At 30.7% G+C, this 72,089-nt stretch overlaps 4 protein-coding genes and 2 long non-coding RNA genes across 10 annotated transcripts in view; 3 read left to right on the top strand and 3 right to left on the bottom strand.

Moving 5' to 3' along the window:
* LOC130895287 (uncharacterized) overlaps positions 1 to 929 on the top strand; it is an 8,097-nt gene extending 7,168 nt beyond the window's left edge. Inside the window, exons 4-5 of the mRNA XM_057802510.1 lie at positions 1 to 397; positions 462 to 929. The exon at positions 1 to 397 is cut by the window's left edge and continues 1,114 nt beyond it. Of these exons, the coding sequence (XP_057658493.1) occupies positions 1 to 397; positions 462 to 929 (865 nt within the window). The remainder of the gene's footprint in view (positions 398 to 461) is intronic.
* An 8,147-nt stretch (positions 930 to 9,076) lies between these two features.
* Positions 9,077 to 11,546, bottom strand: LOC130895865 (protein windbeutel). Its single transcript, XM_057803441.1, has 2 exons — positions 10,827 to 11,546; positions 9,077 to 10,606 (listed from the first exon to the last, which is right to left on the bottom strand). The coding sequence occupies exons 1-2, from the start codon at positions 11,376 to 11,378 to the stop codon at positions 10,403 to 10,405; spliced, it is 756 nt and encodes a 251-aa protein (XP_057659424.1). The 5' UTR covers positions 11,379 to 11,546; the 3' UTR covers positions 9,077 to 10,402.
* A 3,752-nt stretch (positions 11,547 to 15,298) lies between these two features.
* LOC130895117 (uncharacterized) lies at positions 15,299 to 19,693 on the top strand. Of its 2 annotated transcripts, XR_009059432.1 has the most exons (5): positions 15,319 to 15,438; positions 15,824 to 15,959; positions 18,478 to 18,592; positions 18,652 to 18,828; positions 19,287 to 19,693. It is a non-coding gene; the product is annotated as an uncharacterized LOC130895117 (long non-coding RNA). The 2 variants fall into 2 exon arrangements; XR_009059433.1 differs by having other exon boundaries at positions 15,299 to 15,438; positions 15,824 to 18,592.
* Positions 19,694 to 31,310: 11,617 nt separating this feature from the next.
* Positions 31,311 to 32,833, bottom strand: LOC130895286 (uncharacterized). The gene is made up of 4 exons (XM_057802509.1): positions 32,766 to 32,833; positions 31,985 to 32,480; positions 31,835 to 31,882; positions 31,311 to 31,672 (listed from the first exon to the last, which is right to left on the bottom strand). The coding sequence occupies exons 1-4, from the start codon at positions 32,820 to 32,822 to the stop codon at positions 31,311 to 31,313; spliced, it is 963 nt and encodes a 320-aa protein (XP_057658492.1). The 5' UTR covers positions 32,823 to 32,833.
* A 2,736-nt stretch (positions 32,834 to 35,569) lies between these two features.
* LOC130895118 (uncharacterized) lies at positions 35,570 to 49,716 on the top strand. Its single transcript, XR_009059434.1, has 2 exons — positions 35,570 to 35,715; positions 49,500 to 49,716. It is a non-coding gene; the product is annotated as an uncharacterized LOC130895118 (long non-coding RNA).
* Positions 44,048 to 71,776, bottom strand: LOC130895115 (alpha-tocopherol transfer protein-like). 4 transcript variants are annotated; one of them, XM_057802268.1, is made up of 6 exons: positions 71,623 to 71,747; positions 66,458 to 66,783; positions 64,984 to 65,268; positions 62,465 to 62,648; positions 61,869 to 62,045; positions 44,048 to 44,316 (listed from the first exon to the last, which is right to left on the bottom strand). In XM_057802268.1, the coding sequence occupies exons 2-6, from the start codon at positions 66,493 to 66,495 to the stop codon at positions 44,119 to 44,121; spliced, it is 882 nt and encodes a 293-aa protein (XP_057658251.1). In that variant the 5' UTR covers positions 66,496 to 66,783; positions 71,623 to 71,747; the 3' UTR covers positions 44,048 to 44,118. The 4 variants fall into 4 exon arrangements, with proteins under 4 accessions (XP_057658251.1, XP_057658254.1, XP_057658253.1 ...); XM_057802271.1 differs by having other exon boundaries at positions 66,525 to 66,783; positions 71,623 to 71,746; XM_057802270.1 differs by having other exon boundaries at positions 66,532 to 66,783; positions 71,623 to 71,746.
* Between the last annotated feature and the right edge of the window lie 313 nt (positions 71,777 to 72,089).

Genomic DNA, 72,089 nt, shown 5'->3' with positions numbered 1-72,089 from the left:
TTCCACAAAGTCTGGCGGTCTTTTTGCTGAATATATTTCTAAATTTTTAAAAATAAAACAACAAGCTAGCGGGTGGCCTCCAGAGTGTAAGACTGATGAAGACAAAAAGATGTATATAAAAGAATATTTTGACAGAGAGGGAGTAGAGCTAAACCCCGATGAAATTGAGTACAATTCTGGGCGTAGACAAGTCGGCAAATCTATAATTACTAGCTTCTGGGGAAAACTTGGACAATTAGAGAACCAGAGCAAATGTTCTATTGTTAATGACCCAGCAGAACTATTAGATATTCTGTCACAGCCTTACAAAGAAGTTAACCATATATTCCCAGTTAACGAGAACACTCTCATCGTTAACTGGTCCTTTAAAGATGAGGCATACACTTCTCTACCGACCGTAAATTGTTTTGGCAGCCTTCACGACCGCACATGCTAGACTAAAACTATATTCATATTTCGAGAAACTAGGTGATAGAGTAATGTACCACGATACTGATTCTGCTATCTACGTCTCGCGCCCTGGAGATACGTATGAAGTACCCATTGGAAGCTATCTCGGCGAGATGACGGACGAGCTAGCTGAATACGGTGAGGGTAGTTATATTACAGACTTTGTCTCAGGCGGCCCTAAGCTCTATGTTTATAGGGTTTATTCAACAGATAAAGATAAAACCATTGATATTATAAAAGTTAAAGGGATAACACTTAATTATAGCACACATAAACAAGTAAATTTCGATAAATTAAAAGATATGGTCCTTAACGATGCCACCGAAGAGTACGTAACTACTCGAAATATATTAAGAAATACCAACCATTCTGTCGTCACCAAAGAGGTAACTAAAGTATTCCGCACCACTTTTACTAAACGGAAACGAATTGAAAACTATGACTCTGTTCCTTATGGATACAAACGGCAATGCATCTAGTATTGGTAATCTTTTTTAAGTAGTATTTTTGTAAAGTTATCCACCTAAGAAAAACAGAGTGAGGTTGAGAGGTCAGTTCATAGCTATTCTGCGGAAACATTCGATTTAACATGCTAGCTGTATTAAACATCAGCTGTTTTCATAGCTATTTCCTTCCTATCCCTTCCTTATACCCTTTCATCAAAGTACATAAGTATTTTTAAAATTATTAAACAGAATTTGAAAAATTATTTAAAGTCTTTATTTAAATCAAGGTGCAATATTATAAGTTTACATTTATAATGATTAAAAGATATGTTGCTGAATCATCTCGGAGACTCAGCCACAAAAAGATGCCAATAAATAGTAGCCAAGAAAAGATGCCACCAATTAGTGATAGCTTAGTTTATCTAAGAGTCATTAATTTATAAGAGCCATTAAAAGATGCTACTCTACATTTATACTCATTAAAACAGTCACAAAAAGACGCCAACAAATAGTAGTCAAGAAAAGATGCCACCAATTAGTGATAGCTTAGTTTATCTAAGAGTCATTAATTTATAAGAGCCATTAAAAGATGCTACTCATGAAGAGCCATGAAAAGATGCTGCAAAGTCTAGACATGATTCAGCAATAACTAGTGGTTCGTAGGCCTACTGGGGATGTATTTGCCACGTTAAAGATTAAATACAGCGCATCGTTAGTCCTACCGCCTAGGTGATGTGGAAACGGACTATTCATTGTACGTTTTTATTTACGCCTTTTTAGTGTATGATCAAGAAAATCAAATTATAGCCAAGGAAGGTCTCGGAATATTTTTTTCGAAAAAATATTGTATCAACTATTACTACATAATTTCTAAAAACTTTTTACCACCTTGTATGCAAAATTATATAATAGGTGATTATTCGTAACATTTTTTGCTAAAATTATCAAAATCCTTCAAACACAAAAGTCTAAAACTTTCAGTTCCACCGCAATTAAATTGTTTAATTAAATAAATTGATTAATTAATGTATCTTAATTAGAAGGTTTACACGTAGTATAGTAAACGCTGTTGTCACTGCTTTCGACTTGCGGTTAGATATGTTTCGAGAGAGGTTTTTAGACACTCATTCCTCAATAGATATGTTAAAAACACACTTTCACGGAATTCAGAAAAAATATCGCGAAGACCAAGAAAAATAGTAAATTTTGATAAAACGTTAGTTTTACCAGTAATTGGATGATGTTGCTTCTCGATTTTATATCGAATCGTCAAGGCTGTCTTGTTAGGATTGTTAGTAGGAGAAACTATATTTTTCATAAATAACAAAAATTTTATTACCTATTGTTTAGGAGGTGTAAAAATCTCTATTACTCCGACTCTATTGCCGTTGCCCCACCATGTACCTTTAAAATAAACTACACCACTAATCTCACTACAACTGTGTGTGTAATGGTTCTGTAGCCGTTGACAGTAAAAATATTATTTTATTAGACATATTCGATACATAAATAGTAAAAGCGTTAAATACTTGTGAATGCCTAACAAAGTGACTTACCTTTTTAAACATGCTTCAGAATGGCTCCTGTTCACACGCACCTGTTTGTTTTTCCAAAAAGACACGGTCTACTTTCACTTCGTCGACCCGAATAAAGTGTTTTTCAGCACGGACCGTTGGTCTTATCGTCCTTTGTGGCTTTGTGATAAAATAATTTTTATACACTTCAACAACAAATGCACAATTCTTAATATTATTTATACAGAGTGTTTAGTAACTTTTTCGACGACCTGGATAATCTAGTAACTACACCCTTTTCGCCGTTATCATACAGGCCAGACAAGGCGGAATATAATTCATTATACCCACAGTTTGCATGATAATCTCGTTGGAAGTAATCACCATAGCAACAACGAATTTCCTTTTTGAAGTAAACTGTTCATAAAACCTAGAATATGATAACGTTTCTTTTAGCGTTCCTGTTTTGAAAAACAAAATGCTTTATATAAATCGCAACCGTTATCTTTGTAAAAGATTAATTTTAAAATTTAAAATATCATTTCTAGGCTGCCCTTGAAACAAAAACTGCATTTCTGTGTGCTGCAAAGTCATACGGAAGTGAAAACCACAAAAATGGATTATTAGCAAGCTGAAGATTCAAGGCATCAACTTTTGACCATAGTTTTATTTCGAATGAAAAAATCACAAAAGGTATATTTTTTCAAACATGATAAATACGTATATATTGTTATCACTTTCGCTATATTTTTACATTTTTTCGAATGATACAAGAGTTATAATTTATATACAGAGTGTTAAAATATTCTTTTTTTATATTTTACGATCGATCGAACAATAAGATCTCATAATTCTCTATCAACCCTTGCTCGCGGCTCTCCTCGGATCTTACAATATTACGATACATAAATAGTAAAAGCGTTAAATACTTGTGAATGCCTAACAAAGTGACTTACCTTTTTAAACATGCTTCAGAATGGCTCCTCTTCACACACACCTGTTTGTTTTTATCGTCCTTTGTGGCTTTGTGATAAAATAATTTTTATACACTTCAACAACAAATGCACAATTCTTAATATTATTTATACAGAGTGTTTAGTAACTTTTTCGACGACCTGGATAATCTAGTAACTACACCCTTTTCGCCGTTATCATACAGGCCAGACAAGGCGGAATATAATTCATTATACCCACAGTTTGCATGATAAATGTATATTTATTTTATATACAGAGCGGACAATTAAGTATATTCATTATCGAATGCGGATCTTACTGTCACGAAAGACCTTCATTATCTACGATGCTTGACGCGCGATGTGCTAAAATTATCAAAATCCTTCAAACACAAAAGTCTAAACTTTCAGTTCCACCGCAATTAAATTGTTTAATTAAATAAATTGATTAATTAATGTATCTTAATTAGAAGGTTTACACGTAGTATAGTAAACGCTGTTATCGCTGCTTTCGACTTGCGGTTAGCGCTGCGGTCAGAGCGGCTGGACCGGATGTCTGTGTCTGCCTGAACCGCCTCTATGACTACTACTTCCGTATGATTCTGATCCACATTTATTTTGACTTTGTAGTGTAAGTCAGGATAAATAAGTAAATAATAAGATAATTTGATAAAATATAACATTTATTATAAACAAAAGAAAAAAAATATTTGTTTTTAGAGAATGGTAATAATCAGAATCGAATACTAAATCTGACATAATGTAGCTCTAAATTGGTACATATTATTTTCTAGCGTTTTTAAAGAGTATGTTAAAAATTTTCTGTTTCTACATTCATTGTTTTTATCTTTCATTATTGGATGTACATGTATGTAAGTCCAGTAAAAGTTTATGATAAGCATAGATCTAAAACAAGGAATTATGGTTATGTAAAACAATAAACCTACTATCGCAATCTTATAAATAATTCAATTATACAAGGTTCACTGTTCAATTCCCGCTACAATCAATCTTTTCATCAATGCCTTTCAAACATCAAATTTTGATTAATTGAAATTTCTATCAAAGTCAATTTGAATATTGAATTTTGAGTTCTATGAGTTTAAAATTCTTACAAGCATTAACAATATCAAAAATCTTAATTATTTCCAGACGATGAATACATAAGTATTCGAAAGCTCGGAAAATATATTTAAGTTAGTCCACTTTGGTGTTTTCTTGCCACTTTCCCAATAAAAAACCGCTTATATATATATATATATATATATATATATATATATATATATATATATATATATATATATATATATATATATATATATTTTTGGTTGTACACGAGTTAAAAATAAAATAAGGTCATACAAGAAAAAACAAAAAAATAATGTTTCCAGAAGAAAGTTTACTGCAGATTATTTAATTAATATGGGAGACGAGGAAATAAAAGTATGCAAAACCGAATTTTTGTATGTTCACAGTCTTCAGAAATCTCGGGTAAGAGTTGAAAGAATTCTTAAAATGACGGTAGAATGGGCTATGGTTCCTGAACCTGATAGACGTAGTAAACACAATAATAGACTCAATAGATATTCGGATGAACAAATTCAGTCTGTAAAAACTCACTATTGACAATCAAATATCAAAGCCAGCAGTCAAAAATATAGATAAATTTACTATACAGGTTTTCAGGTTTTTATGTGCCCTGGTATAAAGAACAAATTATCTTGCGATGAGACGGACATTAAAATAAAGGCGGCAAAAGAAAGTCATAATACAAAGCTAGAAAATGAGCTAACTACATATTTGAGCCTGCGCCAGGTTCGAGCAAACGCAATGCAAAAATTCTTTAAAAGTGAAGTAAACAAACGCACTAAAAAAATAGTAATGTCTTCTGATTTGCAACAAAGTGGCCTTACCAAAATTAACAACTGGTACTGCATTTTACTGCCGAAAAATATGGCTTTATAACCTAGGAATTCACGACTGTACAAATGAGAACGATACATGTATTCAAGGACCAAAGACAAGGCTAAGCGCGAGGCGGATGAAGTTACTTCTGTAGCGATGAACCAAATCAAATTGTAATGAACTTGTTATTTTTACTGATAACTGTCTAGGTTAGAACTAGAACTGGCAGATGATTGCATTTTGGTTGCAGTTAGTAAAAGAAAAAAAGTTTAAAAAAATCACATATCACTTTCTTGTTATCGGTCATTCCGTTATGCCATCAGACAGAGAATTTGCTTTTATTGAAAAACGCCGACTCCGAGCACCCGTTATTTATTCACCAGAAGGTTGGCTAGATATTATTGAAAAAGCAAACAAACAAACCCTATGGTTACAAAAATGACTCAAAAAGATTTTTATTCTTTTCAACCTCTACTAATATCAACAAAAAATATCGTTTTCCTGACAAGAATTTGAAGGAACTTACAGTTTTCTTTTTAAATCAGAAAATTCGAGTTCATTTTTCCTAGACCTGCAATGATGAGTTTGTCAGATATTAAACTTAAATACGAGCCATTAAAAATTGCAGAAAAAATGTAAAAACATTATTGCCTTATATACAGTCAGCCTACCACGCATTTTATACTCAATTAAATGTAGCGTGACGCTTTAGATGAATATTTCTTGATCAAAAGCATAAGCAGATTAAATTCAGCGGATTGTTTCAGGGAAGATCTCGCACTTGCAACATTGTAAGTTTGATTTCATTTATTGCGTGCAAGTTACACTTTTATAGAGAAATCTAGTTACTTTTGGCTAAACAGATCAGCTGACTTTCGTAAAGCTTTATTTTCATTGATAAGCTAGGCACAAAATATTAAATGAAATTTGAGATTAGGATTTTGATTAATACTCTTTTATGTCCATCACACTCCAGAAGCAAGGTAGAGACGATATAATTATTGCTAGTAACAAACTGACCACTTTTTTCTCTTTTATTTTATCTAGTTTTGTTATTTTCATATTTAAATCGCATACAAATATTAAATAAAATGCAATACTTATATTTAGTTTAAGCTAAAACATGTTAGGACACATTTTTTCTAAAATAAATTCTATTTTATTGTGAAAAAACATTTTTTATAATAGTTGCTAATCTGTTTCCCTTGTTGACATTATATATTAACAAAATTTGAAATATGTACATTAAACCTAATTTTTTACAGGTTTTTTTCAAAACTTTAATATCTCCACTTTTGGATTTTGAGGCTTACCATTGTACTGCTCTAGGTCTTTAATTATTTATTATTACTCATTAGTGTTTGATATTGAATTCTCTTGGATTCTGATGGATTTCTTCACCAAAAAAATTCCATTTACTTATTACAACGTTACGTATTCGTATTCGAATATAGGAATATATGTAATAGGAGTTTCTCCACTGTGACATCGTTTTTTTTATTGAGGAAATTTATTAATGATCAATTTTTTAGCAAAATATTCTATATTGCGTTGGTAAATAGTTTTTTCTACTGTACCGTAAGTATTGAGATTAAAATGCTATCTAGAAACTGAATAATCATTTCTTTATCTACACATTTTCTTTTCGTAACTCAAATCTTAACATAGAAAACACATTTCTGAACTTTTAATCTAACTAGAATACACTAACGTTCATTTTCATTGAGGGCAACAAACGTGTCTTATAAAAGACATTAAAATAGTTCTTAGTTAAACAATGCCTCCAAGAAAAACTAATCGAGGAACTTTTACAGGGGATGTAATGAAGGGAGTGGTACAGGCGGTAGTGAATGGTCGCAGTGAAAGATCCGTGGCAAAAGAATTTTTGAAGTATTGAGTCTTCAAACTTTAGCGAGGTAGGATGTAATTAATATTTTCATGTAAAAATTGTTATAACAGGACGTCTTTTTTATTACAAACAAAGTATTTGATTAAATGTTCTCGAATGTTTTATAGTTTGTCTCTTACTGAGTGTCGAAAACTAAGATACGATAAATAAATTGAAAATTCCAGCGTCTTGTGAGGTGAATCAGACTGCGGGCAAAGAATGGATAATATTTCATTAAGATCTGTAATTTGGCACGAGTTCCATCCTTGAATCAATACAATGTCAATAATTTTTTTGATAATTTACATAAAGTAATAAGTCGGCAGGAAAAATTTGCCGATGGAACACGAATATACAATTTGGAAGAGACTGCGACAGTGACGGTTCAGAAATCAGCAAAAGTTTTGACACTAAAAGGAACAAAACAAAGTAGTAAGGTCACCAGTGGTAAAAAAAGGTGTTGGTACCAAATAAGTGCTTCAAGGAATTATCTACCGCCTGCTATAAAGTTACTAGCAATTATACATCTGTTAATTGCTAGCAACTCTATCTGAAAAATGATTAATGATGTAACTGTTACCCGGGATTGTTTGGATATAAACCTCTCTAAAAAGTACGTTCAGAGTCTCTCAGATAGACAAGCAGCCTTGAGGGCGCTGAAAGTTATTGAGTGCACGTCCAAACTAGGTGGGAGTGTGAACAAGCTCTAAAATCCCTAGCTAACAAAACAAAGTAGCACTAAAGTGGTTACCAGGCCATCTTGGTATACCAGGCAATGTCTAACTGGAGAAACACTCCAGGCTTAAGATAATCTAAAAGATTCATAACCATATTAGATAAGAAGTTTGAACAACTATTCGTGATGATCAGAAACGACACCAAACTGGTGGTCGATCTTCTGACAGGTCACTGTTTCGTCAAACATAACCTTAAGACGATAGACATGTCAGAAGACAGCTGCAAATTCTGCGAGCAAGCTATGCTAACAGCAGAGCATCTACTCTGAGAATGTCCGCTTATTTCGCTAAAAGGCTTGTACCTTGAAGAAGTAGTACTAATACCTTGGGAAGTGGGACACAAAAACCGCCTCCTTTTTTTTTAAGTGTGTTTTAACGTAGATATGTTCATCCTGTTATTTATATGACATCCAAGATATTGATAGAGTATTACTATAACCGTTAAAGTGTGGAGGAACAAAGAAACAGACAATACCTGTATTAGGACTACAATACTGATTTTTAGTTAATTATTCCCCTGTACCCACTGTAGTGGGTATAGGGTACAGTGATTCCATATTATAGATATATTATAGAATAGAGTTTTTTTTATTCTGAAAATTGTTTTTCAATAGATTTCATATATTAAGTTATAAAATGTAAGTTCAGTAGCACAATTTTGCATAAATAAAGTTTTTATGTCTTGAATTTTAGTTAGAATATGCCCCACTGTAAATATTAAAAAAAATCGGTTTTGTCTCTCAAAATTCCAAGGCACTAAGACTGGTCAGAGGACCAGTGCAATATGAATTGTGTACAAATTCAACAGCCAGTTAAATGGTAATAGAAATACAATGTTACCTCATCAATACTGTTTATATTATCAACAAACAATTATTGTACTCCAATTTATCTAAAAAATTGTAGTTTGATTGCAAAATGCAATTTCAATAATTATATTTGCTGATAACAGTTCTAATCAAGTTCCAATTTTTCTTATAAAAAATAACGTCAATAACGAATAGAAAGATAACTGGTGACATAGTAAAAGTGTAAAAGTAAAGGGCTACAATAGACAATTTTGATTCATAATGAATACAATATATATGTAAACTTTTTAGTGATTGAAGTAGCATCATAATCAATGTTTCAGTTCAGTTCTATATGCTCAATTATTCGTTGATAATGTACTAAACAAAAAAAATTTCTAAAACTCTCTTTATATTACTTCTCCAATGGTTTTTTTATTTCATAAATTGATGTATTAAAATTTTACGCTGAACTTATATGAACAAATAATTAGTTGAATGAAAAACTCAAAACATTATAATCAAGAAACTATTTACTATTTAAACATGTTCACAGCCCCGAATCCCATAAATCCCGAGAACCATATGTGGGTATTAAATGATACGCAGTACGTCCGACTACATGGACTTTTTTTGAGTCTTTTTTTGATGTCAAAGTATGGTCAACATCCATTTACATGCTTATGATTTTGTTCCTCTTTTAGTTTTTTCCAATTTTGATTTTTTGTTCAATTTTAAAAGGCTATAAATTAGATATTGTACAATTTGATACACAGACAACTTATTTTTGATGGAGTGGATTTGACGATAAGAGTTTTTTCACCACAGACTCTCATCCAATCCTTTTGATATGTCGAAAGGTTGTGAGCCACGTCATTTTATGAATGTTACTAAGTCATTTTTTCACTCTACAGTTAACTATATCCTATTGCATTCCTCTTCTGTTTTCTTACAGCTATAACTTGTTATTCCCTTCAAAGAGATAAAATTGACAAGTTTGATGCAGGTGTGATAGTTGTGGATTATGTTTATACATGCAATATTCAATAGGGATCCAATTAGATCAATCACTGTACTCGCCCAAAGTATTGTCCATCACCATATTAGAAAACCAGGTAATTATGAACCATATATGGGCTATAAGACATAGACTGTCTAACTCAACTATCACATCTTCTTACCAGCAATTCAAGGGCTTTAGATTTTAAATGAGAAATGTACTAATGTGTATCGAGAAGTACTATCAGGATTCAGGACTGGGAACATGTCGATTTGTTGTAATATTTCAATTTTTTTAGTATAAATATTTGATTAAGGTTTTAATGCATGCTGTTTACACATATGCCAACAAAGTTCAACTATATTTTGGAACTATTACATAAACTTTATAGTCGTCCATATTTCTCAACCAAAACTAGTGAATTCTTGTTGTTTTCAAACAACTAAATTCAGATTGTTAGACAACTAGTTTCATCTCAAAAAATTATTGTTAAACTGAACATCAAAATATTCACAAACACCAAGAATGAGGATGTTTTGGTACACAATTCGAAAATTCAAAACTGTAATGGAAAACTTGGGTCAAAAGTTATGAAGGTGTTTTGAAAATTCACTCACTTCAATTACATTTCTCTTATTTACTTCTTATGTAATAAAGAGAATAATTGAAGAAAAACATACATAACAGGCAAAGACAACAAGTAAATCAACAACCACTTAAATCAAAGTTCAACTTTCTTCGTTTCAAGATTGAATGATTTTAGAACATTTAGACGATTGAAAAGTTCTCTTTTCTTCTTTTCAGCCACTTTTCCTTCTGATAATATTTTCTCCAGCCTCTTTTTTTCTTGGCCTGTGAAAGAATTTCCTACCTCGATCACTTTATTCATGAATTTAATATAGATATTAGCAGCTTCTTGTTCTTTCTAAAAGAAAAATTAAAAAAGCCAATAATTAATTGGTAAACTAACAAAAAGTCATGAAATAATATCAATTTTAAAAAACAAGTTGACCTCCACTATATGACTTGTTCATTGTTCTCAAAATATACTAATTTTATAATTATAATTTTATATTTCAGGAAAAAAATTATATTATTTATATATATATATTATTTTGGATTTAAAAAAATATTTATGATTTTACCTCTGTTTGTAGTTTACTGGCTGCTGATTCAGCTTCCTCAAGTACCGCTTTTTTGTTATTACTATTTCCAAACTTGAAAGCCAATTTATCAAACTCTTCCAAACAGCCTGGTAATCCAAGATAAATGTTACTATGATCTCTAATAAAAGTTTTCAAATTTTCGTTATTCCAAGGAATATTTTTTTCGAATGCAAATGGTTCATCTTCGCCATTAACAAAAAGTCTTAAAGTTGGTAAATCATCCTTGGAGTTAATACCAAACCTTTTTGAAAATTCTTCATTTTCTTTTTCGCCATAATCTTTGATTGAAACTTCAGCTAGTATAAAATTTTTATTGTCTACAACTTCCGTAGCCAATGCATTAAAGACTTCATGTTTATCCCCATAGGGATATGCCACGTCAAATTTTACTAAAACAGCTTCAAACCTAGGAATTATTTTATCAAAATTGTATTCATCAAGATTCAGACAACCTTTACAAGCAACAGCAGATATAATACTGTAACTGATTGTCACTGAAAATATGTAAACACAGATGTAAAAGTTATTCATAATTACTTTTCAGGATAAGTTTGACTAATTTTAAAATACGACTTCAATATAACTTTTATCACGAATGAAAATCACAGTAATTACCGGTACCGCTTCAATTTTGTTATTGGTAAACTAAAAACAAATAAACGTCATTTAATCACGTCTCGTACATGGCTCGCTGTCATTGGTCAAAAATCTAGTGGTTAAGCATAGCCGTGTGAATGAATATTAACTTGGGTTTATATAAATGTAGTTATATTATTTATATATATAATTTATATATATATATATATATATATATATATATATATATATATATATATATAAATATATATATATATATATAAATAATTCTTACGAAAAACAATTTTTAAAAAACGATTTTTTAATTTTTCGAATGAATTACATTTCAAAAAGATGAATTAAAATCAATTAATTGGATGAATGAATTAACAAAAATTCATTGAAAGATATTTAAAACAATTCCTATTTATATTAAAATAAATGCTGACAAATCTTTTGAGTTTAAATTTTTCAAATAGTCCGGATTTTTCAAGATGTAACTGCAGATAATTTTTTCATTCGTATATAAATAATTTCTTTAATTGTTTATTTTTTTCTTAAGCTAATATTTATTGTTTTTGAAATCAAATTCGTATTTTCATTAGCGTATTATGTGATGACTTAACTAATGTGATTATGTATGTGCACCTTCTTTCTCAGTCTTACAAGTGAGATCTAACTGTGTTTTCACTAGCAATCTTGAAAGTGAAAATGAGGACATCACGTTGTCAGAACTTGTCATCAAAATAAGCAAGTAAGTATACAATACTAAATTATTGATGTAAATAATCTTATAAATAATATTGTTATGTCATTTCTTTCGCTGCGAGTAACAAACGGTTGGATCATTAATAATAATGGGGAATTTTTTGTGGTTATTGAGAATATTAACTCACATTACTCTTTCCTTTTATTCACTGAGCTGTGACGTCATTATCTGAGTATAAGATACTTACATAACAGAGTGTCTCAATTCAATTGAATGTAAATGGAAAGCTCTAATAATTATAAAAAAACCACTGGTTGACTCACCAAAAGTAAATCATCACTTCCACCAATTATACACTACGACTACTGAATAATATTTGCAAAATATTGATAATTGGTGGTAATCAACGCCACTGGTTACACTGCACACCATCTAAGGACTATGCCATCTTAACCACAACGCTTGCGATCTGGACCATACTACTATTGTTTTAGAATAAAAATCTGGAACGTTAAGATGATTGCAAGATCTTCCGCCATACTCAGCCCAAAGATGCAACAGCGCGTAGAATATAAATTCGTCGACAATTATATCAGAACAGAGATTCTGAAGTGAAAACCTCTCCATCCATTTCAATTTGCATACCAAAAAGTCAAACCTACAGAGCCTGCTTTGGTACAATTGACAAGTGGAATTCAGAGCTCTCTGACGAACAACAAAAAGGTAGTATGTGCCTTCTTAGACATAGAAGGCGCCTTTGACAATACTGCGCACGATGCTGTCAAAAGAGCATTAGATGTGAGAGGAGTAGATAGGACAACCTCCAGATGGATGGCACAACTACTAACTACTATAACTTTTAGTTATTTTAGATAATTTAAAAATTTCATTGAAATCAAAAGGACAAAAAAATTGAAATTTTAAGAAGTGATAATGGTGGTGAATACTGTGGACATAATTTTGAAAACTTCTTGAAACAAACAGGTATTTTGCATCAGAAATCAAACCCACATACGCCAGTGCAGAACGGTTCAGCTCAACGCCTAAACTGAACGATTGTTGAACGAGCTCGCTGTATGTTGTGCGATACCCAATTAAAAGGTTCTGGGCAGAAGCAGTAAATACTGCAGTTTAGTTCACAAAAAGTCTCAAAACCTAAAAGATTGGATGATTTTGTGACTTACATGTGTATAGAAAATGATTTTCAAGAAGACCCTCTCACAGTTGAAGAAGCTTTGTCCAGACCAGATGCAGAAATGTGGAAGAAAGCAATGTCAGATGAACTGGACAGTTTTGAAGCAAATGATACTTGGGAAGTAGCCGAGTGGCCAGCAAGTGCTTGAATTGTGAAATGTAAGTGGGTGTTTAAAAAGAAAGTCAATTGTGAAGGCGTAGTGAGGTATAGAGCCAGATTAGTAGCTAAAGGTTTTTCTCAAAAAAATCATGTAGATTATGAGGAAAGTTTTGCTCCTGTTGTGCTGCATTCTAGCCTAAGATTACTTTTTTCATTATCAGTGAAGCTTGGGTTAAGTATTGATCATCTTGATGTGCATACAGCGTTCCTTAACGGTTTCCTGAAAGAAAATGTTTATATGCAAATGCCTGAAGGGCTTGTTTGTTCGGAGAATGATAAATGCTTGAAACTAAAAAAGGCAATATATGGGCTAAAACAGTCATCTAAGGCTTGGAATGATCGTGTGAATGATGTTTTAATTGAATTAAATTATGAAAAATCAAAAATTGAACCTCGTATTCACATAAAAAGGGAAAATAATTTAATCACAATAATTGCGCTGTATGTAGACGATTTTTTTTATTTTCTCTAACAACGAAATAGAAGCAAATAATTTAAAAATTGAGTTAAGTTCCAAATTTAAAATTAAAGATTTGAGTAAAATCGGAGAATGTTTGGGCATGCAAATTAATTTTGATGAAAAAAAGGGTGTAATCATCTTAAGTCAAAGAGTTTATATTAATCATTTATTAAAGAAATTAAATATGCTTGATGCCAAAACAGTCACGACTCCAATGGAGGCCAAATTAAATCTAAATTTGGACGAAAGCTGTTCGGATGAGGAGAAAGCTAAGTAACCTTATCAGAAATTAATTGGTAGTCTAATGTATTTATCTGTTTTGACAAGGCCAGATTTTTTTTTTCTGTGAGTTTTCTGAGCCAATTTAATAATTCATACAATGAATGTCACTGGAAATGTGCAAAGCACATTCTTAGGTACTTAAAAGGTACTATTAACTATTCATTGAGATATTCTAAAGATGACTCAGAACTACAAGGTTTTGTGGACGCTGATTGGGCTAGTAATGCTGTTGACCGTAAGTCCTATACAGGATATGCTTTCAAACTTTATCGTTCTGTGATTTCCTGGTTGAGCTCAAAGCAAAAGACAGTTGCGCTGTCGAGTACTGAGGCTTAATATATGTCAATCTCTGAGGCAACTAAGGAAGCTATATATTTAAAGGGATTATTGGAAGAATTGACAGGGAGTGTACCTTGTGTAACTGTATTTAATGATAACCAAAGCGCAATAAATTTGACAAGCAATCCCATGTATCATAAAAGAACAAGGCATATAGATGTGCGCCATCATTTTGTAAGAGAAACAATATTAAATAAGGTTATACAGATGAAGTATTTATCCACTGATGTTATGCAAGCAGTTGTTGTAACAAAGAGTCTACTTTCTGAAAAGCAATTCAGGCTGATAAAATTACTTGGTTTAATAGATACTTGAATTTTGTTGATAAGTAGGGTGTTAGTATATGTTTATGTTTGGATATCAAACAAAATGTTGGTATTAATCAATAATGTTTTTATTTTATTAGTTGGCATTACTGTTAAAAATATTGTGAAGTAATTCATGCTATGTTAATAAAAAGTCATGCCAGTCTTTTGCTGATTAATTGAAAGGAAACCACGTCGCGTTTTATTCCACTAAAATATTAAATTATTTTATCCACAACTATTAATTAATATATCTGTTAAATATGCGATTATTATCAAGTAATGCCGTGCATTACCATATAGAATTGAGTAATAATGACAGTTCGATAAAAATATTACTCAATCGTTGCGTCAAATTTGACAATTTGTAAATTTACTTGTCATTGTATTTGTAGTATACTGTCAGTCGGTTTGTGAGTTATTTGGTGTGAACATTCTTATCTCTGGTATCATTAGAGAAATGTCTAATAGTGAATCAGATTTAGAAGATATGTCTTATACACCGCCAGACATTTTAAAATTAGCGGCTAGCGCTACAGAAAATCTCCTACCTAACAAGTCAAAAGGTAAGTATGATACGGTGTACAAAAGTTTTATGGATTGGCAACTGACACAAAAAACATCATCTTTTTCTGAAAATGTTATCCTAGTGTATTTTGTTAAACTTGCAAAAAAATACAAGTTATCATCATTGTGGGCATATTATTCTATGCTGAAAAGTACATTGAATATTTACCATAGTATCCACCTAGAGACTTACATGAAGTTACAGGCATTTTTAAAATGTCAGTCCGAGGGCCATCAACTGAAAAAATCTAAAACTTTTACGCCCGAAGAAGTCAGTAAATTTATTAAAGAAGCGCCAGATCATACCTATCTAATGACAAAGGTATTCTTACAATAACGTAATTTTCAGCTTAAAACTTACAAATTTAATCAAATTATTTTTAGGTAACCTTAATTATGGGGCTAATGGGAGCGTGCCGATCTAATGAATATATTCTATGAAAACTGAAGATATAGAAGATTACAATCGAGCTCTTACCTTTCACAAAAACAAAGATTCCTAGATCATTTACTGTATCAGGTGAATTTTACGATATTTGCAAAAAGTATATAAATCTTCGCTCATCTCAAGCTAAATGCCCATTATTATTTTTAAATTATCAAAATGACAAATGTACTATTCAAAGAGTAGGCATTAACAAATTATCTTCTATAGGAAAGCACATTGCTATGTTTTTAAAATTAAAAAATCCCGAATTATACACGGGACATTCGTTCCAAAGATCATCTGCAACCATTTGCGTTAGCACAGGAGGTGACATTACAGCAGTAAAGCAGTTAGGGGGATGGAAATCAACCACAGTTGCCGAAGGTTATATAGATGACAACATAACCAATAAAATAAAAAGAGGAAATCAGATTTCAAACAAAATTAACAAACATTATACTAGCCCTAATTACAATGAAAAACCTTGTACTAGCTCTAGTGCCAGTCCAAGTCCCATGATTTTCAATCAGACTCAGATGATTAACAAAGTTATCTCTGGCATGAATTTTAACAATTGTAATGTAACTATTAATAATTATTATGTAAGTAAATAAACATAAATTTCCTGTGAATTAATAACGTTACCATATCATAGCTTGGCATACCCTGTCAAGGATATGCAGACGACATAGTCATCTATGCAAAAGGATACTTAGAGAATATACTCTGTGCCATAGTTCAAAGAGGACTCAAATATACAAAAAGGTGGTATCGATCGGTAGTGCTAAATGTCAATCCGAACAAGACCTAGCTAATTTCCTTCACTAGAAAGAAAAAACTCAACCTCAAGCCCATCAAGCTAGACGGGCAAGTATTCAAGTGGAAAATAGAGAGAAATATCTGGGACTCACACTTTTTGAAAGGAGTGGGATTAATTGATCAGACTAGGTCCTGCAGAACCGCAGCAAGGAAGGGAGACACAATAGATCCTTTGGGTCGCAGTGTATACGAGACCTCAAATTCATACCCTACATACATAGGTATGTGAGGCAATGGTAGATTTTGCATAAAATCAAATGTTAAAGCTACTACATCATCTTATTCCTTACAAAGATCTTAATTGATGAAATTTTGTTGTAAAACTTCTTGTCACGTTTTTTATGGATTAATAACTAAGCTTCTACCGAACCTGTTGCATTTTTTTTTAAATTTTTGTTGATAGTTCTTCGCAAGTTAGCAAGTTATACGCGTGTCGACCAAATCTGAGGGAAAAGTTTTCATTAAAGTATTGTAAGTCAAATTTGTACTTTACACCGAGATCTGGATATTTTTCGTTAAACATTGAATGAATTTTTTTAACATCCAATCATGCATCAAGATATTCAATATTTTTTCTTGTATAATGTGCCTTTTTCCTAGGAGAGCAGAGGATGTATATTTTTTGGTATATTTCAGGAGGCACTGTATTAGATAGACAGATGCTCTCTTGCAAACTTTAACTTTATCAGTTTGTTTTAAAACATAGAATTGAAAAGCATTTTGCCTCTGTGTACCATTTTCTTTTCGAGGACGCCTCTGTTTTATTTCTAACTTATCAATAAGTGTTTGAAGAAATGTATCCTGTTCATTCTTTGTTAAAAAAAGTTTATTTTTGAAATGTAAAAGACCATATCTTCTTGGTCCAAATTCACATTCTTACATCTGCAATAAATAAGAGATATATTAGGTTTATATAGGCCTCAATAAAGAAAAACTTAAATTGAATAAGTTATGGTAAAGTAAAGTTCATGGTAAACTTGCCTACAATTTTCACCTGTAAATCTCGGAGCTATATGTTATCCTCGATAATTAGTATATGTCTGTCCTTTAACTTTATAATTTATTATAACATTCCTTTATACTTTGCAGTTTCATTTAAATACATTTAATCTAAAATTACTTTTCGCACAAAATAACTTAGTAAAAGACGTATATGACATTAATGGCGATGGTTTACGAAAAATTGTTGAACCAATCAAAACAAAGCAACTTTAAAAACGTCCAGCTGTCATAAACTCTGCTGCCATCTAGTGGTGCATCCAAAAACCTCTTATGTCACACTAATGTTTATGCAATGAATGTATTTCACGCGGTATTATTGAAAGAGGAAGGAATATATTGACTTACAGGGTTTTTATCCAGAATACGCATCTCTATTTAAGAAACTATTTCCAGTAAAAAAAGCATTTTAGAAAAAACAAGTGACTTAAGAGGTTTTTGAAATGACAGATTTAATTGTATTTAGAGAGCACTTATATTAGAAATGGTGGAGGTCTCCTATCGCGTGACTCAATTTACAATTTTTTGAACACATATTTTCTACAAGCTATCTTCTTCTATCAATAGAAACCAAACAACAAAATAAGATTCATTTTCACACGACCAAATACAAAATATACGTAATAGCTTTTATAAATTGATAGTAGTGATCGTAAAAAGAGAATTTAACGCGAGCTTTAACTATTCATTTTATTTTACATCGGTAAGTACGAATATCATCAACTTGTAAGCTTTGTAGAATTTTCAAAATTGCATCAAACAAATGCCTGATTATACTTGTAACTATTTTCAGAAAATGGCTGGAAAACACTTCATTTCACGAACGTTTGATATGAATTTGATTGAGCAGTTTGAGATGGAAAAGAAGCAACGGAAGACCTTTTCAACCTCTTTCATTTGTTCAGGAGGTATTATACTGAAGTTAACGTCTATTTACGGACATTTTTATTTACTTTATATATTTCAGAGAGTGGCAACTGCGCTGAAAATATCTGTAAAAATGGTATGTTCTGTTAAGAAAGGAAGGTAAAAATTCCAACTTTCCCAACAACACTCAGTCGGAGACCTCAATTAAAACTAAAAACAGAGGATGTACCCGAGGGAACCAAAATGGCGGTACGGAATACCTTATAAAACTTACAAAGTAAGTAAATAAACATGTGAAACAATAATACAATACTGTCCTATGTCCTTAACCTTTAAATTAAAATTAATTTTCACCTGTTCCTTATCGTATGATACCTGAAATTCTAAGAAAACTGGTAATTTAATGTAAGGTTGATTATAGAGGTTCTGAGTCTTGTCATTTGATGGTTTTGCTTTCATGGAGAATAATTTATGTCTACACTGATAAAAATTAGTAATAAAGTTACTTCAGCCAGTTATGCATTGAATACAGAATATATTTAGCTACACGAATTAGGTAGTTTTAAAGTTTTTATCTTTAGGGTCACATGTTACTGTCAAAACCATAAATGATGAATTGAGAAATAAGGAAATCATTTATTTTGGAGGTACCTCTTTATTGGTAATATTGAAACATTGAGAGCATGTTTTCTTCGAAAATATAGAGAAAATAATGATAGTGTATTTTCATTGTAGATGAAAGCGTACGTAAACCAGGAGGTAGAGACTTGTAGAAAATGCCAGTTTTATGTTTTCCTTTAAGTCATCGTCGTGAGATTAGCACGGTGAAATATTTACAAAATGGATTACAATACAGTTAACTCCTAATTAAAGAGGACCATTGTTAATAGTAATGGATAATGCGCTACTTGGTTAAAAGCCTTCAATGTTGAGTTTCATGAAAATCTTTCAAGACCACGAAGTATAGATATGTGTTACATAATATAGCATTAGATGGCTAGTGTATGGTCTCCTATATCAACTACATACACATGACCACTAGGTGGCAGCAGAACGTCAAGTAGAAACGTCAGTGGCACTTCTCCGCTTATCTTTGATCTTGTAAATGATATATGTTTCATTAACAAAATAGTATTTAAAAAGTCCTGACTATAATTTAACAAATTATAAAACATGTAACAATATGAGTCTGAACGTAATGTTAAACGAATGGTAGAGTGCGCCATTTTTCAAAAAGTACTCGTTTAAATTCTTACGCGGGAAGTCTTGTTGCTATTGACACCTTTCTGGAAAAAAATATTCCAAGAAACTAGATAGTTAAAATATTTTTAAAAAATACCAAAAAATAATTGAAAAATTATTATTAAACATGTTATTTATTAAAATAATATAAGATACAAACAAAACATGTTAAATATTCAAAAACCCAATTAAATATGTATATAGGTAAAAATGATAAATAATTTTTATTATTAATATAATTTAGAATTTTTACGAGATTTTTTGCATTCAATTTTTTTTTCTGTAGCTCTTTTATTGAAACATTTGACAAGGAAATGCCCTCACATCATTAAGAAATTATTAATGATCTTTTTCGTTTGCAAAATTTACTATATCAGGCTCTACTGTTTCGTCGATAGTTTCTATCTCAACAGAATTAAAGCTACAGTCATCGATTATCGTATCGCCATTTATATCAGAGATAGTTGAGGCATCATTATTTGATAGCAAGCTACAATTGTTTTCATTGTCGTCATGAGTAACATATGATTTTGGCTCGGCTTTCTTCCGCAAATGAACTTTTTCATATTCTGCACATATACACTGCCATCTTTCAAAATCTGAATTAAAGTGTAATTCACAAATAAAACTGGTAGCTTTAAATTCTTGTCCCAGAACAGACTACGCAATTCAACGTCCTTGTATTGTATTTTTACACCAGATAAATAAAAATATATTTTTTTAATATTGAAAAACTACATAAATTTTAAAATTATTTGTTAATTGTTAATTACATAAATTTTGAATATTACTTTGAGGTTATACTCACTTTTGGTATATTCATTCTCACTTGTCTTTTGGCCACTCAGACAACCATGAACAGCACAACACCTTCCCATTGTCTTCTTAAAATTAATTTTAAATAAATAAATTAATATTTCATATGTAATTTAATCAATATTAACATTCGCGAGCTAGCGCATGTTTACATGTATAATAAAATAATAATAATAACAACGGTACGTCCTGAATACTTACACAGAAAGTGGCAGAAAAGAGAACTATGATATAGATTTATTTTTGTGTACATCAATACTATGAAAAACCCGATACCGTTCAGACTCCTTATATCTATATTTCGTGACCTGAACTATTACGAATTGCTAAAATGAACAGAAAAGAAAATGTATATGTCATTGATGAATTGTTCCGAAAACATGACCATGAAGTCTTAAGACTACCACTCTACCATTGCGAATCTAATATCATTGAACTTATTTGAACCCACTGGTTAGGTTTTGGATTTTGTGACTTATTCACCCAGTATATCGATATTTACATCAAAAGAGTTTTGCTAAATATGTTGATGTCAACCATCAACTTCTTTTTCAATTACCAATTTGTAAAAGGCCTACCTTTGGAATATTAGTCATATCGATTATGTCAACAAGTTGACAGAAATTTTGATTTGATTCATATGACGAATTAGTCGCGTAATGGAAGACCTCCACCAATTCTACTATAGCTAATTTAAAATATAGACAGAACGAATAATCGGTTATTGACAAAATCACTGCCAGTCATAACCATGAAACAAAATTAAATAATGTAAGAAATAATTGTTAAAAAATGTATTGAACATAGGAAAGGGCCTATTCCTTACCGTCCACTCTATAGTTTATTAGTTAAGAAATCAATATGCAATTTTACTCAGAAGTTTTTCCCGCTAAAATTGTTTTCGTTTGCTTTTAATATATCAACCCTAAAATACAATTCACAATAGAAAAAAAAAACAATAACTATATAAATTTTCCAGATATGATACTCATTGATACTAATGATAATAAAATTAAACCTAAATTATATAGAGAAGAAACATGGTTTGGACGAAACTTAAATTATAATTCACACCAGTCTACTCTAGCGTAAACAGCCCTCACTCCACTGCAACAACTTTTTGTCATTTTTCTAAGGCTTTCGATTGTGTAATCATAATATTTGAATTTACAAATTACTGTACTACGGTTTTAGGGAAACACCTCTCGCACGGTTTAAGTCATACCTTACCAAGAGAAGTCAGCTTGTAAAGGTTGATACAATGATGTCTTCTTGTAAACCAATAGAAAGTGAAGTGCTCCAACGCTCAGTACTAGGCCCTATTTTTTTTCTGTTCATAAACGACATCGCCTAGCTAGAAATCAGTGGTAAAATATGTCTATTTGCAGACGATACTAGTTTCTCTTGGAGCAACTTGTTGTGGACAATTCCTTGAAATGGGAGTTACATATTACCGCCTTATCTGAAAAATTAAGTTCCTCCTGTTTTGCGCTTAGATCAATTTCCAAAGAACTTATCCATCTCCTTAACAGTTTATTATGCCCTTATTGAGTCGCATCTCCGATATGCCCTATATATATATATATATAAACAGATACTCCGCTGTAGTTCCACTCCTGTTCTTTTCCTTTTCACAACTATATATATATATATATATATATATATAGTTGTGAAAAGGAAAAGAACAGGAGTGGAACTACAGCGGAGTATCTGTTTATTCTGCAAGGCCGTAACAATTTCCAATTTAAAAAAAAATAAAAAATAAAAATACAACATAACAAACACTTAAGGTACTGTTCTATTAAGTTTAAGTATTTCTTTTAGTATATAATATTTGAGTTCACATTTCCATATAATTTAGTTTTATGAGTGTAATTATGAGTATGAATGAATGAATGAATGTTTGTAAAATAAAATAATTGTAATAGCTAATTAAGAAATTGTATATTTTGAATATTTTATTCATTATAAAGAACAGACTCGGTCTTAAAACTATTATAATCTGACCTTATAACCATAACAATTTATCGCAATAAAATTTTTTTAATTTAACCTCACAATATAATACCCTGAGAATAAAAAAAATAATAACATAAAATAAAGAAATTCAAATAATTATTAATGGCGCCCAAATTAAAAATCTGATTTTATTTAAAATAAAATTTATAAAAATAAACATTACACCCTATAAATACCATAACAATATGGCGCCCAACGTGGGGCATATATAAAAATTGGGCATAAAAAAAAATTGGACATAACAAAATTTGGCATTGAAGAGTTTACAGTAATAACAAATTTAAACAAGAAAAAATGGAAAAAGGAATGACACTCAGAGATGGGAAACAAATAAGAGCAGAAGGAGAATCAGATGAAGAAGTAAGGAGACATGGAATGGGTGATTTCCAAGTACATTATATGGAACAAGACCATAATGAAGAAACAGAGAGAACTGAAACAGAAGAAATGATAGAAAATCAAACAGCAGAAAATTCACAGAAAAAGAAAGAGAGGATGGATATAATGAGTATGTTCCAGATTATGATAAAAAAAATGGATGAATCTAAAGAAGAAATAAAACGAGAAATGAATACAAATAGTCAAATAATGGAAGAGAAAATAGAAGATATGAGAAAACAATTGGAAGAAGTAAGAAGCTATGCCGAAAACAAAATACAAGAGACAAAACAAGAAATTCGAGATGAAATGTTAGGAAGATTAATGGAAGTGGAAGAAATACAATCTAGAGAAATGGAAAATATTAAGAAAAATGAAAATGAATTTAAAATGGAAATAAAGAACATACAAGGAAAAATAGAACAAATTGAGAAAAAAGGAATGAGTATGGAATATGTTGGAGGAGTAAAAACAATTTATGGAGCAACTAGTCAAAAATTTGACGGAAATATTAAAAAACTGCATCCAAAAATATTCATAAGAATTTTGAAAAATCGAATAAGAGGAATAAATAATATTGAAGACATAAAGGAAATAATAAGAGATCATTTAGAAAATCATGCGTTAATATGGTTTTCTGCCAGAGAAAAAGATATGTCGGAATTTCAAGATTTTGAAACGGCATTTTTACAATATTTCTGGGGGGAAAATACTCAATCAACCATCAGGGAACAATTATATTTCGGAAAGTTTGATGAAAATAGAAGCCATAGTTTAAACAATTATGCAATCCAACTACATGCGATGAGACAATATCTGGAACCACCAATCCCTGAGGAGGAAATCGTTATGTTCATAGCAAGGCATTTCAAGGCAGAATTGGCTGAGACCATTGCAATACAAAATATAAGAAAATTGGATCAATTATCTATGTATCTACAAAGAGTAGAGAGAAATTTGATCAGACATGAAAATTCACAACAAAATATAAGAACAAATTATAGAAACAATGAAAATAATCAGAGAAACAACAATCAAAATAACAATTGGACAAATAATAGATTTAATAATAATAGAAATTATAATAATAATGCACAAATTAATAATAACAATAATTACAATAACAGAAACTACAATACTAATACTAACAATAGAAGCAACAATGATTCATACAGACAAAATAATTATAATGACAGGAACAATAGACAATATAGAGGACTGGAGAGTAGAAATTCTGAAGGAAATATGCAAAGAGGAAATGGAGATCAAGAGACAAGAAGAGTAAATTTTCAAAGAATCAATCAAGATAGAAGAAATAGATCAGAAAGCAGAGATGATGATGTAACAAATATAAATGAGACAAGATTACATACAGCACAAATATATAGGGAAAATACAAGACAGACAACTGAACAAATAAATGACAATGAAAATTTTTAAATACGCACACATCAAATAAACAAAATCTATATATTTGTAAATATGAAAATAGTTTAATTATTATAAATGGGCTAATTAACAATTTAGAAGCTAAATTACTTATTGATACTGGATCAGAAGCATCAATAATTAATAAAAATTTTGTTGATAAATTAAATATTCCTACAAATAAAATTATTAAAATCCCAAAAATAAATTTAATAGGTGCTAATTCAAAGAAAATATGTGAAATTAATAGATTAATAAATATAAACGCTAATATTAAGGGAAAAGAATTTAATTTACAAGTATTAATTGCTCCAGATATTGAGACAGAAATAATAATAGGATATGATGAGCTAGAAAAACATAAAGCCATAATAGATATTGAAGAAAGAAGATTAAAATTGGATGGAACATGGATTAACTTTGAAATAATAGCTTTGAAGGAAGAAGGTAAAGTAGTTAATAATATGTACAAGGAAGAATTGAATAAAAATTATGATGATGAAGAAGAAGGGGAAGATGAAGTTATAATGGATTGTCCAGAGGACAGAAAAGAAGAAATAAAAATGTTAATGAATAAATATAATAATTTATTTTCAAAGGAAAATAGAATTGCGAAAGATTATGTACATAAAATAGAAGTCAATGAAGATATTAAGAATTTCAAAGCTAAAACTTATCCTATTCCATACAAGTATAAAGATCAAGTGAGAAAATGCATAAAAGAACTATTGGAAAATAAAATAATAGAAAGAAGCAACTCACAATACATTAATCCTATTGTTGTGGTATTAAAAAAGAATGGAGAATTGAGACTTTGTTTAGATGCAAGAAATATAAATAAATTTTCAAAACCTCAATATGAAGCACCTATGTCAGTTGAATCTATTTTGGGACGTATAACAAGAACATCTATATTTTCAAGACTAGACTTAAAACATAGTTTTTGGTTGATTCCTTTACATGAGGATAGTCGGGATTTTACAGCTTTTTCCATAGACGGAGAAATCTATAGATTTTGTGTTGTGCCATTTGGTGTACAAAGTGCATGTAGTTCATTAGTAAGGGCACTAAATAAAATATTAAATAAGTATGAATCATTTGTTCTTCATTATGTGGATGACATTTTGATTTTTTCCAAAAATATAAAAGAACATCATTTTCATCTTGAGACTATTTTGAAAGATCTTGATTCTGCAGGCTTAAAATTAAATAAAGAAAAATGTGAATTTTTTAAAAACGAGATAATATATTTGGGATACAAAATAAACCAAAATGTTATACAATTAGATCCTCAAAGAATAAAGATAATTCAAGAATATGCTAGACCTAAAAATTTAAAGACTTTAAGAGGCTTCTTAGGAATGCTAAATTATTATAAAAGAATGATTCCTGATTTAAGCAATAAAGAAATACCATTAATAGAGCTGCTAAAGAAAAATGTGAAATGGCAATGGACGGAACAAAGAGAAAATGCTTTTCAAGAAATTAAGGAACAATTTGCAGAAAACATAAAGATTTATCATCCAAGGTATGATATTCCATTTATTTTAAGGACTGATGCATCTATCAATAGACTGGCCGGAGTATTGATACAAGAACAGGAAGAAAGGGAAGTTCCTATTTGTTTTGTTTCTAGAACAACAAAGAAAAGTGAAAGGAATTACAGTGTGAGTGAACTTGAACTTGCCAGCATCATATTCGCCATAAAGAAATTGCGATTTTATTTACTTGGGAATCATTTTACCATAGAAAGTGATAATCAAGCGTTAACATCTATCTTAAATAATAAATATGGTAATAATAGAATCCATCGCTGGGCATTGTTACTACAAGAATATGATTTCACAATTAAATATATTCCTGGAAAGTTAAATGTGGTACCAGATGCCATAACCAGAATGGAAGAAAAATCAAGAGATACTGGAAGACAAATTAAAATAGGGGTAAATATTTTAAAGGAGGTAGAAGGATTATTTTCAACAAAAAGAATTTTAGAAGACCAAACAAAACTGACCCAAAGGGAAAAATCAAGAGCATTATGTGAAAATCATTTATTTTACAAAATTGTGGACGACATAGAGTTATATTTAATTACAGAGGATTTGGCAGAGAAAATTTTAAGGGAATTGCATGAAAGATATGGACATATCGGAAGCAGGAAAACTTGGTTAACTTTTCGAGAAAATTATATAGCAAAAAGGGATTTATCCATTATAAAAAATGTAATAAGAAGTTGTAAAATTTGTCAAATGACAAAGGAAAAGAACATGCAGAATCAAAATATACCAAAATCTATAAAAGTAACAAAACCTTTGGAAATATTAGCAATTGATTTCATGTCAAATTTAATTCCGAGTGAAATCAATAAAAATATACATATTTTAATTGTTTTAGATAATTTTTCAAAGTATATAAAACTATACCCAACAAAAAGAACAAACACAAAGGTAGTACAACAATGTTTAACAAATTATTTCTTAGAGATTGGTATACCAGAGAACTGTATAATGGATAATGCAACATATTTCAATAATAAAAGAATCCAAACTTGGTTAAGAAAATCTAATATTAATCCCATATATACCAGTGTAAGGCATCCTTGTTCAAATCCATCCGAAGGATACATACGAGAAATCATAAAATATCTTCGAATTTTAACATATAATCATCATGAACAATGGGAACAACAGCTTCCAAGCATTGAAGAATATTTAAATGGCATACCGAATACAGTTACAGAAATTTCTCCTATTGTTTTAATGAAACATATTTTGCCAAATAGACCATGGATACCTAAAAACATAGAAAAATATGATGAGTTAGTTGAAAAGGTGAATTTAAAGTTAAAAAGAGTTGGAGAAAAATTTGTTAAAAGAAAATCAAAAGAAATAAAAAGAAGAGTAACATTTAAGAAAGGAGATCTAGTAATTTTGAAAGCATTACTGGTACCAAATAGAAGAGACAACAAATGTGCAAAACTACAATTGCCATTTGAAGGACCTTACGTTATTAGTAATGAGGAAGGAATCAACAGTTACATTTTAAAACATCCCATTAGTGAGAGAATAAGAGGAATCTTCCATGTTAATCAGTTATATAGATTTTATACATAAAACGAAAGGACATGACTGATAAATTTATTGATATTTCATTAATACTAAAAAAAATTATAACTGGGAATTTATCACAAAATAATTATTGGAATAAAAGACAATAACTGAGAACAACTTATAAAGAAGAATTAAAATTTGGTTTTCTTATTTCTTTTATAAATAAAATAAATCAAGAAAACAAATTTTGGGAATGTTGTTATGGTATGAATATATCCAAAATAAATTATTAAATAATAATAAGATATAAATAAAGCAATAAGTTCAGTTTTGTTATTCGGTTACTTAGAGCAGTTTATCACAATAAAATAAATAACATTCTTTATATTAAGTTTTGACCAACACTATAATCTAAATTATTATTTAATTTTGACAAATCCTGTATATTCAAAGAATTTAATCCATAAATTGACAGATAAAACAGGAGCACCAACTTAAAAAATTTGTGTGACATACCAACATAAATTTTAAGGTTATAAATGATAAAATATAAAAATTTTGACAACTGCAATGATAAAATTAATAACATAGGAATGAAATAAATACAACAAAGAAATTATAGAATAATATTATTTGAATAAAGTCACAATAATTTAAAAATTTAGAAATGACAATTTAGTAACTAACTTTTAAAATAAATATCATTGGTTAAAAGAAAAAAAAAAAAAAGAAAGTTTGTTAAAAAAAAAAAAAGAATGAAGAAAAAAATCAACGAGACATTTTTTTGCAAGAGAAAAAAGAGTAAAATAATTTAATTGAAAATTAAAAAAAATTAAAATCTTGATATAAAAGGCATAAAATATTCAAAGGATTGATAATTAATAATTGTATAAGTGTAGTAATAAGAAATTAGTGAAAACAATTAGATAAAGTGAAATAAGTGAGAATACTCACAAAGGGACAATTTCCAAGATAAAGAAGTTGTGAAAAGGAAAAGAACAGGAGTGGAACTACAGCGGAGTATCTGTTTATTCTGCAAGGCCGTAACAATTTCCAATTTAAAAAAAATAAAAAATAAAAATACAACATAACAAACACTTAAGGTACTGTTCTATTAAGTTTAAGTATTTCTTTTAGTATATAATATTTGAGTTCACATTTCCATATAATTTAGTTTTATGAGTGTAATTATGAGTATGAATGAATGAATGAATGTTTGTAAAATAAAACTAGCTGACCCGACAGACTTCGTCCTGTCAAAAAGATTTGTAATGTGGCAGTTTTTGTGCCTACGTATTTTAAAAAATTCTCCTGAACAGAACCGTCACCCTGGTGATAGGGCGTTGTGAATAAAAAATAATTAAATAAAACATATATAAGGATTTAAAAGTAAGTAATCGCTTTATTGTTAATCATGTGAATCATAAATAATTATTATTATTATCATTGTAGTGCTTTGTGGTATACGATGTTTTTTGTTTGATTACCTGGCGCATAGATAAACAAATCTGATGGTTTTCCAACACGGGAACAGGCAACATACAATTGACCATGTGAGAAACATGGGTTTTCTAGATTAATACCACAAACACTTAATGATTGCCCCTGGGACTTGTTTATAGTCATAGCAAAAGCAAGCCGCACTGGAAACTGTAGTCGTTTAAACTCAAATGGCACATCAGTCGGAATCATTGGGATGCGCGGTATGAGAACATCTTCTCCTTTATACTTTCCTTTGAGTATAGTTGCTTCTATCACATTGTTTAGTAATTTTTTTATCGCTAACCGTGTACCGTTGCAAAGACGCGGTTGGTTGATATTTCGCAACATTATAACCACCGATCCGACCTTTAATTGAAGATTGTGAGGTGGCAATCCTGGCAAATCCAGCGAGTTTAAAAATTCCGGTGGATAGTTGACTACATCATCTTGATTAGTAGCCGAATCAACTGATTTATATATCCTCAATTCGCCTGTAATTTGTTCTAGAATTTTGAAATTTAATTCATTTACATCTATGTTTTTTGCAGCCAGTATAGCTCGTTTGCTCAACCAATCATGGTTTCTGTAATTTTGAGAAACATCTGGAAACACCTTCTGAATAAGTTCATCTTTTGATTGAGTTAACTGACAAAAACTTTGAGGAAAGTTAATGCAGCCAGTCAACATGTCTATAGGTAATTTGCCATTACCAATGTCAATGAGTTGTTTAGAGAATATGTTTCCAGATTGGTCATTTTGCAACTCGACACGCATATTCTTGCTTAAATGAAGTACTTTGACATGTTTCCACAAATTGGAGGACTTTAGACATGCATTGAGTTCATCAGCTGGCGTTGATCGTGGAATCACTGGCAATGTTTGACGAAAATCTCCTGCTAATAAAATCATTGCATCACCAAATCGGTTATTATTGCTCCGTAGATCTTTTAAGGTTCTGTCTAAAGCCTCCAAAGATTTTTTATGTGCCATCGTGCATTCATCCCAAACAATCAATTTACATTGCTGCAAAACCTTTGCCATTGCAGAGTTCTTCGAAACGTTACAGGTTGGAGTTTTATTGCTTTGCATATTTAATGGCAATTTTAGTGCTGAATGGGCTGTTCGACCACCTTCAAGCAAAGTTGCTGCGATTCCCGACGAAGCGAGTGCAAGTGCAATTTTATTTTGTGAGCGAATTGTTGCTAATATTAATGAAATCAAAAAAGTTTTTCCTGTACCACCAGGTGCATCTAAGAAGTAAATCCCTCCAGTTTCATCATTTGTTACTTTCATAAGAGTTTCAAATACATACTTCTGTTGTTCATTTAACAGTGGAAGATTTGTTTGAATTAATTCTTTCAAAGCGTTGAGATCATACAGTCTTTCTCGATGCAACTCTTGGTTAAAAGCGTCATGCATTGGACGATTGGGCGCGGTCAGGCCTAATTGAATTAATAGTTTGTTTGACATTATCAAGCACATGTCCTCAATTGAAATCAATGCTTCATTGTAAATTTCTTCACTGATTTGTATATTTGGATTTCCCATTCTATTCCGTATTTGATACAAAATATCATCACACATATAATCTTTGTACTTGATCCACAAATCAATTGGGTTTGATGGGAAGCATGTAGATATGATTATAGAAAACAATGTTCGTATTTGATGAGCGTGTGATGATATTACAGCATCATTGAGAGTTTGATCCCAATGAGCGTCATTTTCAAGTAATTGCAAACGTTGACAGGCTTCTCTGTAGGATCCACACAATTCACCATCAACAGTTCGTAACTGTTGGAATGATGTTGCGCCACGTACATTGACTAATAGCAGTCGTAAATAAAAACATTTATCATTGCTTGGATGTACTGAATAAATCCGGCCAATCGCATCGGTGGAATATACATCTGTATATCCTGGAACTGGTTTTCCTTGTTTCCGTCGTATAAATCTCCTTGAGGATTGATTCCAGGTATAATATTTTGGCATTTCAGAATATAGCAATGTTTGTGCGAAATCATCGTTTTGGCATGTCTCAAAAAAACTGGTTAATGTAGTAGATGGTGGCTGAGCAGCTCTTTGTACTGCGATCTGTGTTGTAAAATACACTCTTTGTCCATTTTCTAAATGCACAGCTAAGTGAACAACAGAAGGGTGTCTCTCATGAATAGGAAAAGAAAATATTCGCCAAACTGCTTCATTACTACTGACATAGCGGCCCATTTGGTATTGGGTAACTTCATCATTGGAATTCTCTGCACCAATTCCAATCACAGCCATATCACTCCCTTTGGTTACATATTTGCAAATGTATTTAATTGATTTCACTGAATGGCAAGATTCAACGTGCATGTGGCAATCCTCGTTTCTGCCACTCCATAGAATACATCCAGCAGCGTGTCTCACCAAACACATTATGTTTTACGATGAAATCCATTAATGATTTCAACTTTTGTCTAAAGACTCTGGCTGTAATATCATGACGATCAATGGGTGATTGCCCAGAGAATAACTCCTGCTTGATTTCTATCCATTGCGGATTGCATGTAAATGTGATGAACAAATCTGCTGTACCATAATGACGAATATACGACATGGCATCTTGAGCATATTCGTGCATATGCCGAGGGCTTCCGATGTATGTTGCTGGAAGAATAGTCATCCGACCGACATTCTGTGCATTTCCATCAGTATTAATCGCATCTCGAAGGTGAATATACTCTTCAGATCGAAGTTTGGTTTGATTCAACCTGATGAATGTTAATCTCTCCGTTTCAATTTTAACATACATGCCAACAACATATTTGTGATATAATCGCCGACATTTCAATATGTGATTATCTTCATTTTCCCGAATCATTAGGCGGTATGAATAATAGTTCATTGAACTGACTTTTTTGTTGGTTTCAGAACCTGTAAACAGATTTTGTTTTAATAACATTCAAATATAAAATTAAAATACATAATATAAGGACTGAAATATTATCGCCATAGCTAAACTAATATTTTAGTTACCTGTAATGGGATTTATCATTTTTGTTGAGAAATCGTAGCCATCTTCACCTTGCCAAAATATAATGGGATATTGCAGTGCATCATATGAGCGGTGTGTTTCCTTTATACGTTGTAATTGATCATTCCGACGATGTAAAACAATATCACGGGATTCCAAGTTTTCTCCAACTACAACGATAGCAACTTCATCAATAGTTGGTGCATTAAAACGTCTTGTATGTTGACCTGCAGGTGTTTTATCAGCTCTGATTACAATTTTGTGATTATCGGATGGCATCAGATCCAGGGCAGTTTTAAACAATATAATCAATTGATTGTGTTGATGAAATAAAGTTTGTAATTGTTCTATAATAGACCTCTTTACTAAATTGTTATGTGCACAACGCAGATCAATTTCTTGTGGTGAATTGCCCATAAAATAAATTTGCAGGAATTTGTTGTCGCTATCTGACACTGGTAACAGTGAACCTGCTCTGTGATATATTTGCCCTTGTATCTGTAAATAAGAAAAATATTATGGTGTGGTATAAATTAATGGATTGTCAGTGACCAAACTTAAATAATATTTGATCTTAAAAAGTATATATTTAGTTTTAACTAATATCTATCAAATATATAAAATATAATAAAAGTGTCACTGAAACTGAATCACCATATAATATGATGACTAAGTGATATATTTCGTAATGATTAAGAAATTGAAGATAAGTGACACATCTTAATTTCGTGAGAGAAAATTTTGTTCGCTAAAATAATTATTAGTAACTGCTATAATACATACCTTGAAAGTTGGCATAAAATTTTTCCGAACTACATTTGTTGCCCCAAATGAAGTCATTTGAAAGCAATTGTTATATTGTTGAATATGTGTCAAAAAGTGTATAGAATCCGTTCCTATTCCTGAAACCAATGAGTACAATGGTTCTGGTGGTGGATCCAATGGTATCAATTTCACTTTACCATTTGCGCAACACAATCCATTGGCTTCGTTTTTGTATTTTAATGCCTTACAGTGTGAGCAAACCGAGTTCATAGAACCAATAACAACACATTGGTAGTTACTGTAGTCAATTGACACATCGTAACTGAAAGCAGCTCGATTCAAACTTGCGCGATTATTAGTTGAATGTCGCGCTCGCGCTTCACGCGTTTGTGATATCCGAATTCTTTCACGTTCATTTCCGTCGTCACGTTCTTGTGCAGTACGATTAGATCGGTAATTAGCTTTTTTTTTTTTTAATTTGATATGACTTGAAGTCAAATTCTTTTAAGCCGTACGAATTGTTTTTGTTTGGATATTAAAAATAATAAAACGTTGCTAACGCGATTTTTGTTTGACTGATGTAATGACGTGGAAACTGCTGCATTTTATCTCGCGTGCCGAAACTAATACAAAAGAAACGCGAGTTTCGGAACGCGACATTAAACTCCTCCAACTATGTATTCTGTGCTCCAACGCACACACACACATTGTTTTGATAGATATGATCTTTGACGTTAGGAACACACCTTACAAAAGAAACGCGAGTTTCGGAACGCGACATTAAACTCCTCCAACTATGTATTCTGTGCTCCAACGCACACACACACACATTGTTTTGATAGATATGATCTTTGACGTTAGGAACACACCTACATTGCTTAGACAACAGTGAGTGCTCAAATTGACTACGTTTTAGTTACAAATCATTTGTATGGGAAAAAGAAAAGAGCTATTTTTAGGAATTTTCCAGCAATAATTCTAATTTTTCTCGCCGTAAAAACCATCCTTGAACTTCAACGAACATTTTAAAAAAAGATTTGGCCAAATTGGTCCAGGCGTTGTTGAGTTATGCGCTTACCCACACATTTTGCGATTCATTTTTATATTATAGATAATTGTAATAGCTAATTAAGAAATTGTATATTTTGAATATTTTATTCATTATAAAGAACAGACTCGGTCTTAAAACTATTATAATCTGACCTTATAACCATAACAATTTATCGCAATAAAATTTTTTTAATTTGACCTCACAATATAATACCCTGAGAATAAAAAAAATAATAACATAATAAAATAAAGAAATTCAAATAATTATTAATGGCGCCCAAATTAAAAATCTGATTTTATTTAAAATAAAATTTATAAAAATAAACATTACACCCTATAAATACCATAACAATATATATATATATATATATATATATATATATATATATATATATAGTGTGTCATGTTTATTTTTATAAATTTTATTTTAAATAAAATCAGATTTTAATTTGGGCGCCATTAATAATTATTTGAATTTCTTTATTTTATTATGTTATTATTATTTTTTTTATTCTCAGGGTATTATATTGTGAGGTCAAATTAAAAAATTTTATTGCGATAAATTGTTATGGTTATAAGGTCAGATTCTAATAGTTTTAAGACCGGATCTGTTCTTTATAATGAATAAAATATTCAAAATATACAATTTCTTAACTAGCTATTACAATTATTTTATTTTACAAGCATTCATTCATTCATTCATACTCATAATTACACTCATAAAACTAAATTATATGGAAATGTGAACTCAAATATTATATACTAAAAGAAATACTTAAACTTAATAGAACAGTACCTTAAGTGTTTCTAATTTCTTATTACTACACTTATACAATTATAAATTATCAATCCTTTGAATATTTTATGCCTTTTTTATCAAGATTTTAATTTTTTTAAATTTCAATTAAAATTATTTTACTTTTTTCTCTTGCAAAAAATTTCTCGTTGTTGATTCTCTTCTTCATTCTTTTTTTTTTCTTTTTTTTTAACCAATGATATTTATTTTAAAAGTTAGTTACTAAATTGTCATTTCTAAATTTTTAAATTATTGTGACTTTATTCAAATAATATTATTCTATAATTTCTTTGTTGTATTTATTTCATTCCTATGTTATTAATTTTATCATTGCAGTTGTCAAAATTTTTATATTTTATCATTTATAACCTTAAAATTTATGTTGGTATGTCACACAAATTTTTGAAGTTGGTGCTCCTGTTTTTATCTGTCAATTTATGGATTAAATTCTTTGATTATACAGGATTTGTCAAAATTAAATAATAATTTAGAATATAGTGTTGGCCAAAACTTAATATAAAGAATGTTATTTATTTTATTGTGATAAACTGCTCTAGGTAACCGAATAACAGAACTGAACTTATTGCTTTATTTATATTTTATTATTATTTAATAATTTATTTTGGATATATTCATACCATAACAATATATACATATATATATATATATATATATATATATATATATATATATATATATATATATATGTATATATATATATATATATATGTATATATATATATATATATATATATATATATATATATATATATATACATTTCAAATGTGAGTTAATATAATCTAAAACACAAATTCCTCTTTCTCTATCATTAATCAGCTGTCAGAATGGTTATAGGATAAGGCATTTTCATACTTTCAATTTTAAAGAAAATAATTAAAAAGGAGTTAATTCACAATAAATTAAGTTTACCGTAAAAAAATATAAATAAGAGGGCTATGTTAAATTTAGAATTTAGGTTGTTAAAATAAAGTTTCAGCTGGTGTTAAAATTCACAAGGATCATAGACCATGGATTAGTTGAAATAATAAATTGTGTATCAAAGGAATATTTAGAATATGGACAAATTATCGGATTGTATAGATGAACTATTAAAATATACGGTAAATCAAAAATACTTATATTTACATTAAAAATATGTGATTTTGTAAATCTTGATGGTTTTCATGACATAGGAGAAAGTTACAAGAGGGTGATTGACGGGAATCTGTAAATACGAGAAGGAGCTTTCTTACGCTCTCTTAAAGTACCTTAAAATTTTGAATGGGATTGAACCATTACGCACTGTACATCATTTCAATGTAAAAATTCAATTCATTATTATTAGTTTAGAATTATATAGTCAAGTCATTGGTAAAATATGTAACTCTTCAAATTAAAATAATTCAATTAAAATTGGTACAACAATAATATCCAGATTTGGGAAATTTCATTATAATACGTCTAATCCAAATGTATAAATCAAATGCAGTTAATTTATAAAAAAAAATTGACCATTGTCAAATCCAGAACTCAAAGGGAAACAGAGTTTTTCATGCTAACGACTGAACAAATGGAGCTAGCTTTAGTTACAATTATATTGTAAATAATCAATATTTTTTTTATACTCTCTATGTACCCTATGATTTAGTGTCAATTTTTTGTGGACAAAGCACTACAATATACAGTTTTTTTTGTGATTTCAAGCATGTGGAAATTTAACTTGAATTAATTGCGTATTAATTCAAATTCCAGTATATGGTGTTGAAATCCTCTTTTTTTCAAATTAAGGTCTATTACATTTTGGATTTTTCTCTTTGGACCGTCAAGTGTTAGCATTTATACAGGGTATTTTAGAATATTATTTTTGTCAGCTTCGGTTCTTTTATTCGACTTTGATAAAGCTATCTAATTTTTAATTATGGATATGGCGGGTCAACTGTTGGAGCACTGGTTGTGATGAGCTTTAGTAATCTACAATACTGTTCTCATCATCAGAGTCTATATCTGGCTTCCTAATCCTCTGACCAGGGAATTGTAGGTTGGCGTGTGCAGTGTGGAGTTGGGTGATAGTTGTCGGCATCATAGTCTTCGTGCTCAATGTCATGGCCTGAGATGGTGATATTCTGTGGAGGTCCTCAAACAGTGTTATAAGTTTATCAGGGGCAATGTTACTAGGTACCCCACCATGTCCATACCTAGCATATACTTCAAAGCCATTAAGTTCCCAGCTCTTCTTAAACTGGATATACTGCTTTAGATAGAGTCTTCCCTATAATGCCATGTCTGATCTTTTCTTCCTTTATATTTCGTGTAGCCACTATAGCTGCTACTACAGCAACATGCATTGCTTTCATCAAGATATTGACCACCGCATTGACAGCTGGTACTCATCTCCATTAGTACCTGCAGAGTTTGGCGTACTAATAAGGTTCTTCCTGATGCTGCTAATAAGTTTATAGCAAAAATAGCTCCAAAGTATATTTTGTCTATTGTTAAAAAGAAATATTCCAAGGTTGCTTATGAATTGACTAATGTTGACGGAACTAAAGCAGGAAAGTGGCACATAAAATATCTCAAGCTTTATTATGATGGTGTTTCGGCCGATGAGTCGAGTGATTCAGATGGTTCTTCTTCTGAATAGTTTTTTAGTGTTGCTTGGATCTTAGATAGCAACATCTATCTTGTACTTCTCTCGATTTTGCCTTCTAGTTTGTGTAGTTAGTTGATAGTTTATATTACGTATAATGTTTTCTTCACATTACAAGTGTACATTATATACGATACCTTCTTTAATTTTTTTGTTCCTCTTTTGCTATTTGATTGGACCCTACTAATTGTGACTTTATCTCGATTATGACCTTTTCCCAATGATGAGTCCTATTTTATAGGCGAGTGATACGCGAATTCAAACAGGCAAAAGCTTTGATTTTGTCAAGGCGTTGATCTTTAGAAAAATAGTCTTACAAGCAATTCCATTTTTTCCTCGGAGGGGGGCATTGTAACGTTTTCACTGCAAACAGCTTGCCTTACTTTTGTTATTAACATTATACGATATAAACCTACCTACTTCTTTTTGTTAATAATTTTCTTTATAAGTTATTATTTATCTTTGAGTAGAAATATTTACATATTATATTTCATACCTCATTCGTAGTTTTGTATGTACTTGTTGGTGATATACTGGGTTCCTGGAATTTAAGTTATTTAGCACAGTTTAATTTGTCCTTTTGTCCTATTTTTATATAAACAAATTGAATGCTTGGTTTATTTTCTTTTGAGGTTAAGTCTTGGTCTACAGGACGCAAGCATTATTCTAAATTTGCCAGACGTGGTAAAGCTGGTTGCAGAATTATGTTGCTTGTAAGAGCCAAGTTGCTTCCCCTTAGAAGGTTCGAGCAACATCTAGTTAACTGTTCAAGAGTTAAGTTATTCGTGCAGTATTTTGTAAATTTTGCGGATATTGATTTTTGGTTGTTCAGTCCGTTGAAAGGTTGTTTTAATGAGTGATTAGTTAGTTGGTGTTTTTGAAATTGACCTATTGCTGCTAAAGAAGTCTACTGCTAACTTCATTTATATTTTCCTTTTGACTGTCAACCGGTGTGAAATTTTTCATTACGGATTTGATTATAAATTTTTAAATTTGACTCCAAATTTTATTTTTGCGGAAGTCGTGATATTTTAGATTGAGAATGTGACAATTGGAGAGGTAGTTACCTTATTCTTTTGGTCAGCGACCGTGCTAGCGTGAAGATTAATTTCTCCAAAGATTTTTGAAAAGCGGGATTTAGCCGGCCTAAAGGAGCCTTCCGCCGATTTCAAAAATTCAGGTAAGATCTTTTTTTGTAAAAGCAGAAATAGTTCTAATTACTGTTTTATGAACTAGGCTAGGCTCGAAGTTATAGACTACCTTTTTTTATTGCATTCGGGAAATGTTGAAAAATTAAGTTATAAATTATTTTTTTTGGTAGTCTATAAATTGGTGAAATCTTTCACAGATTACATTTTGTACTTTATTCTTTTTAATTTAATTAGGGTTCTAGTTTTGGACATAGGCTTTTTAAAACGACGAACTTAATTTGGATTTAACGTCAAACTTTGACTCTTGGAACTACCTAGTCCGGGGCAATTAACTGAATGAACTTCTTTAATTCAAGTTCGTTCAAATAATTCAAGGCCATCAGGTCCTGGTGCCTTGCCGTTTTTTATGTCTCTTAGGGCTGTTTCGAGCTCTTCGCTGGTAAAACTTATTGGTTTCTGTTGTAGTACGAGTTCGTCATTCGCCGCTAGCGGTGTCCTCTTCGTTGTTAGGAACAGTGTGCGAACCAAATTTTACACATTAATTACTCGAGAAACATGAGATTCCAATTAACATTGATAAACATAAATAGTTGAAGTATAAAATTGCAATAAATAACCAAAAACTGTACATGATGATTAAAACATTTTTTGGATTCGGGCTTATACCGATTTTTCTTGTATTTTCACTTATCACAGCAATGTATATTTTTTACACTTTCATAAAGTAGTAACGAACAAAAACCGTAGCGACTTTTTTAAAAAAAGGCGATATTTTTACGTGAGAGTTTTTGATTAAAAATGAAGTAAAAACATAAATATTTTAAATCAAAAAAATTAGAGTATATGTGAGACATAGAGGTAAGTTTTTACTGCATTTGAAAAAAAAATTTTAAAAGAAAAATAAAAAACAGAAAACTATGTGAAGTTTACCTTCTGTTGCTAAATACGATAACTTAGTTATCAAAACGCGCCTCAGACAGTGTTGGTATAGTGGTAGTGTAGACAGTGTGAATATCATTAACGGTTCCAGAAATTTCTACTTAATTAATAGATCAGTAATAACGATACTACCATCTTATCAAAACTCGCGGTTAGTTTGGCGTGTTTGGGTGTGGTATTCGGATTGAACAGAGTGCAGCATTAAAACTGCACGCAGAACGTTATACTTACTGGATTATTGCGAATAGAAAAAAGTCAAAGCACGATAATTCTTTTGAGGAAGAAAAAGCATTTAAGGAAATCGAAATACTCGGAAGATCACATGTGCCAATATATGTATAACAGTTCCAATAGAAGAAATTAAAAAGATACTAGAAGAACTCACAATACAAATTAAAAGTGATATGAAAGATATAAAAACAGAAATAAAAAAATAAATTTAGGATATCAAATGGAAACAGAAGGAAACCAGAAACGAAATACTTTAGACAAGAATGAAACAAAAATATTTCTCGGAGGAACTACTTAAATTAATACAGGAAAACACAAGAGTAGGAAAGGAAATTAACAAATAAAAAGATGATATAAAAGACAATGTAAAACAAAGGTTAACTACCCGGCATGAAGTAGGTAATGATTTATTGATAGCTAACAAAAAAGTCTAATGGAGTAAAGTGTCCGGAATTTCACCAAGTCTGTACAAGGGTTTCTGCGATAATCCGTCTGAACTTAAGTGGGAAAGACATAACTCACCGAATTGTAAGAGATAGGTCAGTAATAATGTCTGCAACAACCACCTAAGTCCGCAATAAACTCAGGTTTAAATCCGAGGTGAGTTTCTGTTTACCATATTTATGGGATTATAGGCAATAAAAGTTAACAATGTAAGTTTACGTCTTCACATAATATCATAAATTATTAATATAAATTGAAAAAATATATTTTCCTACAATAGTAATCGGCAAATCCTCTTACAATAATGTTAAAAGTGCACTTCGTTTGTTCACTGCACACGCTTTCTGTACAGTTTTTAACCTATTAGTCCAACAGACAGAGAACAAACCTCTATGTATTTGACCAGACCTAGATTTTTGTACAGTGAGTTCCCTATACCCACCAAGCAAGAAGCACAAGCCACGCGTTGTGAGAGCGGCTGGATTTCAGGTAGGCCAAGTATTAAAAATTCACAAAATTGAAATGCATTTGAACATATCTGCCATTTATTCATTTGAAAATACATTGTTATTATCATTATAATTGAAAAATAACAATGGCAGATCATTATCACTTGATAAACATCGTGGCAGATAATTTTGAATGTGCTAAAAAATTTTCAATTTTGAAATTAATTGGCCAGGTCTGTTGCTAATATATTTTGTTTATTACAGTCGTAGATGTGTATATTGTTCACGGCAGAAGACTTACGGTGACCAAACATTAACAGATAATAAAAATCTTAGCCTCTTCCCGAGCAGGTGTATGTACAGTCTATATCTTATATTTATTTTATCTGTTTGTAATTAAATTTATTATTCTTATGTTAATAAAATTATAAATGAAATGATATTATAAATTCTGTTCGAGCAAATGTTGAAATAAAATTTTTTTTCCCGAATTCGCCATTAAGAGCTTGTTCATATATGGCATATTCATTACGCCAGACTTTCAAATCTTGATAGTAAATGAAATATACTGATGTTTGATAGGATTCTAATCTTTCTATTTCTTCTCGTATATCATCAGATATTTGGAAATTTTCATAGGCTAGAAAAGATCTAAAATGCGAAACTTCTAATCCTAAAGCCGTAACCGTTTGTATCAGTTAAAATTTTTACCGTCAATGAAACTTGAAACAGACCCACTGGCAAGAATTTCTCTTTCAATCATTATCTTCGATAAACCATATTTATTACTTTACCAATCGCTTCGAAATATGACAGCATTATATGATAAGCACCCAAATGTATAATAACTTTTTAAAGGTGTCTTTTTTGTTACATTGAATCTGCAGATCAATTTTTGCGATAACCATGTCATACCTCAATTGGATGTAAGGTTGATTCAGTTTTTCCAAACTTGACAGGCATTGATTCATAGTTTACAAGACTACTTCATTATTGGAGTATCATCTTTCATGGCTTTACTGTTAAAACAAACCCACATAGGAGTTTTTGATAGTCTAAGAGCATGACTAAGCATTCATATGTTATCGATCTGATCATGAATACTTTCATCTAAAATAATATTTTTTTCTTCTTCAATTTTTGATTGAATATTGTTAGTCTATTTGAATTTTTGGTACATTGTTGTAAATCAAGGTCAATAGACTCAAAAGATCGACTTCGCCGCTTATTATGTGTTATAACCTCTAATGCTTCGATATCATCTTCAGGCGTATGGTCAAGTATCATGGAGAATGATTTTTGTGACAATAAACCTGTCAAAATTATCAAAAGCTACACCTGTTGAAAGATTTTTAGTTTTGTTAATTGCTAACATAATCCGGTTCGTGAAATTGATGAATAAGTTGCTTCTGTTTTTAATTCTTTAATAGGGTTGTAACTAGTACAGTGACCGTAACTATTTATTACATCAATTACTTGTAAGCCTTTCTAATGCCATGCCTAAGCAGATGTGTTTTGAGGTTTTAACATTCTCATTATGAGTCATATAAATTGAGTTCTGTGGCAAAGATTTTACATAACGTTTGAAACTGTCGCAATTATGACGTTTGCGAGTATAATTTCCAATCACCGAAGCGAAAAAATCGGAAACAATTGGTGGTGTTGCGCATTCGCTCTTCATTAATCGTTGACTAGTTAATAGTCGGTTAATTTTCCTGATTTTATATTCATAATTTCATCTTGTAAAATGGATTCAGCTACTTGCAACGTATCTTGATGTTTCCAATGCGCTTATTAAGCTGAATTATTTTACGAATTTTTTCCTTCAAATAGTAAATATTGATCTCTACGCTCCCTTTATAATGTCACTGAACTCTGAGTATGTCATGATATTGTTTATGTAAAAACGTCAGGAAATAGTAACGTTCCTTGATTCACAACATTTTCCCCATTTAAATAACATATTTCCTTGGAAACACTCATAAATTTCTCGACTGATGTGCCATGAAGTATGGACAGTGCTTTTCACAAGTGATCTTTTTTCATTGCCAAAAACTTGCTGGCAACTACCATGGTAGTATATTTTATTATTGGGAAGAGTCTATAATTTTATGGAAATTTCATTATAAGCATCTGTATCGAGCTTGAAATTTGCAGAATAGTTTTTTCAAAATTTTCTTTTTCAGAAGTATGCAATGTCTCTTTTCAACATCAGAATTTTTTCTGCTTTTTATTGCAAAAGAAATACAAATTATTTAAATGTATTGCAGTAACGGGACAAGAAGTCTCAAAACTAGATGAATTTTCTGCAGAATTTTCACAAGGTACTTTGGTATCAATATTCTTGTTTACTTCATCTGCCTCAGGAATACTTATATTTTCAACAGGTAAATCTTGTATGATTGACTCTTTAATTATTGAGCTATCAGCCGACGTTGATGGTTGCTTAATTGATGGAAACGTACTGATCTGTAATGATGCATATTCCGTTACATTTTTATCGAAAAATTTTTTTTTCAAAGCAGTAAATGCTTTATAGCAGTCACTGTGATACCCAGACTCAACAATTTCATAAGGGAGAATAACATGTTTGTATTTCTGTACATGAAATTTTCTTAACCTCAAAATTTTCCGACATTTTGTTGATGTTTCTCCGGAAACATCACTTTTTTTCACCGGAACAAAAAATACACTTCAACTCACTTGACATAATTTCAGGTTAATGAATTAAATAATAGTCAAACTAAAAAGACAAAATACAAAAACACTAAATATTTTGTAACCCTCAGGAAATACGGGGCAAAACGTTTACAAATACACTGAAAATATTCGATGCAAAATCGTTATGCTAGGTGGGACAATATGACCCTTTTTATTAAAAGCTCTAAATTTCTCTATGGTAGAAGGTATAAGAGAATAAACAATAGGTGAGAGTGAGAACAATACTAATACCTACTTATAGAAACATCATACATCTGCTCGGGCAGTAACTCAGATTTTCATTGTCTATTAATGTTTGTTCACCTTAAAATAGTCTGCTGTGAAAAATATACACTTCTAAGACTATAATAAACAAAATATATTTTAGCAACAGACCTGGCCAATTAATTTCAAAATTGAAAATTTTTTACCACATTTAAAATTATTTGCCACGATGTTAATCACGTGATAATGGTCTGCCATTGTTATGTTTCAATAATAATAAAACAATGTATTTTCAAATGTGTAAATGGTAGACATGTTCAATGCATTTCAATTTTGTGAATTTTTAATACCTGGTCTATCTGAGCTCCAGCCCTTCTCACCACGCGTGGCTTATTGTTTCTTGCTTGGTAGGTATAGGGAATTCACTGTACAAAAATCTAAGTCTGGTCAAATACATACTACTACTGGATTTTGGATTATATGCTTTAGTGCTCTGCTAATAATATTTATGTGTTTAAATTACTAGAAATCTCAGTGGTAGAAGTTGCGCTGATCACCAGTTCTGTTTCATCTGCAAAGTTTGAATTTGCACCGTCAGAATTGGTCACTAGATGCATAGGTCCCAACTTTCCTTCTCTATAGATATTGGCTCATTCTTGTAAATAAGTTTTGTTGCGTTATGAAAAATTACTTTATTGTTTAAAAATGTGTTTATTAACAAACTACACTCACGTAATACTAATCTTTTTTATAAAGCTGAATTTGTTTTTCTTCTGCCTCTAAAAATGTCTTCATTGATTGTAGATATTTTCTGGTATCTTCACTTAGTTTTTCGATACTTGGTAAATCTCCACCATAATCGGATGGCATAGACGATGCCGGAATATATTTTTCAAAAAATTCTTGCATGTTGGCACCAGGAGAATGAGTAATGATCTAAAAAAATGTCATGAGGTCATTAAATTTGCCGATTAAATAAAAGAAAATATAGGGTTGGTAGCGAAAAGTTTTGATTGAAATTAATGGCGGATATGTCAAAAGCTTTAAATTATGAAGCTGTAGGTTTTGGATGATGTTAAAATATCTGGTTGTCCTAAATAATTTTTTTATATCTTATTATTATTTACGGCGAGTGTAATAGAATAGTTGAACATACGTGTTTTTGCAGAATAAACTAGTGATAATGTAAATTGAAAACCGCCGTCAATTTGATAAATTTTAGTTAAAAATCAATAAAAATAAACTACTAGTGCATAGTAACAGTTTTAAAAAATAAATGGAATCATTTTTATAGCATACAGTGCAACATTTACAATTAGGGAATTTTCCTCGAATGGTAAAAATCTATTAATGACTTTTAATAAAGACGCAAATTATATAATTCTTATTGTTGACGTATGCACTGATTCCCAGAATCATTGGAAACGTTACTGCGAACGCAGCACACTTCACACATCAATACTCTAACATTAACATTTTTCCCTCAATTTGTAATCAGTATTAAGAAGTCCAGGACCAAGGGCAAATGAAAACCGTACTGTAAGTGGAACTATATTCATTTAGTGTAATGTCAGACTCCTCTTGTGCTTTCTTCAGTGACAGCGAGAACAAAATAGAGTTAAGCTCAATTACCGAAACATTAATTACGGACACATCTAATAATAATAGTTTAGAATTAGATTCACTAATAAAAAGCTTGAACTCATTTTCTTTAATAGAAAATAATCTAAAAATGGTAATTTTAGTAAAGTTCATGCCGAAACCATTCCAGATTTTGATGGTAACGAGAATGATCTCCAATTTTTCTTAGATTGTATCATTAACATTGTAAATTACTTTTACGATAATACAAATGCCGATTATTATCAATACTTTATAATTTTTAGAATTTTAATAGGTAAATTGAAAGGAAATGCCAGAGTAGTTATTAACATTGGTGGATGTAGTACCTTAAGTCAAATTAAACATGAATTGTTTGAAAATTTTAGTGATCCTGGAGATAAGACTTGCTTATATCTCGATTTGAATAATTTAAGGCAAATACATAACGAATCCCTGTACCAATTTTATTATAGAGTAAGGAAAGTATTACATGTTATTTTGAATTATTTAGCATTCCATGAAAATTATAGAAATACATGCGCATTTAAGCAAAATATGTATAATAATCAAGTTTTATAATTCTTTTTACTGAAATCCATACGGTTTCATTGTTCGTAATAAAGAACTTCGTACTATGCTAGATACTATAAATTTCATTAAAAAGAAAAATAATATAAAATATCTCCAAAATAATTGTAATTTCAGCCAAACTCCAGAAGCTTCAACATTCAAACCAGGTCCAAACCTGTACAAATGACTACGATGACTAGATAAAACACGAATAATAATCATTTTAAAGTACAATCACCTAAAAATCCAAAGAATTGTATAATATAGAACACGTTGATAATTATACAGATAACGCATTTCAAGAAAACGATATCAATAACGTTCACTACACCGTGAACTGGAATATAACGATGAGAATAATAAAAATTTTCACCAAGATTCAGTTCTCAACACGAGACCTTGATAGAATATCACAATTCATCCTTTAAAACAGAGTCACCCTATATTTCAATAAAAAATTCTCTTCTAAAATTATTGATCGATTCTAGAGCAACCAAATATTTTTTATGTGATGTACCTTTGTATATTTCTGTAACTATTCCTGCATTTGCAGAATTTAACTTATATTAAGTCAAAAAAAGCCAATTACCTATTCATTATTTTAAGGCAACGCCAATAATATATCTAAATTTATACCAGATCAAACCTTTACTAAACTCTCTATTCTCGTCACACAATTAAAGGAGAAATTTTGACCCTCAACAAATTCTAGGCAATTGTATAATACCTGAATGTATCTCAGTCGCTAATAACGGTTGGGCAAATATTGAAATTCTTAACAATATATAAAATTTTTACTATTATATACCCTATATCTAGGATTCCAGTAGAAAATAATTTTGAAATTTATCATTTTGACGTTAGGAACGACGACAAATGTAATTATTTCGAAATTTAATTAGAACGAACCATCTAAACGACGAAAAAAAAAAAGAATTTCTTAATGTGTGTAGAAAATAGGCCGACAAGTGAAATTAAAACATCAAATTCGTACTACCTATGAAATCCCTTTATATCCTAAAAGCTCTCCGTACCCATACGCCCATAAAGAAGTAAAAAATCTTAGAACAAAATATAATCAGACCAAGCAATTCACCGTCCTTCTCAGCTATACGGAACGTCGAGAGGAAAGCCGATGGTCCTGGCAAGTGGAAGTCAGTTCAAAGTCAATGAGAAAAGTATTCCAAATCTCTCGTATAGACACAATTCCAGACAAACTGTGAATGTAACTACTTTCCAACATTAGACTCAGCATCAGGGTTCCACCAAATTGAGATACGTCCAGAACACATACAAAAAACGGCGTTCGTTGTAGAAAATGGACATTACGAATATCTAAGAATGAGTTAAGGTTTAATGGATGCTCCTGCGACACTCTAACGCGTAATAGAGAATATTCTCAGGGAATTATTAGGAGACATTTGTTCACTCTATCTCGATGACATAATAATTTACTCAATGTCATTGCAAGAGCATATGGTTGATTTGAAAAAAGTATTCCAACGATTACGAGAAAGCAATTTCAAAATCCAATTGGATAAATGTGAATTCCTGAAAAAGGAAACCGATTATTTATAACATGTTATCACAAAAGATGGTGTCAAACCAAATCTTAATAAAGTCAAAGCTATTGAACTATTCCCCATTCCAAACACAACTAAAGAAATAGAACAATTTTTATGCTTTTTAGGCTATTATAGGAAATTTATACCGAATTTTGCACAAATAACTAAACCTCTAACTTCATGGATAAAAAAGGGTTCCAACATAAAACTCACACTAGAATATATCGTTTACGAATATTTTTGGAGTGCAGTTCAGTTTTACAATTTTAAAGTATCGTAAGGTATATTTCTACGTGTACTTCAGACTTTTTTATACTCAGTTTTACAGTTACATTTTTAAAAAATGATTTGTGCAATTAGCAAAAAACTGGTGATGAAATTTTACTGATTGATACAGTAGAAAACTTGAATAAATGTAGAAGAATGTTAATCGCTCGTAAGAAACATCAAATGCGATTTTGTGATGTGATTTTACCGGATGATATTAGATACCACAGCAAGTGTTACGTAAACTTTACTGCCGTAGCCAAAAATATTGAGATGAAAAAAGTGTTGTGACTGCTAACCAGAAAACTGTCTGGTATCACCTCAGCCATTGACTCCACATACATCCACGGAAACAGAACAATTGGAACAAGATGCTATGTATAATGGATGATACGAGGATGAAAATAATGACCTTGAAATTATCGAACCAGGATTAGATGCTGAATAATTATTAGCATTAAGAAAGAATTATATTGCTTGCATTTGGAGAAATGCACATCTGGATTTGCCTACAATATTGAGACCAGGAGACAACAAATGAGTGTTGAATGATGGTCAGTACGAGTATCACTGGTGTGAGGGAAATAAGCTACCACCTACAGTAAGTGATGCTATCGCTAACCACAACATTGATATCGAAGTAGAGTAGATGATGCCAATATGGATGGAAAGTGTATTTACTTTTTTTTGTATAAATAGCATACATATGTATGCAATTTCTTATTTCTTAGACCTTTTGATAGGTTTATGTTTCTAGGTCTTTGCAAGTCATATTATGAGTAGTTTTTTGGGAAAGTGGCAAGGAAATTTGAATATTGCATTTTGAATTCTATGAGTTTAAAAATTTCTAAAAGCTTGAATAAATATCAAAAGTCACCGGAAATCTTAATTAATTATTTCCCAAACGATGTATATTAAGTGATGATGAACAATAAGTATTCGAAAGCTCGGAAAATATATTGGAGTTAGTCCACTTTGGTGTTTCCTTGCCACGTTCCCAATAAAAAACTACTTCGCCGATTTGTAGATGATTGCATTACTGCCGTACCAAAGAATAAAATTGAAAACATAAATAAAAAATTCAATTCTTATCATAAAAAACCTACAATCGAGGTTGAGCGAAATAATAGAATCAATTTTCTTGATGTCACATTATATAAAATTAACAATAACATTAGAACAAAATGGTATACGAAACCAACTTGGTCCTCAAGATATTTAATCTTCAATTCGTGTCATCCTATGACACAAAAAGATCTATCCAACTATCCAACTATCAGATCCTGAATTTAGATGCTTTGCTATTCAAAAAGCAAAAACTGCATTGAAAGAAAATAATTATCCGGAGAAAATTATAAATAACATATTCAAGAAAAGGATAAGCATATACTACAATCAATTTAAAAACAAAACTGAAACGAAACATCAAAACATAAAACATTTTTCCTTATCATACTTTCCAAACAATTATTGAATTACTTCAATAAATATGATATTAGTATAAGTCATAAAGGACATAATACATTATCCAAATATTTCACTTAATTAAAATCTAAAACACCAAAAAAAAGTAGAGTAATATTATATATTAAGTGCCTTGTACTAATTGTTATGCTGTCTACATAGGGCAAACATCTCAGTATTTAGAAAATAGATTAAGAGGTCACCAATACGATAAAAAAATAGAACTGCATTAATGAACCATGAAATATCAAAAAAACATAAATCCAATTATAAAGATTCAAAAATTCTTGAAACGGAATCTAATACACGAAAAAGGGAAATTTTAGAAATGCTTCACATTCATAAGAACGAAAAAGCTATGAATGATAAAAAAGATCTAAATAATTTAAGTAAAATGTATAGCTCTATTTTGTAAATCTAATAAAACTACAAATAAGGAAAAATTAATTTTTCTTATTAGAACAAAGTTCTAAGTTGATTTCATCCTTATTTTGATATTCATGATGAAGGTGATCTATAGATCAATATAAATAAGCAAATATATATATATATATATATATATATATATATATATATATATATATATATATATATATATATATGTAAATCAAATAATCGTAAAATATTAATTATTATTAATCTTGTTCACAGATTATGGGATATTAGAGTTTCAAATTCAGTTAATAGAAGATTCAAATAATTTTGTATTCATTGAGGATCACGGAGACCAAATTGATGGTGCACACGAGGATAGACACTATTAAATAATTAATAATAATTCCACACATATAAATTTTGTACTTTTTTAATTAGTATAATAAGATTTTTCTCAAATTATATATATTCAACTTTCATATATTTTACTCTCCACATGTGTTTTCTCTCTAACCCGCAGGTTTCCATATTACTGTTTTACTTGCACTCGTACTGACACGTTTCTCGCTCTGGCAGACTGTTGGTGGTGAAATTTCGTTGTGGCATTGTATATTAACAATTGTTTATTTATTTTGTTGAAATTTTAAGACTTATGAAATGACAAAAAAATTTTTTTTATAAATATGTATAAAGATCTTTCAACAATTAGGAGAAATAAAAATGTTCTGCGCTTATGATTGATACTTCTAGAATAAATCTTATAAATATATACATTTTAGGGTAGTCTACCTCGGCAACACAGGGCTGCTAGAAGTAGCTTCACATTTTCAGCAGGTATAGAGGATCTACTGCAGAAAGTTTCGTGACGTTTGAAATGACCACCTAAAATTGGTCATTGGCTCGTGTAATAAATAAAAACAAAACGATTCTTTGCCGTGCACACTTGGACAGCTGCTCTAAAAGCAATTTTGTCACTAAAAGACTACGTTAAATGTTCAATATACCGTGCAATAAAATTAATAACGCTGTAAAAAGAGTAGGACAAGCTTTGATATGAATTAACAATGGAACAAATTCATGTAATAGACTCGCGTAGAAACCAAACGCTCAATGATTCCGCTTATTGCCGGAAAAATAGCTACAATCGAAAAATTCGTTCAAACATTTTATTGGCAGATCCAAATTTTCATTTTTCTGAAGATGTTCATTCACTAGGATCTCATATTTTCTGTTCAATTTTACTCTTTGGGTGAAAAAGATTCGGTCCAGACATGTTTTTCTTACAAAATACAGAATTCGTTTGGGTACTTGGCTAGAAGTACAATGAGTCGTTTGCTTGGTTGAGTATGACCTTGAGTGAAAATGAAAAAATTGAGAAGTTTTGACATATTGAGGAATTAGGTTCAGGAAATATTTTTTCAAAAGAAAAAAAAATATTGTGAAGATTATTTCAGGAAACATTAAAAAAAGATAAATAATATGACGCAATTTTTACATTGAATCTGTTCTTCAAATAGGATAACAGAATAAAACACTAGGTCTATCTTAGGAGCCCTCAAGGAATATTATACAATACAATATTAATATAGACATAAATATTCAGATATCCCAATGGACTAAATGTAGTATTCTTTCTACGATATGTCAAATATATGATCTAGGATCTAGGCTAAAGTTTATCTCGAATCAGATAATGTAGAATTCCAAAGACAGGGACAGAGAGACACGATATGATGCATTTGTAGCTCAAGCCAAAACTCTTTTGCAATCCTTTCAAGCTAAACCAGCGTTCTCGGTACTTTCGCCACAATTATCATGAACTCATCAAACTATCTCCCTCGACTACGCTCTATTCCGTTATCAAAATTCAATGGTTCCCACGATTATTATACCACTTTCATGGAAACTTTCGAATCATTCATTTATAATAATCCACACATCTCTAATATTGCAAAATTCGATCACTACTCTTACAGGCGAAGCCTCTAATATTATCAAATCCCTTTCAGCCTCAGATAGCAATTACCATTCAGCCTGGCAATTGTTAAGCGAGCGATATGAGAATAAAAAAGCAATCATTCACGCTCATATCAAAGCTATTCTCAAGTTTCCTACCTTGAAATATGAATGTCATCCTTCAGTAATCTAGGTGAAAAGGTTGTTGAATGGGACAATAATCAAAGCTCAACTCAAAGAAGCCAAGACCATCCTCTGCATCCTCTCTCAAACCTCTCTAATACCAGAGCTAGTTCGTCAAACACTGCTCTCCAATATAGCTAACTCTCCCATCCTGTTGCTAATTCTGATACTTCGTTATTTCTATCCTCCATTCAAAACTCCAATGCATTGATCCTACTCTTAATCACCTTGGTGAATACACTTGGGAAAACTCAAAAAGTAAAAGTGATACTAGACAGTGGAAGTTAGTCTAATTCCATCTTTGAAAAACTCAACCTACCCTACGAAAGGATCAATATGCTTATATCCTGCATCAATCAGTCGTCATTTTCAGCTTCAAAGAGAGCGAACGTTAAAATTAAATCTAAACATGGCAATTATAGGTATTAAATGCCTGCTCTAGTAGTGCCAAATATATCTAATCTCATGCCCCAGCACTTCATCAACACTCAAACGCTCAATATTCCTATCGACCTGCTACTCGCTTCATAGTATATTCAACAAACCAGGTGAAGTTGAAATGTTAATAGGTTCTGGTCTATTCTTTGACATGCTAGACCCTAGTCAAATAAAACTAGCTAGAAACCTTCCCGTTTTGCAACAAACTAAATTGAAATGGATTGTCAGTGACCTAATTCCAGTTACAACTACTCAAGTGCGTCGTTCTCAGTCATCCTTCTAAACTGTCACATCCGACCATCTCCAAAATTCATTGGAGAGATTTTGGAATCTACCTCCTTATACTACTGAGGAAGATGAATGCGAAATCCATTTTCAATATTATACCACCAGAGACAAAACCGGTCGATTAATTGTAAATTTACCTCTTAAACCTCAATATGTTCTGCTCGGTGACTCCTACCAAACCACTCTTAAACACTTTTTCGCAGTCGAGCGAAAAATCCAAAAGTGTCTTCTCTAAAACAATTTTACAAAGACTTTAATCCGGAGTATATTAATTTAAGACATATTAAACTCGTTAAAATCCGAAATGAAACAACCTCCGAGTATCCCACCTATCACATTCCCCACCATGCTGTTCAAACGTGCGACAGCCTCACTGCAAAAACCTTAATTGTGTTTGATGCATCATCTGCTTCTACTTCCGGCCTCACCCTAAGCAATGTTTTAAAAATAGGATCTATAGTGCATCTATCCTTTTATCGTAATTATAAGATTTTGGTAACACTTTGTTTTAATTGACGACATTGCAAAATGTATCGCCAGAATCTTCTTCACCACGCAAAGTGCAGTCTATAGCATATAATTTGGCGAAACATTCCAGTGGATAGAAAATAAACGTATCAGTAATAAACTGTGACGTATGGAATGTTATTTAGCTATTTAATTTGAGCGAATCTTCAAACTACAAAAGAGAGCTGTTAAATATTTACTCAAACTAAACAGCAGGGCTCACTGCAAGGACTTCTATAAAAAATTAAAAATTCCGACTTTTCCTTTCTTAATTATCTTTGAATCCGTTTGCCTAATTCGTAAGTACGTTTTTCCAATTTAAAATCTACGATAATTACTAAACGGATAATATTGACCTTGATTTCTATTGTTTCCCATCCAGTAGGATTCTTTGGACTAATGAGTATTCCTATTAAAATTTTCTTACAGCAACTATAGTTATTGAAGAAATTCCTGCACATCTTTGTAACAATTGGAACAACTTTGTAGCGAATCGAAATTCCGTCTATACTTTCCAAATACCCCACCAAGTCACTTTACGTAACTCTATTCACATTGAGTTACATGGTTTTTGACAGCTAGATAGACGCCTACGGAGCATGATAGAGCATGAGCATGATAAAGACTTAAAGAAAAGTCGAAACGTCAAAATTTATCTTTCTTTTAAAAACTATAAAAAAAAACTAATTTTAAAACAGAAGATACCTAAAATCAAGAACATTTAGATGCATTATATATATATATATATATATATATATATATATATATATATATATATATATATATATATATATATATATATATATATATATATATATGGCAAAATACGTTGTCATGAAACTTCCTAAGTTTGGGTTTTCAGATGCGATCTTTTCAACTTTTCAACTTCTACCTGAAGTTAACTGTAACTTTGTTATTTTGAATAATGCATATTAATACATTTTTAGAATCTACGTAAAATTTTAGTATGAGTTTGTCTAAAAACTCTTCTCAAAAAATACTTAATACTTTTTGAATTATTAATTTTTTATATATTTATAATTGAATTTATGTTTTTCTGATATTTCATGGTTCGTTAATGCAGTCCTATTTTTTTTATCGTATTGTTGACCTCTTAGTCTATTTTTCTGCTCTATGTAGACAGCGTCACAATTAGTACGAGGCGCTTAATGTATTATATTACTTCTTTTGTTTTTTGGTGTTTTAGACATTAATTTAGTGAAATATTTGGATAATGTCCTTTATGACTTACACTAATATCACATTTACTGAAATAATTCGATAATTGTTGGGAAAATCCTTGTACATATGGTAATGAAAAATTTTTTATGTTTTGATGTTTTGTTTTTTTTTGCTTTTTGAATAGCAAAGCATCTAAATTCAGGATCTGATAGTTGGATGATCTATCAGCCAAACTTATTTTCACTGATCTTTTTTGTGACATAGAAAGACACGAATCGAAGTTTAAATATCTTGAGAACCAATTGGTTTCGTATACCATTCTGTTCCTATGTTATTGTTAATTTTATATAATGTGACATCAAGAAAATGGATTTTATTATTTTGCTCAACCTTGATTGTGAATTGGAGTTTTTTGTTATAAGAATTGAATTTTTTATTTATGTTTTCAATTTTATTCTTTGGTACGGCAGTACTGCAATCATCTACAAATCGGAGAAAGTATGGAATATTTATATCAAGTTTGCTTAGGACAGTTTCCTCAAGATCTTCCATTACCAATTTTGCTATAACATTTAAAATGGAAGCCCCCTTAGCACAACCCTCAATTTGTTTGTATATTCCATTTTCATATTTAAGGTACATTGTTGTAAGTGTGAGCTCTATATCTTGTATTAATTCGCTCTGAGGTATTTCTGTATATTCTCTAATTTTGTTCCATTCTTTTATCAATTGTAAAAAATATATTGATAAAAAATGGGGAACAATGATAAATAAAACATTCAACAAAAAGATAAACAGATACTACAATCAATTTAAAAACAAAACAGAAACAAAACATCAAAACATAAAAAACATTGAAATCTAAAACACCAAAAAACAAAAGAAGTAATATTATATATCAAGTGCCTTGTACTAATTGTGACGCTGTCTACATAGGGCAGGCATCTCAGTATTTAGAAAATAAACTAAGAGATCATTAATACGATAAAAAAGAGAACTGCATTAATGAACTATGAAATATCATAAAAACATAAATTCTAGTTTGATTTTATTCTTATTTAGATATTTATGATGAACGTGATCTATTGATCAAAATAAATATGCAAATTGTCATTGTCTATATCATATTTTGATAAAGACTTAAAGAAAAGTCGAAATGTCAATTTACTTCTATATTTTAAAAATTATTAAACAAAAACTAATTTTGAAACAGAAGAGACCTAAAATCATTTTTTTTAAATCTCTAAAAGATAGATAATAAATGACGTTTCGACACGTAGAAAAAGTGTCATCTCTGCATTGTTTTTCCGGTTACAATACAAAATCTGGATGTGCCGGAAAAGGGGAGAAAAATATCGTAAATTCATTATTAGACGCTAAACATTTGTCAGATTTAGCTAATTTTTTCATAAGAAAGATGCAAGTAAAGATGATATAAAAAAATGTATTACAGTTCAATCAAATCTATTTATAGATTTAAAAATGAGAAAATAACACTGAATTAAGATTTCATAAATATCAATGTTGGCAAACCTCACACTCACACGGCATATTATCAGCATCTGATAACAACAGATTGGGGCTGGAAACAACATCAACGTCGCATTATCCCCGAATTTACAGAATAGGAATTAATTCTGAAAGTATTGCTTAAAACTATTTGCTGCAGCTATGAAACTGGTTGTAACAGTTTAAAACGTGGCTGCCAAAAACATTGTTTAATATCCTCAAATTTATGACCAAACTAGCATGATTCTGAAAATTGTTCCAATTTGGAAAAAAAACCTACGAGGAAGTTAATGGTTCAGATGAAATTGTGGATAAAAAACCAATGGAAAATGAAAATAATATTATAGACGAAGAAGGTGATGGTCTTGAAGGTTTCGAAAATCAACAAGAATTGAAAAGGATTGTCGAATCTAACGACGAAGAAATACCATCAAGGAGACAAAAACTAATGAATAATTTATTAGACTTCAAAATAAGGTATTTATGAATAACAAGAATCACGTTATAAAAAATATTATAACGAATAACGTAATCAGAATGAGGAATCTAAATTCAATAGTACGATTTACATGTACATTTATATTTTATGATATTTTCTATGACATGAATGTAATTAGAATTAAACAAAAACTTTAAAAATTACAACAATCCATTTTTTTTATGAAATTGTACATATTGATTAAAAAAATTTACAAATTTGCGTTTTTTTAGATTTCTCTTTTTTTTCTGAGAACATTTACACTAATAATGTATATATTGTTTTAAACAATCAGAAATGAGAAATTTGCACGAGGCACATCAACTTTTTAAAAAGGTAATATTTTGACCCGAGAATTTTCGATTGAAAATTAAGGCTTTTTTGATATTAAATAAAAGTAAGGTGAAAAAATATTTTAAATCAAATAAAGTACAATGTAGCTGTGTCATAAAAAGGTAAGTTCTCACAAAATTTCGTAGAACAAAATTTATTTTAAAGGATAAAAATAAAGAACCAACAACTTGGTTATTCGAATTTTTCACATAAGTTTTGAGGTTATGTGAAAAAATTGTGAATACAAGATGTAGATTGTTTTATCACCTACAACTTTGCCAATTAACTTTACTGCATAGGACTTGTAGTTTTGCTGGAATTCAAGATAAACCATTTTTTTACCCTTAAAACACACCTCCTCATACTTCTCGAACTCAGGTCGCCCGTAATTCATTTTAATGAAATTCCCCTCCGGTTTCAGTGGGTTTCATAATTCTTTTATTTTTTTTTTTTGGTTTCAAAAATTATCGACCCTGGTCTATTTCATTAAACTCGTAATAGGACATTATGTTCCTGTTAGGACATGTTATCGATAAGACATTGGAGTAAAGAATTTTCACTCTATTTCATAAAATTATCTAGTTTCACAAATACTAGATATGTGTAACGTTTAAACTAAAATTCGAAATCTAGCGCATTAGAAACTATTGCTAAAAACCTGAGTGAATTAACTTATAATATTAGTACGGATTACTCACTTAGAAAAGCAACAAAACGATTATAAGTGTATACTAAATAACCCATCAATTAGGAAGGAAGATGGAAGTTGGACACGAGATAATATGAAAAAAGGAAATAGATTCTCGGAACATTTACTTTACGAACGAACGAAACCAAAATATGCCAATAACAATAAAAAATGCACAAATTCTTTATAATAACAATGGAAACTATTTGGGAATGACCTTAGACTTTGCTGGAGAGTCCACATTAAAAAGGATATGAAAAGAAAGAAGAAACTCCATATACAACAAATTGCTTCTCTACAAACAGAGAGAGAGAGAGAGAAATGCTCTTGTCAAAAAATTGTCAAAATTTTAGACAAACACTTGTAAAAACTAAAAAAAACATAAAAATAACTAAATAAAGATAAAACAAATAAAAATGAAATTTCAATATACAGAAGAAAACCACAATGAGTAACACAATTATAAGTAATAGTAATAAGTAATAAATCATAGTGCCTCTATGACATAAATTACATATTGAAATATGTCAAAATATTTTATTACTCAACAAATTCTCCTCTTAATTGGATACATTTATTACAGCGAACCTGCAACGTCTCTAAACCTTTTAAAAAAATGTTTGTTCTTGCTCTGCAAACCAAACCTCCACAGCTATTATTACCTCCACGTTGGAAGAAAATTTACGATCTTATAAACTTTTTTTCAGTTGAGGAAAGAGATGATAGTCGGACAGATCCAAATCTGGTGAATAAAGGGGGTGTTCTAGTAATTCAAACCATAAATTACGAATTTTTTCAGTCGACGAGTTTTTTGCATGGCAACATGAGATTTGTGTGCGTTGTCCCGCAAAAACAAAACACCTTTGGATAACTTTCCGCGTTTTTTCTCTTTAATTTTTTCCCGTAGAGTGGTCAGTAATGTCAAATAGTAATCTCCAGTTATTGTTCTACCCTTATCCAAAAAATCAATCATGATTACTCCATGGCAATCCCAAAAAACTGAAGCAAAAATTTTTCCAGCAGATTTTTGGACACGAAACTTCTTAGGTCTTGAAGAACCAGAGTGTCACCATTCCATCGATTGTTGCTTTGTTCCTGGATCGTAGAAATGTACCCAAGTCTCATCCATAGTAACAATTCGGTTTAAGAAGTCTACATCGTTTTCAAATCGAGCACAGATCGATCGCGATGCTTCTATCCTTGCACGCTTTTGGTCAACATTCAAACATTTGGGGATCCATTTTGCAGCAATTTTTCTCATGTTCATATTGAAGTGAACTATATGATGATCGCGTTCTTATGAAATATTCAGTGCTTCAGATATCCGTTTCAACCCAATTCACCGGTTTGATAAAATCATGTCATGAACTGCATCGATATTTTCGGGGACTGACACAGAAACTGGCCTTCCCGATCGGCCATTATCTTCAATGGAATATAGTTTTTGACAAGACCAGGCTCACTATAATTATTAATTATAGATATTAGTATATGTTCAGGTTATTTTGTCTGTGTTCAGTTGTGGTGCAATTTTGACAATTGATTTAAAAAAAAAACATATATAGAGTTGACGTCTTTGAGTTGACAGAAAACAGCCAGCGTTTTATTTTTTTTTAATTTTATTTGTAGTTTTTCCACTGCAAGGACTAACAAAACCAATAGGTTATGGGCCCAGAACGTTGTTAAGAAGAATTTGTAATGACAAGGTCAAAAGAGAAAAGTCTCGAAGGAATTTAGAAAAATGACTTACAAATACGCCGATATCGATACTAGAACTGGCTGTTTGGGATCAAAATATTATGCCGAAAAGATAAGTGCTTAGAGGCAATAGATGGTAATCCACCAGACTCAACAATAAGTAGAAAAGAGAAAGATGAATGGGAGTGTAAAGATGCAAAAGCTCAATCTATTATTATTCTGGGTATATCAGATAAACATTTAGATATTATTAAAGAATGCATAACGGCCAAAGAACAAATTGAGACACTTAAAAATGTGTTTGTAAGGAGAAGTTCTTTGACTAAGATGGCATGATGGAGAAAATTATTAACTATGAAAAATGAGGAATTTTAAAAAATGGAAGGCCTATTTTTGAAATTTGATACAACTATAAGAGATCTCAAAGATATGGGATCTATATTAGATGAAGGAGATAAAGTATGTCTTTTATTGTTTGCTTTACCGCCAAAATACAATAGTGTAGCCACTGTTTTGGAATAGAATAGAAAATGTTAAGTTAGATTTCATTAAAGCTAGACTGTTAGATGAAGAACTTAAAAATAATTCACAGTCGGACATTATAGAATCTAGAGATTATAGAATCTAGTTTTAAAACTTCAAATGGGTGCTATAAATGTGGAAGCCAAGAACACTAGTTTTCACAATGTCCTAAGCGAGACAGAGGTAGAGGTGGTTACAGAAGTGGAAGAGAAAGAATAAGAAATAGAGGAAGAGAAAGATCATATACTCAAAATTCAAGGAAAGCTAACGTTATAAGAGAAGAAGAGAAAAAAATGCAACTGTATGCAATAAATTTATGTTGTGAAACAAATGGAAAAATGACAATGATTTTGGATTCTGGAGCAAGTAATCACTTCTTGAAAGAGGAATTAGAAAAGTATATGGTAAATATAAGAAAGCTAGACACGCCCGTAACCATTCATATTGCAAATGGCGACATTTCATAAGCAAATAAAATAGGAACTCTGAAAACAGAAACTCAAGGACAAAAGTTTTGTTTGGAAGGATTGATCGTTCAAAATATGAAACATAATTTATTATCACTTTCGAAAATTACCTCAACGGGTCATACATTTATAGTAGAAAGAGAAAAGATGATTATACAAGGTAAACATTTGCATTTAAAATGTAAAAACAAGTGTTGATACTTGACAAAATAAGACATGAAGATGAGAAATGTAATGTTATATTAGATGAAGATATACGGCACAGAAGACTGGGTCATGCTGGAAAAGATGTTTCAATTCAGTTAGGATTACCAGCAGAAAATAAAATTTGCTCTACATGTATGGAAGGTAAAGGTACAAGATGCCCAATTACTGGTAGAGAAAGAAAATCAATCAAAATTGGCGAATTGATCCACAGCGACGTTTGTGGTCCAATGAAACCTACCGCTTTTGATGGATCGCGACATTTTCAGACCATTATGGGTAATTATTCGCATTTTGTTGTAGTTGAAACTCTCAAAACAAAAAATGAAGCTGATAAATATTTAGTAGATTACATAGTAGAATTGGAAAGGCAAAAAGAAGTAAATGTTAAAGCGATTAGATTAGATAACGGTGGTGAATCCTGCAAGAAGAAAGGGGTTATTTTGAAGTTACAATGCCACATACACCGCAGCAAAATGGAACCGCCGAAAGAATGAATAGAACTATATTAGACAAAATTAGAACAAAAATAATAGATTCCGGTATGCCCAAAGAATTGTGGTGCGAGGCTCAAGACTTCAAGTTATGAATTAAATCGCCTGCCATCTAAAGTATTACCCAGAGGAAGGACACCATCGAAAATATGGAATAAAAGAAATGATTTGACAAAACTTAGAGTTTTTAGATATCGTTCGTAGTACATACCATTACCAAAAGGATATAAACTAGACGCTCGATAATGGAATTTAAAGCGATTAATCAGAATAAAGAAACAAATAAGCAACAGGTGATATGTGAACCAAGAGAGATTATAGAGGAAACTTCAGAAGAAAATTTACAATAATGATATAGGCGAAAATGATGCTACATCAAATTATGATGCTACATCAGATAGTTCAGACAATGAAGATAATACTCAAGAAAATGTTGCATTGCTAGAATTGACATTAATCAGATAAGGTAGAAATGTAAAAAGGCCAGGAGATTTAGAAGATTATGAACAATAAGCGATATATATATATATATATATATATATATATATATATATATATATATATATATATATATATATACCTCAAGGTCTAAAAAGTACAAGTCAATATTTTAAATTAAATAGAGCATTGTACGGACTTCGAAGCTCACAAAATGTTGGAACATTATACTTAGTGCTATATGTAGATGATGCTTTGATTATAGGAAAAGAAGAATTCGTAGATACCTTAATCGGAGATCTTTATAGCGAATTTAAAGTGAAACAAATGAGTAAAGTTCAATCATTCTTAGGAATGCAATTGAATTTATAAAAAAAGGATTAAAAGTACATCAGATCAAAATGATAAAACGACTTTTAAAAGAATTTGAAATGGAAGAAACAAGATCGATTTCGACACCAAGGGAAGTAAATTTTAACGTACCTGAAGATGAAATAATTATAGAAAATAAGTCGTATAGAAGATTAATTTGCAGCCTTATGTACATTTCAATAACTACCAGACCAGGTATATGTCAAAGTGTACCACTACTTAGTCGTTATTTGGATAAACCTACCAACAGCACTTGGAATGCACTCAAGAGAATTTTGCGTTAACTCAACTTTTCATTAGAATATTGTTTATTATTTGGAAAAGGAAATACAGGACTGGTTGCTATGTGTGATTCAGATTGTAGTGGCGAAAGACAATCAAGAAAAAGTGTGAGTGAATTTATAGCTTTTTATAACAAGAATCCCATAGATTGGTTTTCAAGGAAACAAAATTGTGTGGCCATTAGTTGAATGGAAGCAGAATATATTGCCGCAGCATTAGCGGCTCAGGAGTTGTTATTTTAGAAATTTTTTGGCAATAGAAATGTGTAGATTGTTAATACATTTAAATTGAGGGGATTTTACAGCATGCCAACGTCGAAGTTATCCAGCTCCTCGACAATGTCAATTTAGTGAGAAGGCTCAATAGAATCAAGTAGTTTGAGTAAGTGAACTAGTTTAAATGACAGTGTTAATCAAAAGCAAAGTACTGTGCGATTATCTTCTAACACATTAATGGTAATGTTCTCAGCTTATTAGACATTATGATATACTAATGAGTAGGACCTTAGTATTTGAGAATTTACTCTTTGATTGAGCTTTGAAAAAAATTGCTTATTGATCTTCATGATCAGATTTTAATTTCTTAAAAAATGTACAACTTACTTACCATTTCGTATAGCTCTTTTTTCATAAATGGCTTGGAAATCATCAAAAATTTTTCAAAAATGTAATTAGCATTTAGAATGTGAACTTGTCTGAGTTGAATAGGTAGAGCCTCTTGTATATATGCGAAAAAGACTTTGAGTGCATTCAGCTTTATTCTTGTAAGATGCATAATTCCCACCTGAAATGTCAATTTGCATAGTGTAACTACAAATGCAATACAAATATGAAATATAAGAGGTGTATTGTGGTCCGAGAATTGCAATTTTATAGGAGTTGCATTTATCAGTATATCATTTCAAGTGTTTACGCAAGCCATTACCAGATAATGTCTTATAGAATGAAAACTAAAATGCAATGTAGAAAAATCTTCGACCACATGATCAACAGGTAATGTATGTGTAAGAAACTTTGGGAATAACTGTATTCTTAAAAAAATCTTCGACCTCGATAGCTTTATTTTTTAACATTCGTATCTATTGATAAAAATTGAATAAGGAGTTACGCTTAAAATTTAGATGATTATAAAGTACAAAATTAATTTAGACAATACAAGTTTTCCAAATGTGTGTTTGAAATAAATGTTGATTATATACTTACTCCTTTGATGTCAATAATGAAAATCAATCCATCAGGGGGATTTGAATACAAGTAAGCATCGATTATTGCAAAAGCTCTTTTTATTTGCGGTTCGATGCAAAAGTTATAATAGGAAGTGTCTTTCAGTGAACCCAGTGCAATGGCGTAATTTTCTTCAGTTCTATTAGGAAATACTGCTATGTTCCTAAAAAATGGAAATTAATCAGTCAATTCTCATATGAATGGTTATTCGAGATAAATCCTACATAATTTGATTTCTTTTCTATAAGTTTGCAAGTGCCTGTAGCGAATTCTATCAAGTTTTTATTTGCCACAAACATTTCTAATTAAGTTTGTAAGGCCGTGATTAGACGTACATTTCCAAAAAATCTTACATATATTACATATATATACATCTTCAATTTCTTATTTTTTAGACCTTTTGATATATTTGCATTTAAATCTTCTTGATTTTAGGTCTCTTCTGTTTTAAAATTAGTTTTTTTTGATAATATAAAATAAAAGAAATTATAAATAGATATCGTTATCAATTTTCTGTTTCCACTTCTTCAGGGTTGTCGATGTCAATTTTGGGTCTTCTTTTTGGAAGGATATTGTGGAATGTAACAGAAAAGTCATTGAGTTTTTCTGTAGAGGACTTTCCTGCGGAGCTCTTGATTTTCATATTTCTAAACTTACAGCAAGTGTAGAGAACGATGAAGGCAAGTTGAGTGAAATTGTAGTATATGTAAGCCAAGACATATTTTTCTCAACAAACGACTTGTATATGAGTTTGTCCAAAGTTTTTGGAGTATTGGTCCAGCTTGTGTTTTGTTGTCTGTAGGCCGTTCACGTTGATGTAACTAAGCTCCAGCGGTTTCATTTTAAGTATATTTGGACTACAGTCGTAATCAATTGTTACGGGATGAGGTACGTGAGGAATGTTTATCGTTTTTCTGATATTAGCCAGTATTTTGGTAATGCCAACAAAAGCAGAACATTCTGAGTATAACTGTAAAATATAATTTTAATTCACAGTTTATGTTTTGGTTTTTGTGTTCAGGAAACTAATATTAACTAAAAGTTTTCTTCGAGTGTTTGCACATTGAAACCTTGTCCATTAAATGCGTAGTCCTCTTGCAAAAGTTGGTCCTTGAGAAGGCCCTATAGGAAAAAATCACAGAGTATCAGGTCACATGACTGTGCCGGCCATTCAACGAATCGTCGTCGTCTCCCTATACATTCTCCGAAATCAACACAGCGCGTAATGCGACGAAGTTCAATCCTGCATAGGATGACGGATGTTAGCGACTGTTGGATCGTGTCTACGTTAATTTTCGAGCATTTCCAGATAACTTTGCCCTGTTACGTGACCGTTAAAAATTTCCGGCTCAGGAGACCTCTCGCTTGGATATCTGCAGATTTTTCTAGATCGTTGCCCGACTTATACCGACATACCGACCTTTGTGTTATGTTCAATAACTCAATAAACAAATATCATATTAATTTTGTGTGAAGTTATACTTACAATTGTGGAATAGCTTATTATCTGAAAGTTATGTTCCATTAATGAATTGCGGCGTGAGAGGTCGAACGGTATATTTTATTTGCGTTATGCGCAAAAAGTACTCGTTGGTTACTTCGATTGATGAGGAGGACTGCCTTGCATTTAGAAAACTCACAACAAAAGAAATAATAGGTATAGGCAGAATATTTTCACTAATATTCTGGTGATTGAAGAAGACCGGATTGATGGCTAAATGTGACATTTGCTTTAAGGGACAAACGAAATGTTAAAACGATAAATTACAGACATTTCAAAGAAGAGATTAAAAAAGTAGAAGAGAATATGTTACCAAACAATTTTTACACAACTATCGTTACAGACAGCTTAACAATCTACTTGAATAGAGCACAGGTAAAAATATATATGTAAGAACTCCAAAACTATAGTTTCCTGAAATTTCCGGCTCGAAAAAAGCGAAAGGATGTTGAAGGAGATTGAAATAGAATTAGATAACTTTGATGCTATATCGGTACAGTAACAAGATAAAGGTATCCTGAAGATATAACAGTTACGAAAAAAGGCGATCTTTAATTATAATAATTAAAAAATAGTTCAAAAATTATGCTTCTATTAACATATCGCTTGCCTATTTTGAATCTGATTTATGGTTCTTAAGCACAAATTAGGGCTATCATCAGCCTTTGTTGGAAGTCGAGTTCTTCTATTGCTTTCCAGAGGTTGACCCCCTCTTAAAATTCTATGAATGGAGAAATATTTGATGAATTGAATGTTATATCAATAATATTTATAAAGCTAGTAAATGTAGTGATAGAAACAGTGTTCGATGGATAATTAATTTTCCGTGATTCTAGCTTCATTTTGTCAGTGCATCTCAGTTATTGTCTCGTGAAATTCAATTAAACAAACATTAACCTCCTATGAATGTATGGTATAATATGAAAGTGACATAAGCATTGATCATATGATTAAAATTGACTTTCTCATAATTTTATTACAAAATAAATTCACTTACGTCACTGTACAGGTGAACTTATTTTCCTTCATATCGATATCTCTGTTCATGAAGATTTCTGGTGAGGTCGATTTATATTTAAAAAAGTTTTCTATGGTGATTTTTGTTTCATCTAGATTATTTTTACACGCCAATAAAAAGATCACTATTTGTTCATCTGACATTCGAGGAATATTTCGTTTAAATGATAACCAATTTTTTATATCTTCAATATTTGATTTAGTTGTTCGGTTCTCTTTCAAAATATCTTCAGCTTTAAATCCATGCTTAGGTATCGTTGACATTCTTAAAAAAATTAAAAGAAAATGGTTAGTATATGTCAAGTTAATTCAATTACATATTTATGATCAACGATATGTGTAAGAAACTTCCAAAATATGTATAATTCCAATATTAAAATTTGTTCAATTGTCCTTTAGTAAATCATGGTAGGTCAATCAATGAATATCTCGTCCAAAAAACAATTTTTAAATAAGAATCCTACGCAAAGAAACTAATTTATATCGAAAAATTTAAGGAAGAAAGATAAAAAATAACAGTAGTTATTCTTCTTATTCTTCTAGAATTCTTTATTTTGTTATATCAATGTAAATGATAGCAACAATTTATTTTTAGCCAAAAGCGTCTCTCGGTTTAATATTATATTAAAAAATTCACTAAAAAGTAGCATGCTCTTCATGAACAGCTCCCAATCAGAACTAGTGTCATCTTTTTTCTAACGACTGTAATTACCAGTATTGATTGGCACCATTTTTATAATAATGACAAGAATATATTTTTAAAGTGTGGCACTAATTACTGAAGGGTTAGATTTATCAATATTTATCCGAATATCTAATCATTTTCTTAGCGTTTCAAATGATTCTGAGAAATCTTATCCTTTAAATTTTGAATTGTTTTTATATATCGAAAATTTACTTAGTTGGTTTTTGCGTCTCATGAGGGCAATTGACATAACAGAAGAAATAATTTTTTTAATAACTACGTAACCATAATTAGAATAATATGTATATTATAAGAAGGTGCAGATATATTATACATGGTGGTCCTACGAAAAGTTTGCACCTAGCGTTTCTCTTTTTTTGTAATTAAATTCAAAAATACACGTCGATTTTGTTTTTGAAGGGGACAAATTTTAAACATATTTTCGATCTGAACCTTTAACACCCTAGCGGAGATGAGTAATAACCCTAAAATTTTAAATGGAAAGAGGGGTCTGATATATCATTTGAAAAGGTACAAAATTGTCTTTCTGATGATACCCTATTTGTTGAATTTTACTAAAACAGTTAACGCGAAAACGGTTTTAAAGACATTAAGCCGATAATTTTGGTATTAATGAAAAATACAAATAAGTTTTTATTATTACGAGTGAAACAACTGCAATCGTTAGTACATTCCAATGTTTGTTATTTTTACCACGCTTTATAAAAAAAAGTAAACTAGCCGTTAAATTGATTTATTAAAACCTTACATTAACAAAAGTTGAAAATGTGACGCATTTGATACCATACAATATTATAGATTTTGTTCAAATTTACTTCTAACATTTTGTAGCATATCAAGTGTTATGTTTCTGCACTCTGCTGTAATCCGTTGGCGAAGATCTTCTATGGACTCAAACTTCGTGTCAAAACATTTATTTTTTAAGTGTCCCCAAAGAAAAAAGTCTAAAAGCGATAAATCCGGTGACCAGGAAGGCCATTCAATTGGGCCCCTCCTTCCAATCCACCGTCCAGGAAACCAGTCATCTAAGAACTGTCTTACAGGAACCATATAGTGCGGAGGTGCTCCATCATGCTGAAAATGAAGCCGATCAGCGGTATGATTTTGGTCATCTTCAATTATTTGTGTTATTAAAGGATCAATTGTTCTGGAATGGAATAAATCATTTTGTACCGTGAAATTAAAATAACTTGAAAAGTAACCAAACTGAATCAATGAAGAGACTAAATCAAACTTTGTTAAAGTTATGAAACGTTAAAGATATGAAACAAATGAAAGAACAACGGAATAATAAACGTAACAAAATAATCCATCATTTTCACATATTTACAAAATATGTCTTTTCTGGAAACCGTGAAACCGTACGTCTGCTGGGTTTATAGTATATCTTAAAACATCGATTTTCACGTCATATGACCCCTTAAAATGGATTCGTCGCGATGTCGTCGGTTGGCACGAACACTACACTGAATACTTAATTAAAAGAGCAGATATGAGAGAAAACGAAAAATGATTTCTAAGTAATAAAGCTGAAAAAAAATATATTTTTCTATAAATATATAATCAATTTCTATGGAATTTTTGTAAGAAATTAGCACATTTCATAATTTATCATCGGAATGGTAAGTTTATATCAGCCAGGGTGGATTTTTTTCGTTTCTTTCTTTCTTCTCGCATTCGCTTATCTTAGTTTTTTAGAATCTGTCCCTTAAGAAGGTTCAACATCCTACGCCTATGGAATACTATGAATACTTCTAGATATTAGAGAGTAATGAGGATTGATTATTCTCGCATTAGAAAGTGGAGTATTCATGTATAAACTTAGGATTATAACATTAAATGTATCTAAAGTATGGGATTACAAAAAATAATTATTGAAAATTACTCAAAGCGCTATGTATCTTGTAACAGAAGAGAAAAAATAATTTAAAACCAAAATAACATTTCTTCAGTTTGTAATTTATCTCTATTCATTCGTATTCAGATTTGCACTTCAAAATACTAAGTATTACACCAACTAATAATTGTTAACATGCAAATTAGTACAAATGATGTGCCTTTTAGCACTCTAATCAAATATTATAGCTGAAGAAATTTTAATTACAGTTGTTTTTCGATTCGCGAATATTAAGTGTTTGATTTATTGAACAATGTACAGCATTGAGTTTTCTTGCATGCAAATATTTTCAAGTGGTTTATGCTGGGATCCAACTTCCATTTAAACAACGGTTGACAATATCGAAAAAAACGTTAGATTGGATACAGCCGTCGTATATCTTCGTTCATTACACAATATACAATCGTTGTAGATTTTCTCTAATATGTGTTAGAATTATCACATGAGTATTAGAAGAAAAATAGTTGATGTGAATTATATAATAACAGTTGTTAAATGCGAATTCATGTTGATGAATAAAATATAAGTATCAAATAAAAATTTGCGTTTGCGATTATCATGCATAATTTTTAGAATGTATTATTAATTGATCAGTAGTGATGAATATTTCATCATATGTTATTTCAATATATTCTGTATGTAAATGGTATCAGGATTGCAATGTAATATTAACGATTGCGTCTTGATTTTCGGTCTATTTTGAAAGAAAATTAGTTAAAAACCAGGTAAAAATTGACGTTTTGACCTATAGCGGTCTTTACCAAAATATGTCTTATTACTGAAAATTTGAAGAATTATATTAATCAATAGATAACCTACAATATGAATATGAAAATAAAAACCTGTTTCAACCACCAAAAATAATATTTTCTTGGTTATTACATTTCAAAGACATGCACAGCAGCCATCAATTGGCGTCATGTATAGTTTCATTGAAATTTATTAAATAGAGATATGAATTTTACAAACATTGTTATTTTTTATCGTTGACAGTTTTCCTATGTATGTAAATCATTTCTAAAAATTATATTTTCTTTGCATTTGATTCCATTTTTGAACTTTTATAATTGAATGTATGGTTTTTAGATATCTTATGATTTGTTAATGAAGTTCAATGTTTTGTATTGTATCTATGATATTCCAATTTATTTTCTAAATACTGAGATATCTGTAATCAGCGTTACAATTATTACAAGGTACTTGATATATAATATTACTTGTTTTTGGGGTTTTAGATTTCAGTCTAGTGAAATATTTCGATAATATATAACTGTCTTTCATTTTATTTTTTCATTTCATAAATGACTTTCAATCATATCATATTTATTTATTCGATATTTTTTGGAAAAGTCCTTTCACATGTGGTGAGAAAAAATGTTTTACGTTTTGATTTTTGATTTTGCTCTTCAATTGATTATAGTATCTATTCATCTTTTGATTGAATATAAGTTAGTCATCATATTATTCATAATAGGTAGTTTCTTGAAATTTTATGAGGATTTAGTTTACCTATTTCTGTGTCTATGTCTCTCTATTCAATTTCTGATTCCCGAATTCACAACTTTGTAGAACTGTATAATGTAGAACGCGTTGAGGATGATAACAATTCAGAATTCAAAATGCAAGAAAACAATTGTAACTATAATAGTACCTTTGAGTATACCATGAACTCAATCAAAACTACGACAATTTTGATAAGAAGGTCCACTGATAGAATATGACAATTTCATTGTTTCCACGTTTTTTTTTATTGTCAGGTTATATCATGTATACGGGAGTTGCTACTTTAGTTACACTGATTTAAATATGGCAAATATGACATTACCATCATGAAATTTTTTTAGTGATGAACGTACTCAGAACGTGTAGTCACAGATATTTGAAGAATCCATCTTGACCGAAATATGGAATTTAATCGCTAATATTTCCTTGCGATAAATTTTTACGACTTTTGATATAGATTAAACAAAAAGCAGTGTGTCGATCAATTCGCTTCGACTTTTTGGTGATAAAGCACCATCTCGAGTAATCGTGTTTCGCTTCTTTGCCGTGGTCGCTCTTAAATTTTGTGAAGTTCGTCCAAAATCGGCTGTTGTGCTAGAAAATATCGATGCTGTGCGTAAACTGATATTGCAAGATTGTCATGTGACCTACCGTGAGATTGATGCATAATTGGGCATTAGTTCCACTTGCATATATTCAATATTGCATGAACATTTAGCTTTCAAAAAAAATTGTTCGCGTTGGATACCACATAATTTGGCAATCGCTTCTAAAAACAGCTCGTAGCGATTGGTGTAAAGAAATGCTGAAAAAATTGATGGCTCATCTGCCTCACAGTCCTTGTTTGGCACCCAATGATTTCTTCTTATTCGCGCAGAGTAAATATAAATTTTTAGGTCAACGTGTTTCTACATCTGAAGATGCGGTTGATGCGTACAAATCACACGTTTTGGAGGTACCTCAATCGGAATGGACAATTGGTTCAACCGCATGCAAAAGTGTATTGATCTTGATGGAGAATATTTTATAAAACAATAAAGCTATATCCAAATTAAAATATTTGTTTTATTTGTCCATCTGAATTTAATGACGATAAATATATAATGTTTTATGCATATAAATTTTAAAGTGTTTCTGATGGTTTAAATGGAGTAGATTTTTTGGGATTACAATAAATATCTATATATTGACTATATTCAACGCCAATTTTCTCATTCCTTATTTTAAACTAACTCCAAAGAATACCATGTCTAAATTGATATTTGGTCAAACCATTACCAAACTCGGGTATCCTGACGAACATTCTCGTTTTCCTATTTTATACCCTATTAATGGTATTCAAGTAGAAAATAACTTCGAATTTCATTAATTTGACCTTTGTTTATTTTGAAGAAAAATTACAAATATAAAAATGGTGGAACCTAATACGAGGGCCGTTTTATTTTCAACGCCGATAAGCTATAAATAAAAGATAAGTTTTGTACAAAACAATCATTTTATCACCAAAAGTTTGGTACACTTACGTTTAATTTTCGACATAATCACCGAAGAGATTGAGACATTTGTCATATTTGTGGACAAGCTTATCAATACCCTCCTCAAAGAAAGTTGCCGCCGATATAGCCTAACCGTTCAGTAACAATAGAGTCCAAAACAGGCCTTGAAACTTCTGAAATTCTGTAGATAAAGCAGTAATGGTGAATCTGTGGTTTTCTTCAACCATTTTGTCAACTCTTTGAACCAGGTCATCTGAAACGACAGTTTTGCGTCCTTGGCCCTCTTTATCATGTATATCATTACGGCCATCTTTAAACTTTAGACACTATTCACGTATCCTCACTCATGAATTTTTCCCCATACACACGATTCATTCTCCGATGGATTTCTGCAGCACTCTGGCCTTCAGCCTATAGAAAACGAATCACACTTGGCGGGAGCATCAATAATGGCGGACATGTTTACGTGGCTGTAGCACAACGCCGACTGACACCTGCATGTCAACAATGGCAAAATGTGTAGCGCGAGAGTTTCGTAGTCGTCTACAGCGCATGTTCATTTTATTCTGCACGTGTAGCGTCTGGACGGACCGATCTGAGGTTGAAAAAAAACGGCCCTCGTATATAATTAGAATGAACCAAGTATATAGAGAAATTTTTATTTTTATGTTATTTTCGAACTTTTTTATATCATCATTAGTTCTCTGTTTCTACGTTTTCTCCAGACACCATCGCCCATGTTTTTGTTGCATGGTCTTATTTCATCTGAGTCAGCTCTGATTTTAAGCTCTCAAAGCAATTTTTTACTGTCAGTTTTTTTATGGCGATCCTACGGCTCCGATAGCTTGTAAAATTATCTATCTGTCTCATTTTTCACAGATTTGTACAATTTAGACTAACTTTCCAAATTTGCGAGAAAAAGTTGTTCAAGTGATATCAATTTAATTGGTTTTATTCATGAAGCCAATAAATATGAACCTGAAAATTATTCTGAAAAAGTATTCTAGTTGCACTTACCTTATAGAAATATAAATATCAAAAACTTTCAAGATTAAGAACTGCTTTTATAAAACTAACATTTAAACCTTACATCAATGATTTAAATTAACTATTTAGACATATACCTGCAACTTGGGAAGATTTAAATGGAACTTAATTGATTAATTGTTTCATACTGTTAAATGAAAAATTATTGTGAATCTTATCGTAAAACATAAAAATATACTTTGTATTTTTAATAACTTTCAACGTAAGGACAAAATTTAATGGATAAATCAAGTTATTACATATTTTACATACAGTATACGTCAATTTTCTTGAGAATAAATAATTTGATATAAAATACGGGGAAAATTTTGTAATAGAACCGATTAATTGAGGTAATGCTGCTTGTATTAATTATAGCAATAGTCTATGTTCAATTTTCTTGTACAGGATGTGTGATTATGAGTTGCGGGTATTTTGTAGCTATTATCCATCCAATA

This window comes from Diorhabda carinulata, chromosome 6, assembly GCF_026250575.1.
Source record: "Diorhabda carinulata isolate Delta chromosome 6, icDioCari1.1, whole genome shotgun sequence".
Taxonomy (NCBI): domain Eukaryota; kingdom Metazoa; phylum Arthropoda; class Insecta; order Coleoptera; family Chrysomelidae; genus Diorhabda; species Diorhabda carinulata.
This window is presented reverse-complemented; position numbering and strand designations above follow the sequence as displayed.

Bases quoted from the DNA above. Each gene is read 5' to 3' on its own strand.
- LOC130895865 (XM_057803441.1), bottom strand. From the start codon at position 11,378: ATGAATAACTTTTACATCTGTGTTTACATATTTTCAGTGACAATCAGT. The intron at 10,607-10,826 runs GTAAAATCATAA...TTTTTCTTTTAG, and splicing joins CCAGTAAACTACAAACAGAG to AAAGAACAAGAAGCTGCTAA.
- LOC130895115 (XM_057802268.1), bottom strand. From the start codon at position 66,495: ATGGTATCAAATGCGTCACATTTTCAACTTTTGTTAAT. The intron at 62,649-64,983 runs GTAAGTGAATTT...TCCATTTTTTAG, and splicing joins AAGTTCACCTGTACAGTGAC to GAACATAGCAGTATTTCCTA. The intron at 44,317-61,868 runs GTAAGTAAGTTG...ACATTTTTTTAG, and splicing joins AAAAAGAGCTATACGAAATG to ATCATTACTCATTCTCCTGG.
- LOC130895286 (XM_057802509.1), bottom strand. From the start codon at position 32,822: ATGACTTCATTTGGGGCAACAAATGTAGTTCGGAAAAATTTTATGCCA. The intron at 31,883-31,984 runs GTAACTAAAATA...ATCTGTTTACAG, and splicing joins AATGATAAATCCCATTACAG to GTTCTGAAACCAACAAAAAA. The intron at 31,673-31,834 runs GCCTAATGATTC...TTCACCTTCGAG, and splicing joins AATGAACTATTATTCATACC to ATGCGATTAATACTGATGGA.